This window comes from Carettochelys insculpta, chromosome 21, assembly GCF_033958435.1.
Source record: "Carettochelys insculpta isolate YL-2023 chromosome 21, ASM3395843v1, whole genome shotgun sequence".
In the NCBI taxonomy this organism is placed as follows: Eukaryota; Metazoa; Chordata; order Testudines; family Carettochelyidae; genus Carettochelys; species Carettochelys insculpta.
The window spans coordinates 19,705,228-19,777,316 of NC_134157.1; the positions used below are offsets into that span (position 1 = coordinate 19,705,228).

Sequence of the window (72,089 nt, forward strand, 5' to 3'; positions counted from 1 at the left end):
ACCCTGACAGTTAGGAACTTTTTCCTAATGTCCAACCTAAACTTCCCTTGCTGCAGCTTAAGTCCATTGCCTCTTGTTCTCTCCTCAGAGGCCAAGAAGAACAAGTTTTCTCCCTCCTCCTTATGACACCCTTTAAGATATCTGAAAACCGCTATCATGTCCCCCCTCAATCTTCTCTTTTCCAAGCTAAACAAGACCAATTCTTTCAGCCTTTCTTCATAAGTCATGTTCTCCAGACCTTTTATCATTCTAGTTGCTCTTCTCTGGACCTTCTCTAATTTCTCCACATCTTTCTTGAATTGGGGTGCCCAGAACTGGACACAATATTCCAGCTGAGGCCTAACCAGCGCAGAGTAGAGCGGAAGAATGATTTCTCGTGTCTTGTTCACAACACACCTGCTAATGCATCCCAGAATCATGTTTGCTTTTTTTGCAACAGCATCGCACTGTTGACTCATATTTAACTTGTGATCTACTAGAACCCCTAGATCCCTTTCCGCTGTACTCCTTCCTAGACAGTCTTTTCCCATTCTGTATGTGTGAAACAGATTATTCCTTCCTAAGTGCAACACCTTACATTTATCTTTATTAAACTTCATCCTGTTTACTTCAGACCATTTCTCCAATTTATCTAGATCATTCTGAATTATGACCCTATCCTCCAAGGTAGTTGCAACCCCTCCCAGCTTGGTATCATCTGCAAACTTAATAAGCGTACTTTCTATGCCAATATCCAAATCATTAATGAAGATATGGAACAGAACTGGTCCCAAAACAGACCCCTGCGGAACCCCACTTGTTATGCTTTTCCAGCAGGATTGAGCACCATTAACAACTACTCTCTGGGTATGATTAGCCAGCCAGTTATGCACCCACCTTATTGCAGCCCCATTTAAGTTGGACTTGCCTAGTTTGTCGATAAGAATATTATGCGAGACCGTATCAAATGCTTACTAAAGTCTAGGTATACCACATCCACTGCTTCTCCCTTATCTACGAGTCTCGTTATCGTGTCAAAAAAAGCTATCAGGTTGGTTTGACATGATTTGTTTTTTACAAAACCATGCTGGCTGTTCCCTATCACTTTACTACCTTCCAAGTGCTTGCAGATGACTTCCTTAACTACCTGCTCCATTACCTTTCCTAGCACAGAAGTTAAGCTTACTGGCCTGTAATTTCCTGGGTTGTTCTTGTTCCCCTTTTTGTAGATGGGCACTATATTTGCCCTCTTCCAGTCTTCTGGAATCTCTCCTGTCTCCCATGACTTTCCAAAAATGAGAGCTAACGGCTCAGCTACCTCTTCTATCAGCTCCTTGAGGATTCTAGGATGCATTTCATCAGGCCCTGGTGACTTGCAGACATCTAATTTTTCCAAATGGTTTTTAACTTGTTCTTTTTTTATTTCAAAAACTAACTCTACCCCTTTTCCACCAGCATTCTCTATGTCAGGCATTCCTTCAGACTTCTCTGTGAAGACCGAAACAAAGAAGTCATTAAGCATCTCTGCCATTTCCAAGTTCCCCATTACTGTTTCTCCCTCCTCACTGAGCAATGGCCCTACCCTGTCCTTGGTCTTCCTCTTGTTTTTAATATATTTGTAAAAGGCCTTCTTGTTACCCTTTATGCCTGTAGCTAGTTGGAGCTCATTTTGTGCCTCAGCCTTTCTAATTTTACTCCTGCATTCCTGTGTTATTTGCCTATGTTCATTCTTTGTAATTTGTCCTAGTTTCCATTTTTATAGGATTCCTTTTTTAGTTTGAGATCATGCAGGATCTCCTTGTTAAGCCAAGGTGGTCTTTGCCCATATTTACTATCTTTCCTACATAGGGGAAGAGCTTGTTTTTGGGCCCTTAATAATGTCTCTTTGAAAAACTGCCAACTCTCCTCAGTTGTTTTTCCCCTCAGTTTTAACTCCCATGGGATCTTACCTACCAGCTCTCTGAGTTTACCAAAATCTGCCTTCCTGAAATCCATCATCTCTATTTTGCTGTTTTCCCTCCTACCAGTCCTTAGAATTGTGAATTCTATGATTTCATGATCACTTTCACCCAAGCAGCCTCCCACATTCCAATTCTCGACCAAGTCCTCCTTATTTGTTAAAATCAAATCCAGAACAGTTTCTCCCCTGGTGGCTTTTTCAACTTTTTGGAATAAAAAATTGTCTCCAATGCAGTCTAAGAACTTATTGGATAGTCTGTGCCCCGCTGTATTAGTGTCCCAGCATGTATCTGGGTAGTTAAAGTCCCCCATCACCACCAAATCCTGGGCTCTGGATGATTTTGTTAGTTGTTTAAAAAAAGCATCATCCACCTCTTCCACCTGGTTAGGTGGCCTGTAGTAGACTCCTAACAGGACATCACCCTCGTTTTTTACCTCTCTTAAACTAACCCACAGACTCTCAACACGTCCATCTCCTATGTCCATCTCCACCTCAGTCCAAGTGTGTACATTTTTTATATATAAGGCAACACCTCCCCCCTTTTTTCCCTGTCTATCTTTCCGAACCAGGCTGTAGCCTTCAATACCAACATTCCAATCATGTGTATTATCCCACCAAGTTTCTGTGATGCCAATGATATCATAGTTGTATTTATTTATTAGCACTTCCAGTTCTTCCTGCTTATTACCCATACTTCTTGCATTGGTATACAGGCATCTTAGATATTGATTTGAACTTTCCCCCCAGTTTTTTCCTGGCCCTCTTTTTACTCTGACATTGTTGCCCATGCTCCCTCCTACTTCCGGCACATCTCCCAGGTTTCCATGTTCTCCACTTACCTGCGGGCCAGATGCTCAGCTGGTATAAAATAACATGGCACCACTGAAGTCAATGCTGATTTCCTGTGCATGAGAACCTTGCCCGTACTGTTCATAAAGTAGTCTAGCAGTGGCTGAGAGCCCTGACTATGGCAGATGCTTGGAAGAGGGGTGTCTCTTATCAAAGGATAACTGAAAGGGCAGATGCATGGGAATAAATGTTGCCCGTGATTCATAACTATGGCCAAGACCAAGAAGAGAACTTTATTGACCTCAGTGCTCTGAAGTATTACTGCTGACGCTTACTGGACAGCACCTGAAACATTCAGGTATAGTTTGGACGTCTCTAGTCCCACACCCTTGGGACCTGATTGGTGCCAAATGAGAGAAATTGTTAGCAACATTACTAACGCTTCCACTGCTTACTGGGCTCTTAGAAGCCATTTAGAGGTTAACCACAGCTAACTAACAGCACAGAACACTGAGATCCAGGGCTGGTGGCTGGAAACAAACTTTATGGGACTGTGGGAAATTTGGCCACACTCATGAAAAGTGGTCATCCTCTAGCTAAAATCATGCTGCACCACAGATGTTGCTGGACGAGAGAGTGCCAGATTAGACAGGTTCATCCTGTACTATGATGATAGGAACCATCACTAACACCTAGGATAGGATCCAATTGTAGGCTCGCTGGAGTCAATGGCAAAGTTCCCATTGACTTCATTGGTACAGGATGAGGCCCATAGATGGCCGAATCGCTCCTGCTACTAACCCAAAACATTGGGCAGAGGCTGATGGGAGTTTTGCTGGATAAGCACAACTTGAGGGCTCCAGGCCCATTGCAGTGAGCAATTTCCAAACTGCTTGTCCTTGAAAATGCTCCTCTCTCTCTTTTGGCTAAGGATGAAGGAGTAATGAAAGGAAAGGGTTAATTCAGCATGCGCCTCAGGAAGTTACAGGTTCACCTACAGTTGTTCCCTTGCCGGGATGGCAGTGCCCTTCTTCAGTCACCACCAGAATGTACGTTAATTGTATGTCATGCATAACAAATATGTGAGACCAGGGCTGGGCTTAGCATTGGCATGAAACTGGTCACTGTGACACGCTGACCAAACACGATGGGCTGAAATATGCCAGGCTGACGGCAAGCGGCATTGGCACACATTCAGCAGGGTGCAGAATGTCCCGGAGGGATACCAGTGAACATGAAGCCCTTTGTAGTCCTTTAAGGGCTGGGCCTTTCATGAAGAGTACACAGCAGCAGAGAGTGGTCAACAGCTCTGGGGGACTCTCCCTGTGCTTGTACAACCCAATTCCTATGGCTTCTTCAAGTGCACTAAAGAGGAGGGTAACTCCAGCTCCAAGATCAGTTATGAGCAACTTAGGTTAGTGCGTGGGCCACAAGAGCGGCCCTCCTTTGTCTCTGTGGGCCGCATGTTTGACGTAACCAAGACAATCTCCGGGATGGGGCAGCTTTGCTCACTGAGCTGGTGTACCAAGAATTTGCAGGGCGTGCTGATGGCAACATAGCAGTGCTTTGATGGGAAGCAGAGGGAGTGCATGGCTCTCACAGTCAGCATGGAGTGCAGTCAGAACGTGCCTCTCTTCACCTGCCCTGGCTTTACGTGCGTGTCACTTTAGTCGTATCGGTAGGAGAAAAAAACAGCGGGAAGCCAGTGGAATCAGGCAAATCTGCACATGGACAACGGTAAACAAAATGTCTTAAGGGCCACATATTGAATCCAATGCACCATATATAGCCTGTGGACCACAGGTTGCCCAACACTGACCAAGACGAACGTTGGCTAGTCTTATCCATAGCACCCGGTGGAAGGCCTGAAATTGGCGATAAAAAATCGGGCAGTAATGATTTATAACAGTTTGCATCTGCCTACAGAGCTCACAGAACTTAGTATGTATGACCCAATCTGCTCCTTTCTAGGTAGCTAAGAATCATTATTCCCTGTTTATCTGTGGGAAAACCTAGGCCTAGGGAGGTGAAGCCATTTGCCCAATATTTGTGAAACACTAAAATCTCAGGAAGGCAGGTGCTGTCTGAATGTTAGGGTTCTAATCTAATTCGTGTGATTAGTAGGGTTACCCAGTAAGACTGCAGCAGAGTTGAGGCTAGAACCCAAGAAGATGAATTTCTGCGACACTTAAAATTAAGTACACTCCATTAATACACCAGGACTAAGTCTGTATGAATAGTTTGTAGGTATTCATGGGGAGAGAACTGTATGAGGATGAGCAAAAGAAAAGTGGTAACATATAGATCAAGTGATAGCAAAGACTGTAGAAAAAAACTTCCCCCAAGGTCATCTTGTTCAGATGATTGAGTTGCCTTCTAAATCCAAACGGTTAAAAAGTTTCAGTTTCTGTTTAGCTTGAGCGCACTGAATATACACTAAACACTGATCCCAACAGAAAGGGCAGAGACTGCATTGTAATCTGTAACTGGGTATGGAGCTTGCACTGTGAACAACTGCCTTGCTTTTCTCGGCTGTCAGCCAGCCACCCTCAGTGACTATGTAACTCTTGCCACCAGAGTGGGAAAACAATTAGCCACATTTTCCATGGGTAAACATAGATGCTTTGGTTGCAAACTTAAAGAGAAAAAACAGAGAAAGGAAAATTAGAGGTAACCTGAGTGTTTGGTGGTTCCTATCTCAGCCCATCCGGATAATTTCACACCCATGGTGAGCACAAGGCTGAGATGTAGGGGGTCACTGAGTTTCCGAACAAAGAGAACATGGAAAAGCCAGCAACTTGATCCCTGACGCTAATTAGTTTGACCCCCGCAGTTGTGTCTTAAAGCAACACGGATGACCTTTGACCTTGAGGTGCTTCAATTATTATCTAATACAAGTTTTGGGAATGAATTAGGCCTTTGCATGCGGCCCCAGGGTATTTGTGCCTGTTAACTAATTTGAGAGGAACCTGGGAAACTATAGAATCGTTGCATTAACCTTCATTTCCTTACTTTACAAGACACAGAGTCCCTCTGAGATCTAACAACTGTTAATAAAAACCTCAGACACCTCTGACCTAGCAGCCTTGTGAGTGGAGCACACACAGACAGCACATGCTTTACGTGGCAAAGATCGAACGGACAAGACGTACTCCAACAGGCAAAACTCTGCTGACGTCCTAAATCCACATTTTGCCAATGATGCAAAAGGTCCCAGGGCTCGAGGCTGCCACGACTGCTACTTCGGCAGTGGTGATGGCCAGACGCCTTTCTCTTTAAATGTCTGCTGAAGCACCATGTGATGTGGTCCAGGTGGCTCTGACGGCTGCCTGGGGAAGAGGGATACGTGCCACTCCAGGCAGCATTGAAGCCTGGCTGCCCCCAGCCCCAGGCCCCGCCCCTTTCTGGACCATGGGGCCACACCCCCTCGCAAGTCCATTAGCTCCCTGCTTGCTTCTAAAACGAAACAGCTTTTTTATCGAGAGAACCATAAAGAAAGATGCTGAAACTGCAGTTACCATTCCAGCCGTGCTCACACACACTCGCTTCCTGGCACCGCCTCCAAACACTCGCCTCCTGCACCCAGTGCTCCTTCTGCCAAGTTCCATTCAGCTTGCTGCAGGTTTCCTTTTAGTATGGTGTCTCTTCTTTGCTGACTTGCTAGGGCCAGGAGTTACTAGCAAATAGTCCTCTCCAGGAACACGGCTTTGATTGCCAGACCATTGTGGCTTCTTTGGTCTCATTTTTGAACTGGCTTCCTATTTCTTCTTCCTGTTATCGCTGCTGATGGAGGGTTTGCTTAAACCCTGTTGCTGTCTTCATGCTGCTGGCTGCTGTCCTGTCATTCCTCTGTATTGTTCACATGTATTGTTTCCCCAGCATCTCCTACATCAGTCCAGCTGGAGACTGAGGCTTTTTCCAAGACCTCTTTGACATCACAAAAATCATCCACACATATTTTGTCTCAATACCTGCGCTCTGTAGAAGGTAAGTAAAGAAAGTGTTACATTTAGCATGATACATTCAGGAGTAAACATAGCCCATTGTTGCCTCACTCTAAATGGTTTGACTTGAGGAAATCAGAGATACTGGAAGCCATTCTATGATTTCCTACAGCAAAGCCATGTGGCTCCTACACTCAAGATCAAGTCCAAGCTGAACCTGTTTGAACATGCAACTCAATGGAATTAGGATGTAAACATGAAAATCATAGGCAAAGACACCAATAGCAGTCGAAGAACATAGGACATGATCTGCTGTATAATTCTCCAGTGCATAACATCAGCTGCTGAGCTAGAGATTTCAGACAAAAATCTAGAAGCTCAGCAGTTCCATGGCACAGCTGGGGCCTGGTCAGGCACTCCTGGAAAGCATTGGCAAGCCCCTCACTGACTTCAGTGGGGTTTGGAGAAGGAAGTCCATGAGCCACACTAACAGTATGGCCATTACCTACAAGTGGTAGAGGCTAAGGGAAGCAGCAGAACCCCAGCCTGGGATTTAGGAATGTTCCTGACTCCACAATGGATTAGAAGGAAGTGAAGGATGTGACATGACACCCATGCCCCTGTGGTCCCAATTCCTGAGCCCAAGTCTGAAGAAGCCCACATTCCCACAGGATGCAGTGCAGCTTAATCCTTCATATTGATAATTTATTACCAAATTAAGTGTATTACACAGGGAATGTGCCAGTAACGCTTTGCCAGTGTAGGAATGATACGTGGTTAATTAAAAGTATTAGGTGATATAGGCTCCTTTGTTGGGCATTAATCACTTTAATTATGGGGAGGATTAAATTATCATAATTAAAATAATAGCTTTTGGTCATCTACCAAGATGAAAGCTTTAGAGAATTTTTTTTAATTCATAAATGACAGACCATTCATGGGCCTCATCTCCCATGCCTGCCCCTGTGACAGGAGAAGAGAAGGTGAGCCTGTTTGAAGAGGCTGGGTTGCTGAAAGAGTGGAAAACACAGAAGGTAGCGTGAACCAGGCACCAGTTTTCACCCTTGCTGAGGCAAGCAGGGAACAAAGTGAATCTCTTTCAGACTCCTGATGCGGCTGTGGCACACTTATGAAATTTGCCCAGCTTGGCAGCTGCTCCACATTAAACCAACTGGCTGTGGTGCTATAGGACCTGATCAATATTCCCTCTAATTTTTCCCATCTGTGTGGAATAAATTTTATGCACACCACGGCATGTGTGGATGTGCACCACTGGTAGAAATGCATGCAGCTGGCTGTGGGAGCTGTGGGTGCTCTGCTAATCAAAATAGCAACACCTAAATCTCTCCTGGGCATCTGCCCACGTGCTCAGCTTACAGGGAACACTGGACCTGACCCTAGCTGTGAACTGGCGCAGCATAGGGACATCCGTGCCCATGTTCCCCAAGCCAAGGATGTGCGTGCAGTGGGGTAGGCTGTCGGCACTGGAACCAGTTAGGCCATATTATGCCAGCTGAGAGCTCCGTCCTACACCCACCAGCCAGTGAGAGCTGAATTCCACCATTTTGTGGTGTTTCAGTGTTACAATGTGGCCAGAGCAGGGAGAAAATCTGGCCTTAGCGGCTGAATGCTTATGGCCGTGAGATGAGATGGGCCAACACTGCTATTTGCAATCCAGAGCAGCATTTTCATCTCCTGCAACTCTGGGAGATATTTGGATGTAGCGTTTTGGTTCAGACTATTATAGAACTGGGGCAAAATCCAGATCAGACTTGGGCTTGGATGTCAGCTCTTTGTCCCCAAGCCAAGCAATGTTTGAACCCAAGATTCAGATGAGATCAAAGTCTGGCGTGTCCAATTGTTTAACATAAGATTTAATATTTTTCAGGGGCCTTTTTTGTTAAACAAATTTAAACTAAATTAAACTAAATTAAATTAAATTGAAAAAAAGAGGCGCCGGTACTCAGCCAGCTCCTCACCCCTCACCTTCTGCCAATCCTATAACTGAGGCTGCTGAAGTGCAGGTATTCAGTACCAGCAAGTACCGGCACCAGAGAAGCACTGATTTTTTATTTTAATGCAAGGCTGAGTAAGAATATAATGGGAATAAAGCATCTGCTTTTCCTGAGCATATTCCCAAGCATGGGTATTCTGCTGAGGAGATTTGGCCTGGCTCCTTTTTCCCCTGGCAACTTTTGGGGAAAGCCTTCAGGGGCAAAGGGAACATAGTTTTTAAAATGAGAACTTTTACATCGATCACATGGGGTTGAGGCCATCGCCTTCTGAATATTGTGGTTCTTTGGCTCTAGTCTGCTCTCTCTCAAATCCAATAAGGTCAACCAGAGAGTATTTTTATTGGAAATAATGGAAACGTCTTTGCTTCAAGATGAAAAGCTCAGCTCGCACCCTTCCTTTTAAAAAATGATGGATTCTTCTTTTATTTTCAGTCGTAAATCAAAGCTGGTCAAGGCTGCGTTTGGGGAGGCCACCATAAGAATAAAATGCTGAAGTCTGGAAATGTAAATAAAAATTGCATCTGAAGCAGATTCAGAGTCTCCTGAACAGAAGATTAATTTCAAAGAACAGTAACCGAATGGACTCTTAAGTGTAATGACAAGATCTCTAGCCTATGGACTGCAAGAAGCTACTGTGGAAAACCTGGGACAATGTTCTTGTGTAGCTCAAGCTGTAATGTTTCAGCTCCTATCTAATAGCTGGTTATCCCACTCATTGCAGGGGAACCAGATCTTCAGCTGGCACCGGGCCTGGTGAAGCTGAGCTATCTGCCAGATGAGTGATTGTCCCACCTCTCCCAGGCCTGTATGAGTAGAATGGGCTCAGAGGGCCCCCCACTTTTAGTCCATGAATTGTTCTGCATATAAACTCTGCCCAGTTCATTCAAAATGTGATGATGCCTATGTGTACTGTAGCCATGGCCCAGGTGGGAGGAATGGTGGCTACATCTCCACTATGAAATAAAGTCAAATTTATTAAAGTCAACTTTGTAACACTGGGTTTTATAAGATCCAAGTAGAATTTTTGCATCTGCCTACAAAGTCGACTTGGTGTGTCCCCACTAAATCAAACAATTTGACTGCTGCAGCAGTGCATTAAGGAAACCTCGGTTCCCTCAGCTCCATGGCATTCTGGGTTTTCTTGCTGGTGCATTATGCGGAAAATGCCCTGAAAGTGGTTGTGGGTGTATGATGTCATCTTCCCAGAATGCATTGCATTCATTCCCCTCCAGTTGAAAACAAACGGCCCTTTTTCAAAAGTCTCTTTTCCTGACACATTTGACTGATGTCAGACCGAGGCAGAGAAGTGACTAAAGGACCACGTCCTCCCTGTGGATACCATTAGGTGAGCGCTATTTAGGGATGAACATTTAATAAGAGGTCCAGTTACACATGCAGCAGACTTTTGCAATTGTACTACACTCACATGGAGTTTTATCACAGCTGTGCACAAAGCTTCCTGATTTGTCTGACAAAATGCCTAATCAAGGTGCACACACAGGAAGCCAAGCAGCTGCATCAACGTTTCTAGGTGCAAAAGTGGGCCACTTGCAATGGCAGGTGATTTTAAAAAGTCTAGTATAAAAAAGTCCTGATTAGTAATTCAGCCTTGGAGCACCCCCTCTGACGGCAGTAAAGTTGCCAGAAGGGGGAAAGTGGCATGAATGTTGCTTCTCTGCAAACTGCTGCAGTTAGGAATATGGATAACCGGGCAAAGTGGAATTAGGAATAAGGCTAGGCTAGTTCATGCTCTGGTGAAACTGAATTGGACACATTACTGGAACATTCGGCTTTTTTGTCACGGCTGTGTTGGGACAAATGCATGTGAACCTGTTTGATGGGCTCCCCACAGGTTCCGCAGAGAGGAGACTCTCGGTTTTGTATTCGTTTTTATGGGGAGGTGTTGTTCTTTGTTTTGTACTCCCGTAAACGAGAGTGAATCTTCACAGAGGTTAATGACCTGGGCTTTGCGTTTCTGTCTAGGGTGGCTCCTCTTAAAGCCCAGGCTCATGTGACACCAGCAAAGCCATCTGCTCCCTACTGCCTGGGCCCTCTGCATAATTCACTAGTTTCGTGTGTCGACGTTCTTATGAGCAATTGTAGGCTGTTCATGAGGAGGTTACCTCTGAGGCTAGGATCAGGTGACTGGTTACCTGAAACCCTTCAAGACTGACTTCTGCTCAGTTGTCCTTTTGCCCTTGTTCTTAACTCAAGATTGTGTGAGTTAATGGCCACTAACGAGGGGCAAGGGGAAGCAGTGTTGACGGAGTTCATAAGCCAGCTGGGTGGTCCTGCCACTTGCCAAAGAAAAGGAGAAGCACCAACCATTTTCCCAGGGTGTGCTTCCAGGTTCTGCCTGAGGCTTTGCTGTAGGGAAAAAACAAAATTTCCCCTTCCTTGGAAGTTCACTGAAAACTCTCCTGATTTTTCTCCTAGGACAGGGTCCTGCAGCCTATAGTTCCAGAGCCACATGTGGCTCTTTAAGGACTTCTTTGTGGTTCCTGGTGCTATAAACACAAAATAAAAAACCCCAAAACTCCAGATTATTTTTGATAAATGGTGAATGTCTAACAGCCCAAAAATGAACAGCTCATATCTAAATAGCAAACTATATGAGATCTCAAAACTCAATTCTCCCCTGGCATCCTCCAGAGAGAGAGAAGGCTCAGAAGTGAAAGTCAGGAAGACAGTGGTACAAACACATACACGAAGTGTGAGGAAATAGAATATGTAAAAAGTCTGTGAAAGCCCTGCAGTAAACATGTATCGCATTACAAATCATTGTGTGTGCACTGTTCTTAAAATAGCAGTTACAAAAGTATGGTTTGATATTATTTATTAAGGACCGTCTCGTATGCATATGCATTGTGACCCTTGAATTATTGAGTTTTTTACCAAATTTGAAAGAAAGTCTCTTTCTGTTTTGGTTGCTGACTCCTGCCCTAAGAGGAGTAGAGGAGATATGGTGTATACAAGCTAAAAAACTTATAGCTGCAGCCAGTGCATGAACCCCAGAAAGTTCAGAGGCCTGGAGAAGAAGACATTTATAGCGCTGCTTTCATTGGACAGAATTTTTATTCATCAAGTCCTGCAGAAATGCAGCCACTTCTGGGGTGGAGGTTTGCAACCAACACTGTACATAGCATTGACAAGGTGAGAAATTTTGGGTCCAAGAAACCTTCATAAAATGATTTCATGAAACGGCTTCAGGATCCTATTCACTGGAGTGGCCCAAGGTGACCCTAAGATCTCACAGATTCAGTGGCCATGCAAAGTGTAGGTTCAAGCCGCCTCAGAGTTCTTACTTCATCCAAAAGGTTCCCCCAGGCTCTGTTTTCGGCTTAGCTGGGTGACCTTTAACATAGGCAGTGAAGACCTCAGGGGTTGGTTATGCCCACTAGACATGCGGAGCTCAAGGTGAAATTCAGGCACAGCTCACAGGACTGTTGAATTGCCCCGAAGCAGAGACATGCTAGCTGTGCTATTGCTGTACAGCGTGCTCTGCATCCAACACACACACACGCAGTGAGTATCTCACAGTTTATGGCAATGTGTACAGACAGCTCAGGTGTGTGCTGTGGAAGGCCACCAGTTACGTTCAGTCTCCTTCAAGTTAGCAGCAGGGTTCCAAACGAGTATTGTATTATCCGTGAAACAATTTATGTTTCCAGTGGGGGCTCTCTTAACAGCCTGGCAGATTCAAAGCAATTCACCAGTGAAACTGTCTCCCCTATCACTTTGTGTTTCTCTGATAACCATGAGGTCAGGTTACCTGAGAGCTACATTCCATCTAGGGCAGCTATTTACCTTCCTCCCTAAAAGACTCCACCTTACCTGGAAATCTCCTCATGTGTTTTAGTGGCAACACACTCAAGGAAACTTGTAAACGCTTCTGTACCTGCTGCATGATGTTACTCAGGAGGGGCGAGAGGGGAAGGGATGTGAGCGGGGGTCCACTGGCCATGTGATCCCCCCGCTTCCAGCCCAGAGAAGGGCTGGGACATCCCCACTCTGCTCCAGGCTCCACCTTCCCAACCCCTGCCCCTCTCCGTCCTTGCCCACGCTCAGCCCTCTCCCCTCCTCTTCCCCATCCTTGCTCCACCACTGTCCCATCTCTTCCCGCAACTGATGCGGCCCAGTGGACTAGCAGGGTTGCGGGGGCTGATGCTGGCAGCAGGGTCTGCCTCTGCCCTGCCCCCCACATTCACAGGCAGCTCTGGGGGCAGCAAAGCAACAAGCTCCCACCTCGCTCTGCTCCTCCAGCTGCCTCAGTCACAGGGGAGTGCAGGCCAGTCCTGCCTCCTCTCCTGAGCCATGTGCCAGGAGAGGAGAGTGATATGGGGCCACCTTCCTTTGTTTCCCCTGCCACTGCCAGTGAGTGCAGGGTAAGGGGCTGGATCCCTGCTGAGGGCTCAAAGCCCCCCACTATCACCCTGGGCCACCCAGGAACTCTGGCTTTGCTGGCTGCTTGCCCCTCCTGCCCTTGGGATTTGGGGTGCCTGTGCTCCATGATTCCCCCCATCCCCCTGTCACCCACGTAATTAATGAGAAACAATGGGCTTAATATGCAGCAAGGGAGATTCAGGTTAGATATTAGGAAAAGGGTTTTAACAATAAGGGGAGTTGATCTCTGGAATAAATCCCAAGAAAGCTTATGGAATCCCCATCACCAGAGGTGGAGAAGACAGACAGAAGCCTTGTAGTCGCCCGTAGTCAGGGTTTGGTATCAAACCTAGGAGGGGTCTGTGATGGCTCAAAGGAGAGCTGGATTTTAAGCTCCCATTGTAAATCAATGGGCCATGAGCCCCCAGTTCCTGTTTGTGCCTCTAATAATCTCCCTCAAAATAGATGGACTGGATGCTTCATTAACAGAAATGTTCTCTGGACCCGTGATGAACACCTCAACTTTAATTTAAAAACAAGCAAACCAGCCAACCAACCTGCTAAGCTGGTGTCTAGTCCTTCTCTTAGCAAAAGAGAGAACTTGGAAGATTGAGGCAAACTGATTACAAAGGCTGGAGGCAGTTCAACTCCATTTCTGTAGCAAGAGGCTTCTCTGAGCTAAAGGTCTTGCCAACACACATACACGTATGCAGGCTTTTAATGTAAAACGTGTCCATTATTTGAGGTGTATTCCCCAAAGTGTTCTCCCCCAGATCCATCTGCTGGATACTCAGATTTGGATTTACAAAGGGTGTCTGAGGAAGTTAGGCTCCTAACTCCCATTGGAACACTATGGGAATTGGGCACCCAACTTTCTGATTTCTTTATGGTTATGGCACAAAACTTACTTCCCTCCGTGTGCAGTAAGGTAGAGGGCAAAGGCATGAGCCTACAGGACACAGGAGGGTGCGTGGCTGTTAGCAGCTGAATTGTCACAATGTACAGGATTCCTGGCTGCTCTCAGCAGCCACGTGACACATGCCATTCCATGCAGGGTTTTCCACTCTGGGCTAAGCACTGAAATTTATCAGTGTTAGCCAGGTTAATGCACTATTACTTTGCATATTTATAACATCTTATTACATCTGTTCTTAAGAGTGGTATCACGCTGAGGCAACTAGGATTAATGGTGCCTGCGTAATATTTACATATTTTCATGATTAAAAAGCAATATATCTTTTAGACAGCCCAGCGAACGGGGTTTGCATGGCAAAGCCATTCCGCAGCCTTCACCTTCACACACTTGTTCTGAACACTGGTTTTAGTCACTGGTATTGGCTAAGTTTAAGCAGAATAAGGGCATCGTTTTCAAGAGGCAAATCCTATGCTCCCTGAGTTGCCTAGCAGGGGATACGGATCTCATCATGAAAACCTCTAAAGGAACTTGGTCTCCTTGCAGATTGAATGCCAACTTGAATCTATCTCTAGCTAAATTCTTAAGGTGCTCCATCTTGATATTCAGTTTATGCTGATCACTGGCAATCTTACCATGCCACCGAAGCTTTTAATGCCCATCTGATCACTGGCAATTCAGTGGCATCCTTTGGCAAGCCCACTTGAAGCCATGTCAATCTTCTATCCATGTAACAGGTACATACCAAGAAAGCTGCCCAAACCAAACCAGTGCTGATGAAAGCAGTTGTGGGTGCTGCCTGTAAATGCTCATTTCTGACCCTGTCCTGTGCACCAGAGAGAGCCTTTTCAATTCTGATGCAAAACCAGCACCTGAAGGAATAGTAGGATGGTGACCTACCTGTCTTGTACATTTGCTGGGGCACCACAGCTCCTGGAGATGCTTCTCTGAATGCATGGGTGGCTCTCGTGCTGTGCAGGACAGTCATCACCCGCCCATGCCCCTTTCCCATTCATCTCAGCCTGGCCACTCCAAACTTGCACGATTTCACCCTATTACTTTAGAAGAACTAATAACTAGGGCTAGGCAAAAGTGCACAGGGCCTTGTAGGATGTTTAAGACAGTTCTGAAGACTTTTTAGCCCTTATGTTTGCAGCAGGAGTGGCAATGTGAAACTAGCAAGAAAAAATTATCTCATGGTATTTCCAATTGGGCTGTATCCAGGGATCATCAGAAGTCTCCTGGGAAAATAGGTCTCCTGAGGTTATGAGCAGTGTTTTCTGTAAGCTGAGCACTTGGATAGCCATCCTGGAGAGACTGTGGTGTTGCCCTGCTACTTAGCAGCAAATATTTTTATCGGTGGTGCACATCCACACATGCCGGGTGCATGTAAACAAAATTTATTCCACACAAAGGTGGACAAAATCAGAGGGACCATTGATTGTGGGCCTGGCTTTTTAAAATGGCATTTGTTGGACTGCATGGTGCAGATTGAACCTTAACAGATGGATTTAGACCAACCAGACAGGTATCGGGATTAAGCTTGGAGAAGTTGTTATTGATAATTAACTGATCCCCTGGCAAGTTGCCCATATTAATTTTGCTCTCAGGGCCAATACTGATGGATTGTCATATTGCATGGACTCCTGATATCTTCTGAAACAGAGAGAGGCTAGGTGCAGCTAAAACACCACGACATAAGCCACCCAAAACACCAATGAATCTAATCTGCCCCTACGATGAGCTGAACCAAATCTCTTGATCCAAACATCTCTCCCAGCCATAAACCGCAATGGCTGGGATGTTTTTATAAGGTTGACTGTCTGGCCCCGGGTTTGGATAGCAGGAGGAAGAGAGACAACAGAAAATGCCTTTTCTTCATTTCCAGCCATTGAAAAGTTACCACCCAGAAGAAGTTCACACCTCCAGATCAACTGCTGGTAGTAAGTCTCACCCTTGCTGACTGAGCTAACCTTGTTATCCCCACCCTTGCTCTGGCTTATTTATACCTGGCCCTGCAGATTTCCAAGACCAGCATCTGATGAAGTGAGTCTGTGCTCACGAAAGCTCATGATCAAAACTTTTCTGTTAGTCTATGAGGTGCCACAGGACCCTTTGTTGCTCTCACCCAGAAGAGTGGAAGCAGAAATGACCAAAGAGATCACAAATGTTTGCTAGTCCTGATCCTGATGTAAAGATGAATGATCTTGACTGGCATGTTTCTGCAAGTATCTAACAGTTCTCCCAAGAGAAATGCATTTCACTGCAGATATCTAAAGGACAATGGTAAGAGAGACAGGCCAGATCGGACTTCAGCTGCACTGTCTAAAGCACAGTGGTAAGACATTGGGCAAAAAGGTGAATGACGTGACTTTCATGGGAATTTTTCCGGAGTAAGTAGTATAGGGTCTGATCCTCTAGTGCACTGATGTTCAGTAAATGGCATCTGCAGGCTTGAATCTCCTCTCACCTCAGTGTAACTTTGTTGACTTAATTGGAATTATTTCTTATTACTCCTTTTTTGCATGGAAATAAGAATTAGGCCCCGTATCCATGAAGCAGGATGGTCAAATCTTCAAAAATTAATTAAATATAAATTCCAACACTCCTGAGACTGAATTTATGGTTAGCATTTAGGTAGGGATGTGCATGTTCAAAGCACTGTAGTGATCTTAATAAAGTACTACTGAGATGCTCCTGTGAGCTAGCTGGGTAAGTATTATTATACTGAAGCGAGGCAGAGTGCTGCAGTAACTTGACCAAGGTCATGAGTAAGTTAGTGTCAGAGCTAGAATTAACACGTTGCTTCCTGATTCCCATCCCTGTTTTACTTCCACTAATTTTCCTTTATAACCGTTTATTCATTTATACTCTTGACAATTCCACTGTAGACTCTGTAGGCAAAATATGGATCCCTCTTCTCACTACATTTGTGAATGAAAGGTGCCCATACTTCTAGCTTCCTGCTAAATTCTTAGCCTTGGAGATTGCCTTTGACATGCACTCCACACAGCATGGTTTAATCTCTCAGTATCTAATGTTGCCTAGTTGATCAGCAGGGTGTTAATAATATTGACCTGATCCATTCAGACAAGCTCCTGGGTCCAGCAAAATGAAAGGCAGCAGCCCTCCTTAGTAGAGAAATAATGTTTCTTTCAAGTCCTTTGCGCGCACACAGAATGAGAGGGGAAGAGAGTGAATAGTGCAGCTGATCTGAGGCTTTTCCATTCTCTGACTTTGGGAAGGCAGATGAAGGGGAGAAAGTAGAAATGGGCAAGATCAAAGCACCTTCGTCCCTTTCATATAACTCACTTCACTCTCCCAAAGCCGTAAAAGAAAGTATGGGTTCTTAAGTCATCTCTACCAATCCAAGCTTAATTAAAACTGCCAGCTTCTAATTAAACCACTTAATTAAATCTGACACTGATAGTAGGTAGGGAAAAGACAGAACAGACTTAGTTATTTGATGTACCATAGGCGACTAAGCAGCATGATACCAGAATACCAGATCTGAGAGCATTGCTTATCAAGCATTGCTTCTCCTCTTCCCCAACAGGGTGACATTGTTCCAAGGGTGGAAATGAGTGGCAAGGAGGTGATGCTTTTGGGAAAGGTTTCTCCTAGGGTTCCGTCTTCAGTCCTTGATCTAGCAAAACGCTTAGGCTGAGATTTTCAAAGACGTGAAATCCATCCAGTTTCCATGGGCTTTGGTTCCCTCACCTGTACAAGCAGTCCAGCTGATTTCTGGCACACCTCCAGTACACACCGGCTGCAGGAAGTCTAGGGGCAACAGGGAAGTGTTGATGCACTATGGGAAGCAGCAGGGGAGTAGGGTGTGGTAGTGTACAGAAGTCACAGCAAAATTAGATAAGCCATTGATCTGTTTCACAAAGTACCTAGTATTTCCATTTCAAGAACCAGAACTATGAACTAGAGCTGAAGCCCAAAGTGTCCATGGGTTGGCATTCAACTAGCAAGATTAATGGCAAAGGCTTGCTGGTAAATCCATAAAGACCCAAAGCCCAATGATGAACATTCAGAGGGAGAAAGCAATAGTTAATATCTTCAAAATAGGCCCCAGAGCTTTAGAGAACAGAGAAAAAGCAAAGCAACAGTGACCCTTGTTAATCCTTTTATTGGTTCCAGCACCTATTGGCATCTTTCATCAGCTTGGAATTTGCAAGTCTTCCGGGAGCAGCGATTGCACAGTCGGGGTCTCTTTTAAAAAAAAAAAAAAAAAAAAAAAAAAAAACTTGCCCTCCTAAAATGGGACCATTCTTTCAAATGAAAATTGACGTTTTCATTTGAACTTCACGACCTCTGGTAATCACACTAATGGCCGTGGCTGGGTGGAAGAGAGGGAGCTGGCTGTATTAGGGCTGCTGGGTCGTTACAGCTTTCTAAAGGCTGGGGTGGGCAGGTGGATCAGAGAGGTTTCTAACATTGTGCTCTAACCAGCTGAGGGAGTGGCCACTATTTCTGGATGAAGCCAAGAAGCTCCTGGAGCCTTTCTTCTAAATCACGCTTGATCAGGCAGTTGGGAAAACAATCGCTGCAAGATTCCTCCCTCCCTCTGTGCGGAGCTGTAAAAGCAAACCAGCAGTGTACAGAACTGTCTGATAGCAGAGAGGGTGGCAGGAGTATGCAGCCAGCAGCAGCCTTGGAAGGAAGTGCCATGCATTTGTTCTAAGGTGCAGGGAGAGAAAGCATCGGGCTCTGAAAACTGCATTCTTATTGTCTCAGGCCAAAGGTAATATAATGGACAGACAGCTTCAGTTCTGGTGCCTGCTTTTTATGGGAGGTGTCCGCAAGATCAGCTTCTCATCAGTCTCCCTGAGTAGTCTCCAAATCCTGCTCTTGTCATCTTTTCCTCTCCACCTCTGTGAGACTGGAGATTAGCTGGCTGGCTCTCCCACGGACCAAACACACATTCAGCAACATGCAACTGTTTATGAATCCTCCATGTGTGCAGTGGGAACTGGGGCAGGGGACAATCCCAAATCGCTCCCTCTGTATTGGTTAACAGCCTGACCTAGAATTGTTTTTTTTTAAATGTTCAGCCACTCAGATGTTACACATTAGTCTAGCTCCTTGGCACCGTGAAGTCTCAATCAGATCCTCAGTTATCTCTCTCAGGGTAGACTGTTTGGGGGCTGAGCGAGTTTATGGGCATGGAATCTTAATGGCAAACAAAAAACCCAAACATGATAAATCGGAGTCCTTGTCTACCCAGGGGATTTGAGCCAATTCCAGATGTTGGTAGCCAGCCACTGGTTCAGCTACAATGGTGTAAACCCTAGAGTAAACAGACCATGCTGCAATAAGCCCTAATGCACTGTAATTTACCCCAGTTTTCAGTACCGATCTGCCCCATTCATGCACATTGCCATTTATTTTGCAGGCCCATCTGATGTGGTGGTGAGGGGTGAATGTCTGTGTGAAGGGTGCAAATGCACCTCCCATGTCAGGTTTCTCTCCCTTCCTCCCTGCTGCATTGTGCAGGTGTGCCTGCAGGGTATGATGGGGGAATCCAAGTCACTCTGGGAGCTGTAGTTCCTTGACTAGCAACCTGCCTAGAAAGTTGGCCCTGGAGCAAGGAAGGGACTTCATTTCCCAGCATGACCTTATCCACTAGCAATAGGAGTGGGAAAGGGAATATTGTTTTTCTCTTATGATAGTACAGCAAAGATAATTTCTATTAAACCTTTATTACTGTATAGATGTTTAATATGTTATAACAAAATTATTTTACCAGTTTCCACTCAATTTTTTCATTAACCTCTTTTATGCACACTCATTGCACAATTGCTTTGAACTCCTTTATATTTAAAACAGTTGTGATCCACATTTACATAAAACCACCCCACCTCCCCTGAGAAATTCCTACACACAGGCCTCTATTGAATACACTAGTGACTGCCAGCAGGGGCAGCTAGGCCAGTGGCCTTGTCATGGATGGTAGAAATTCTCAGCGTAGATGTGGTCTACGTGGATGTGTTGGTACTAGATCTTTCCTTCCACTGGCATTGCACGAGAGGCCCAAGAGAACATGGGTGCGGGTGGAGACTTTTCTTCTGATTGTCCACAATGACTGTCAGCTGGGTACATATGTTCACTAGAATGAAAGGGATATAAAAATAACAAGATTTCCCTTTCTTTGGCACTTTTGACTTGAGGGGCTCAAAGTACTTTTAAAACAATAATTAATTTAACCTTGCAACCCCCACCGTACAAGTAGAGAGGTATCACTTTGTAGAAAGGGAAACTGAGGCACTGAGGAGTTCAGTGACTTGCTCAGGTTGCAAAACACCTCTGTGAGGCAGGAAATATTTTCCCTCATTCTCCAGAGAGCTTATGGCTACGTCTACACGTGAACGCGACATCGAAATAAGCTATTTTGATGAATAACGTTTACACGTCCTCCAGGACTGGTGCCGTCGACTTTCAATGTCAACGCTGGGCAGCACCACATCGAAGTAGGCACTGCAGGGGAACGTCTACACGCCAAAGTAGCACACATCGAAATAAGGGTGCCAGGAACAGCTGCAGACAGGGTCACAGGGCGGACTAGCACTTCCGGGGCAACAGCTAGCCGCTCCCTTAAAGGCACGCACACCTCGGGCGACGCAGTCATGGACCCCCAGAAGCAGCAGCAGCAGCAGCAGCCAGAGGTCCACCCAGCCGCCCCTGTAGGAGCAGGGCTCGCCCTGCTCAATGCCATGCAGGAGGCAGCTGAGCACATCCTAGCCACAGAGGAGGAGCTGCCCACAGGGGAGGAGGAAGCAACCCCAAACCCTGCAGCCCCACCCCACCCCCCGCCGCATACGCCGCCGGCTGTTGAGCTACCCCACGAGCACCGATTGGTGGGAGCGGCTGGTGCTTGGAGAGTGGGACGATGACCGCTGGCTCCAGAACTTTCGAATGAGCAGGCAGATGTTTCTGGAGCTATGCCAGTGGCTCACCCCCGCACTGAGGCACCAGGACACCTTCATGCGGCGTGCCCTCAGTGTGGAGAAATGGGTCAGCATCGCTGTCTGGAAGCTGGCCACTCCAGACAGCTACCGATCCGTGGGACAGCAGTTTGGCATCGGCAAGGCCACTGTCGGGGCTGTCCTCATGGAGGTAAGAGGACCCACGGGGGGAGGGGGAGGCAGCCCTGGCAGGGGAGGGGAGCCCTGGCAGGGAAGGGGAGGGGAGGGGAGGGGAGCCCTGGCAGGGGAGGGCCACACACACCCTGCACACCCCTCATTGGTGGTCTCCCATGTGCTTCCCCTGCAGGTCATCGCGCCATCAACGCCCTGCTCCTCCACAGGCTCGTGCGGCTTGGGGACCCAGATGCTGCCATCGCGGGGTTTGCCACCCTGGGCTTCCCCAATTGCTTCGGGGCTCTGGATGGGACCCACATCCCCATCCGTGCCCCGGAGCACAGTGGAGGATGCTACTTAAACAGGAAGGGCTACCACTCAGTGGTCCTCCAGGCCTTGGTGGACAGCCGGGGCCACTTCCTGGACATATATGTGGGCTGGCCTGGCAGCACCCACGACGCCCGTGTATTCTGGAATTCGGGCCTGTGCCGCCGGCTGGAGGCGGGGACCTACATCCCCCAGTGGGAGATCCCTGTGGGGGACACCACCATGCCCCTCTGCGTTGTCGCAGACGCGGCATACCCCCTCCGGCCCTGGCTCATGCACCCTTACACGGGCCACCTGTCAGCCAGCCAGGAGCGCTTCAACATGCGCCTGAACCACGCACGCCAGGTGGTGGAGCGCACATTTGGCTGCCTCAAAGGGCGCTGGAGGTGTCTCCTCACCCACCTTGATACGGGCCCCACCAACATCCCCCAGATTGTGGGCGCGTGCAGCGCCCTCCACAACCTCGTCGAGAGCAAGGGGGAGGCATTCTTTCAGGGCTGGGTTGTGGAGGCTGGCAGGGCCGATGTGCAGCCACCTGCTGCCCCCAGTCGCCATGTGGACCCCGAAGGGACCCAGGTCTGGGAGGCCCTGCGGGCCCAGTTCGACGAAGCCGCGGGGTGAACACTGGCAGGCCCCCCACTGCACCCCCCCATCCTCCACAACACTCCCTCCCCCTACGCCCACACCACAGAGCACCCAAGAGCCCCTCCCCCCACTTTTCTTGTAAATAAAAACAGACATGTTGTTCGTCAAACCAGAATATGTTGAACTCTTATTATTATCATAAGTATTTACAGGCAAAATAAATATTATATATACATGTATTATAAGATAAGGTGAAATGAACAAAAGGGGAAGACAAGGAAGGGGAGAACTATTTACATGGGGGGCAGGTATCATCATAACAACATAACAGGTGTCTAATACAAACTATTTACAAAAGATAAGTGAAGGGGATATATACAAAGGGGGGGGCCACGTCCTGGGCCCCACACCCCCTAAAGTCCAGCGCTGGGGGTGGGCGGCCGTGACCTGCGCCTCAGCCTCAGCCCTGGCCGGGGCCGGCTGGGGGCCGGGCGCACCGGTAGATATGGCCGGCAGGTGTCAGCTGGCCCCAGGTCCCCCTTGGCGGAAGAGCCCTCGGTGGCGGATGGCAGTGCGACGGCGGGTGGAGCAGTGGGTGGAGCAGGCAGGGCGGGCAGAGCGGCAGCCGGCGCGGCATGGGGGGCTAGGTAGTCCACGACATGCTCAAATGTGCGCGTAAAGGCCCCCCATGCCTCCTGGCGCCAGGCCAGCGCCCGCTCCTGCAGTTGGAGGCACTGCTCCTCCACCCGCAGGCGCTGCTCTGAGACCTCCAGCTGCCGCCGGAGGATTGCCAGCAGCTGGGGGTCCATCACCGTCCGGGAGTGCTGGCTCTGCCGTCGTCCCTGCCCTGGGGCTGGTCGTTGCTCCGCCGAGGGGCTGGCCTGGAGTGATGGCCCCGATGGGCTCTACGGGACCACTGACACCCCGCCGGCACTCTCCAGTCCCTCCGATGGTGCAGCTGCAGAACATGGGGGGGAAGAAGAGTGGAGACAGCCGTTAGTGTGGGCCCCGAGCCGTGGCCCTTGTCCCCCCACCCCTCTGCTGCTGGTTCCCCATCCCCGTCCCTGTCCCCGTCCCCGGGAGATGCTGCTGCTGCTGAGGGTGTCCCACCCCCTCCCCCCAGGGGACCCTAGGTTCCACTCCCCCCATCCCCAGGGATGGGGCATGGCACTGTTGTGCTGTGGGGGCAGGGGCTGATGCACTCCTCTGAGGGACATGCCACTGCTGTCCTTGGGGCCATGGTCATCCGGGCATGTGGAGGGCTCTGGTCATGTCTGTTACCCCCACCCCTCAATCCCAGGGGTGTGCACCGGGGGAGTACATACCTGATGGTCCGCTCCCACGGTCGGGGGACACCCAGTGGGCGGACGCCCTGCTGGAGCTCCGGGACGGGATGTCTATTCGGAGCCCCCCATCGCCGGAGGAGGATTCCCCCTCCTCCTCTGCCTCCTCCGGTGCCCCAGGGGTGGGTTCCTGGGGGGGCCCCTGGGGTGCGGGGCTTACCTCCGGGGCAGACTCCGCCTCCGGGGCCTGCTGGGGCTCATCGGCCGAGGTATCAAGAGTGGCCGGAGGGGAGGAGGTGTGCCAGGGGCCCAGGATGGCCCTGAGCTCCCTGTAAAAGGGGCAAGTGACAGGGGCAGCCCCAGATCGGCCGGCCGCATCCCGGGCGTAACCCTGCCGCAGCTCCTTCACCTTACTCCTGACATGGTCAGGAGTGCAGGCAGGGTGACCCCGGGCGACCAGGCCCTCGGCCAGCCGAGCGAACGCATCTGCTTTCCGCCTCTTGCTCCCCATTACCAGGAGCACCTCTTCCTCACTCCAGAGCCCCAGCAAGTCCCGAAGCTCAACCTCCGTCCAGGAGGGGCCCCGCTGCCGCTTCCTGGCCTGGCTGCCGGGCTGGGAGCCCTGGCTTCCCTGGGGGCGGTGCCCTGGAGGCGCTTGGGGGGGCTGGCGGGCGGCCATCGCAGCGGGGGCGGGGTGGTGTGTGGCTGCAGAAGGGCGTGCAGGCTGGCCGCGTGGCTGGGCTGCCGCCTGCACGGTCTCTCAGATTCCTGCACAGGAAGGCAGGGGGCGGGGACCTTTAAGGGGCTGCTGCAAGCGGCGACCATCGAGCTCAGGGGCTGGAGAGAGCGTCTCTCAACCCCTCAGCTGATGGCCGCCATGGCAGACCCCGCTATTTCGATGTTGCGGGACGCGCAATGGCTACATGTGCCCTACTTCGATGTTCAACGTTGAAGTAGGGCGCTATTCCCATCTCCTGATGGGGATAGTGACTTTGACGTCTCGCTGCCTTACGTCGATGTCAACTTCGAAATAGCACCCCCCACGTGTAGCTGTGACGGGCGCTATTTCGAAGTTGGCGCGGCTACTTCGAAGTAGCTGGCACGTGTAGACGCGGCTTATGGGTATTAAGAAAGAGAGACAAATTTCCTTTAAGCGAATATGCTTTTTAAAATGTGCTTTTTACTTTTTTTTATAAAATGAAAAACATCTTGTCCTCATGGCAATGCTATCTCCTTACATAAGCATTAATAAGTGGGTAGTATGTTTATAAAATAAGGGAATACAGAAGAACTGACCCCATAAACATTATTGCACGAGTCAGATGCAGACCCTATCAAGGTGACCTTATCTCCTAGGATTAATCATCATAGTTATCCCTGTTTAGAATGTGGTAGCTCTTTTCATCTTGAAAAATTTAGCTCATGTTATTTGTCAGTTGTAATACAGTACCCGGCTGTCCCAAGGCTCCCTGACCTTCCAGGGCCAACCAATGAGTCAAGCACTAAAGACATTACAGCTTCTTCAGTGCACAAACTATCCTGGGAAATCCAACTCACTGTTGCACAGCAGAGGTCTGATGCATTGTATTTACAACTGTGTGGCCATTGCAGCATACAGAGAGGTTATATTTTTGGTAGTGAGGCGGGAAAGATTTTCCTTTAGGAGAAACCAGGATTCTTCCAAACCCACCATTTTTTCTATACAACATGGGCTGTGGCTACACTTGGCCAAAACTTTGAAATGGCCATGCTAATGGCCAAATCGAAGAATACTAATGAGGTGCTGAACTGAATATTCATTAGTATTCGCACACTTCTGGCCACCGTGCTTTGAAAACGCCGCTTTCGAACGTGTGTGGCTTGGCATGGCTACACAGGGATCCTTTTCAAAAGGACCCTGAACATTTCAAAATCCCCTTATCCCTGTCAGCCTAAAGACCAGGATACCCTCCTGGGATACAGAACGCCTTGCTTCTAGCTCTGGCTTTACTGATGACTTGGTAACATTGGATAAACTACTTCAGATTGTTTCCCCAACCATACAAGGTGAGATCTGGGCATGAAAAGAGCTAGCTATTAATACAGCTGAATTACAAAACAAAAAAGCAGTCCTGTAGCACTTTAAAGACTAACAAAATAATTAATTAAGTGATGAGTTTGGGACAGACCCACTTCAGATCTGGAAAACTGTGAATTGTGAGAGACTTTGAGAGAAAGACCAGAGACCAAAAGTCTGAAAGGGTTCTCCTTGGCTCAGAGAGACAGTGACAAAATTCTGATAAGAAAAGCAGTCACAGCTGCATGTGTTGATATGGTGTAGCGCTGCTCATTTAAAATGGAAAATAGCAAAGTCCCTAAACTGAGAAGCAATACGGTCTGGTAACAAGCACAGGGGACTGACTGGAAGACGGACTTTGGAGTGGCCCAGGCCCAGTTATAGGCCTGATTAAATTTGTGTCCTTGTTAGTAAAGTACTGTGAATTTCCTAGATGAAAAGTCTAGATGGCTGGGTCTACACTAGCACTTTCTTTCAGAAAAGCACTCTTTTGATCTGAAATCAGAAGAACTCAGCACTTTTGGCAGGAGCCCACTTCCTTTCCCAGGTGCAGAAGAGTGCCTTTTCCTGAAAGATTCTTTTAGGAAAAAAAAGTGTGTAGACACCCTGGGGGCCCTTTTTTCTTAAGACCCGTCCTCATGGCACCGGATTTTTCCATCCCTGACCCGTTCTTTTGAAAATGCAGGAACTGCGTGGGTGCTCTCTATTGAAAGAGCGCATGGATGTTTTGATCCGCATTTTTTGGTGAGGACACACTTTTTGAAAGAATTTTTTTTGGAAGAGATCTTCCAGAAAATCTGATTTGGAAAAGTTGCTGTAGTGTAGACAAAGCCAAAGTGTGCAAAGTAATACTCTTTTTAGGGAGTTTCTCCTCTTTCAAATGAGTAACTGGGTGTTCTCCAAATGAAGTGAATTGTACAGCTACTTAATAGAACTCCTTCAGTATATACACTGCATAGTATCTGGCATTTCACGCATCCTCTCAACATATTATCTTACAAGAGAGAAGTATCCTGGGCCCAGTACTCTACATTTTCAGAATACAGTAAACTCGTTCATATCCGGCATTCTATTATCCAGAACTTTCAAAGAACTGGCATTTTAACCATCAGTAAAGTTTAATTACGTTTCCCGTAAGTACAGTATAGTGACAGTAAATACAAATAAATACAGCAAATACAGTATAAGTTTACAGTCTACAACAGTACTGCTGTTGGTAAAGTATTCTGCATACTTTTTTTTTTGTTTCTTTATATCTAATCTTGTTTTTCTTTAGTGTTATGCATTGCTAGGTACACCTCTCTATTAACCAGAACATTTGACTATCTGGCAACCTCCCAATTCCAGGGCTGCCAGATATGAAAGAGTTTTCTGTAATCAGGATAAAGGGAAAGTTCTTCACTCTTCCCAATTTTCACAAACTTACAACACATCAGAAGTCCCTGTCAATCAATCCCTTTAATACAAAGGACTGATTTTTAAGTAGTATTGAATAAATTTAAATGAAGTTGCTGCTGTCTAGAGGTGTTATGTATCGCTTCTTAAATCAGTTCCACTAAGGCTCCTGATGGACAGCTGCAAAAGCACAGGATGGTCTTAGAAGAACTTGTAATCAAGCTTACAGGAAGGCATTTCCTTCCTTCTATTTGAGTGAGAGGAAGCGGGTTCTTGGGGTTAAAACACTGCACTGAGACTTTGGAGCAGTGTTCCCTATAAGCTGAGCACCTGGGCAGCTGCCCAGCTGATTTGCTGAGCAGCCACAGCTGGTGAACATCCACACATGCCTTGGTGCATGTAACAAAATTTGCTCCACACATGGAAGGAAAAAATTAGAGGGAACACTGCGCTGGAGATCAGGGTTCAATTCCTAGCTCTGTCTTTATGTGCTTGGGAAGTCACTTAACTTCTCGGTTGCTCAGTTCCCAATAGGGGCTAATAGTAAGAGCTTTCTTGCTGCTTTCTTCTGTCTTGTGTATATAGAATGTAAGTACTCTGGGGCAGTGACTATCTCTCACCGGGTGCATGAACACAGGGATGCTAGGTGGGGTCTTTAGGTGCTTATGAATACAGCTAAATAATTGCATCCAAATAAAGGGAAACCAGGAGTACACAGGACCAAACTATCTCTTGAGGGTACAGCCTGCAGAGAACAACACTTTAAGAACATGGCCCATTGTTAATTATTGACATTCTGAGAAAAGGGCTCCAGCCATGGCTAATATGGAAATGAAGCAGGGCTGACAAAACAAATTTCTCTTCCTTGCCATTGCTTCACTACACCACATCCATGACTCAGCCTGGATGGGCTGGTTGGTCTCAAGCAGGGAACTGCTACCTGCAGCTCCGGATTTGTATGCATCTCGTTAGAGGACTTTTCTGTGGCTCTCAATGATAAACAAAAACAAAAAAAACCCAAAAAACTCAACACTCTGAATTATTTTTGATAAATGGTGAACATCTAAAATCCCAAGATGAACTCATATCTAAACAGCAAATGGTATACAATCTTGACTTGTTGGATAACTCCTCCTTTAACATGTGCAGTGCATTGTGGGATATGTTATGGTATCTGTGTTTTGGTCATGTTGCAAATAAAGTCTTGATTTTGAAAAAGAAAATGAAGCTTGTGGCATTCCTGCTGTGCAGGGCAACACACATATTAAGAAAGAAAACTGAAATGTGAAAATTGGCATAACTAAAATAGGTTCAGGAGTGAAAGTCAGGAAGACAGTGGTACAAAGACACATACATAAAGCGTGAGGAAATAGAATAGATAAAAAGTTTATGAATGTCCTGCAGTAAACATATATCACCAGTCCATTCTCCCCAGGAGAACCTCCCTTATGGACCTTGTTAAGTTTCATCTTCCTTTTCACAAGCTGGATGAATTCCAAGGAAATGATGGTGTTTTTCAGCATCGAGAAGAAACTATTCACGTGCCAGGGTAAGGAACAGAGCCCTCATAATCAGACAGCCTTGGGTCCAGACCAAACCTTTCCCAAAATCTGGGGCTGTCCTGAGCTGAGGTTTGGATGGAGTACATCTTTCTTTTTAGTCTGCCTTGCAATTGCAAACTGTAATGGGTTCAGAGTCCTCAATGCCATTATGCCAATCATTTGTTTCTCTCACCCTAATGTCAAATAGAGGAATTAGTTGTACAAAACCCTCTGGTTTCAGATAAGGGGAAAAATTCAGACTTGGTATAAGCACCTGGAAGGACTCCAGTGACTTCAGTGAAGTTGCATTCACACCAGTTCTAAAGTTACTCCATTGTGTGGGAATCAGAGCCTGGCCAGTACTCAGAACTCAGCTCCAAAACAGCTGGGTCTTAGGGCAGGTCTATATCCTAGACCGGATAGTCAATCCAAGATACATAATTCCAGCTACAATAATTGTGTTGATGGAATTGACTTATCTATGTTCGACTTTCCTGGCCATGCTCGCTGGGGGAGATTGATGGGAGAAACTCTCCCACTGACCTTTCCTTACTCCTCATGATAATAAGGACGGGGACAACTGTCAGCTCCCTGACAGTTGGATTTCACATGTCCCCACTAGTGGCCCAAAATCAAATCCCGAGAGGTCAACCCTCATACTCAGGTGCAGACAGTTCCTCCATGTCACTCAGGGACAGATTCTTATAGGGACTATTTATTGAGTCCAGTGCTGCTAACCCAGAGTAATGGCACCAGAAGCTGACCTTTAACTTCTCTGTGTTTAACTGTCACTAGCTGTAACATGGGGACAACACTTAGTCTTTTAAGAGCACCCTGAGATCTTCAGATGTAAGTGTAAAAGATTATGATTTTTCATGCATTATTGTAGATATGTTAGGAACAGGCTGTAGCATTTTTATTATTATTTTTAAATACCTCATTTAGTAGGTTAATTTCTCTGTTGCTTTAGGCAGTTCGTTCCATACATCTGCCACCCAAGCCTGTACAGATGTTTTAGGATTCTTTAATCCTGACAAAGGATTTAGTGTTAAAGAAAAATAGGTTACATGAAGATTCTTCGCTCCTTAAAAAATAAAGCATGTTTTGTGCATATTGTACACAAAACAAGACTAAAAGAGAGAGAGAATATTTTAGAGCCACTTACCTCATGTCCATATTTGAGGGCCTTCTTTTTTGCAATGTTACAAACATGACTGATGCACAAATTTAGGAGAAGAGTGAATGGTCTGTTACCAGTCAGAAAATAGAGAAAATGGACCAAATGTGACAGATAAATTGCTAGAACAAATATTTGGACTGGTTCTACTCACTGGGCCAGAAACTTGCCTGTGGTAAATCGGTAAAGCTCCATTGACTTCAGAGGAACTATGCTGATTTACAGCCACTAGGGATCTAACCCTGAATGTTTAACAAAAGAGAAAAAATAACACTCCTATGTTTTGGGACCAGTTCTGTTCAATATCTTCATTAATGATTTGGATATTGGCATAGAAAGTACGCTTATTAAGTTTGCAGATGATACCAAGCTGGGAGGGGTTGCAACTACCTTGGAGGATAGGGTCATAATTCAGAATGATCTAGATAAATTGGAGAAATGGTCTGAAGTAAACAGGATGAAGTTTAATAAAGATAAATGTAAGGTGTTGCACTTAGGAAGGAATAATCTGTTTCACACATACAGAATGGGAAAAGACTGTCTAGGAAGGAGTACAGCAGAAAGGGACCTAGGGGTTCTAGTAGATCACAAGTTAAATATGAGTCAACAGTGTGATGCTGTTGCAAAAAAAGCAAACATGATTCTGGGATGCATTAGCAGGTGTGTTGTGAACAAGACACGAGAAATCATTTTTCCGCTCTACTCTGCACTGGTTAGGCCTCAGCTGGAATATTGTGTCCAGTTCTGGGCACCCCAATTCAAGAAAGATGTGGAGAAATTAGAGAAGGTCCAGAGAAGAGCAACAAGAATGATAAAAGGTCTGGAGAACATGACTTATGAAGAAAGGCTGAAAGAATTGGGCTTGTTTAGCTTGGAAAAGAGAAGATTGAGGGGGGACATGATAGCGGTTTTCAGATATCTTAAAGGGTGTCATAAGGAGGAGGGAGAAAACTTGTTCTTCTTGGCCTCCGAGGAGAGAACAAGAGGCAATGGACTTGAGCTGCAGCAAGGGAAGTTTAGGTTGGACATTAGGAAAAAGTTCCTAACTGTCAGGGTGGTCAAGTACTGGAATAAGTTGCCAAGGGAGGTTGTGGAATCTCCCTCGCTGGAGATATTTAAGAACAGATAGATAGATGTCTATCAGGGATGGTGTAGATAGTGGTCGGTCCTGCCGTCGGGGCAGGGGACTGGACTCGATGGCCTCTCGAGGCCCCTTCCGGTCCTAGTGTTCTATGATTCTATGTTTTTGGGCTTATATTTCAAAGATGCTGAATGTCTATTGGCTTCAATGCATGTAGTTTAGTTATAGCTATTTCAGATCTGGGATATTAGAGAGATAAGGTGGGTGAGATAATATGTGTTATTGGACCTATTTCTGTTGACGAGAGAGAGATGAGCTTTTGAGTCACTCAGAGCTCTTCTGAGTTCTTGGAGTGCTTTTCTCAAAGCTTGTCCAGTCGATCTCACCCACTGAAGTTGATCCAACAAAAGATATTACCTCACCTACCCAGTGTCTCTATTGGCTTCAGTGGAAGTTATGGGTGTGTAATGGATGAACGAATTTATTCCTAACTAATCACTCCCACAGTACCTTTATAAAACAAAAGATATTATCCCCATGTTACTTGTGGGTCAAATGAGGCACGGGCAGGTTAAGTGGCTGGCCTGAAGCCAACTCAGCAAGTTGACGATGGAACTGAGTGTAGAATCCCAGAATCCTAACAACACTTCTTCCCAGCTGAGTCATTTGAGCTACCCGAAGGCAGCAAAATTACCAGCTGTGATGTAGAAAGGATGAAAAATTAAGCACCAATGACAACATACCTGACAACAGACAATGTAACATTAAATTGGACGATGGAGTTTCTCAGCTCTCAGCCTTACTTTTCTCCCACAGAATGAGCACCATTTTGAACCATAAACAGCTTCTGCTAGCAGCTCATACTCCCAGGTTACAGTCATGGTCCCTGAGAAGAAAAGCCCCTAGTTATTTCTTGCTAGATGCAAAACGTGGCAGCAGAAGCAGCCATGGAAAGGAGGAGGGGTTAATATGTAACCATAGGTGCTGTCCAGCAGGCACACATTGAGATGGTTAGACATCTGACTTATTTTAAGACTTTAATAATAAAGCATATTCGAGGCTTTGTCCCATTCCATGATCCGCTCTGCCACAGATGCTGCGGGACATTTTAATCTAGCCAGTGACCTTGGAGGCATCTTGAGTCCATCTGAAGGAAACAATGGCAATAGGACGGGCCTGCTAGATATGAAGGAAGTATACTTCCTGTCTGCGGCTGTTGTGCAGATGATTGGATTTTCTCTGACTCTGGAGCCCTTAGAATCTCGTCAGAGAAACAACAAAGCGTGTGTTCCTTCCATTGAGGGGAAAAAGCAAATGGAGAGGGCGTCAGGACTTCCCAGTGTCTAGGGAACAGTCATGGAGCACCTAGCAGAGAAGACAAGAGGAAAAATGTGAGGTTGCTAGTCTAGCTGTGATCCTGCAGAGCCTGGCTGTCCCAGCTGCCGAAGAGTATCTCCAGTTGGGCCAGTGTGCTCGATAGAGACAAACCTAGGCCAGAACGTGCTGGGGTGAGGGGATGAGATTCTGATATACATCCTTCCCCACAAAGTTAAGAGGTGCACAAATTCAAGAGTGGGGTTGGGTTAGGCCCATATCTACATTCCCTGCCATATATAAGCAACATATGAAACACAGATTTCTGTCACCGATGTACTCATCTCTCTATAAACATGTCCTTATGATCTATCTTTCATTTACACTAATTCTCAGAAGAGGGCTTTTTAATAATCAAGAGCAGTATATCAGAGGCACACAATGGCCATGTCTACACGAGCCCCAAACTTCGAAATGGCCACACAAATGGCCATTTTGAAGTTTACTAATGAAGCGCTGAAATGCATATTCAGCTCTTCATTAGCATGTGGGCAGCCGCGGCACTTCGAAATTGACGCGCCTCGCTGCCGCGCGTCTCGTCCAGACGGGGCTCCTTTTCGAAAGGACGCCGCCTACTTCTAAGTCTCCTTATTTCCATGAGCTCATGGGAATAAGGGGACTTCGAAGGAGGCAGAGTCCTTTCGAAAAGGAGCCCCGTCTAGACGAGACGCGCGGTGGCGAGGCGCGTCAATTTCAAAGTGCCGCGGCCGCCCACATGCTAATGAAGAGCTGAATATGCATTTCAGCGCTTCATTAGTAAACTTCGAAATGGCCATTTGTGTGGCCATTTCGAAGTTTGGGGCTCGTGTAGACGTAGCCAATATCTATCTATCATTGTTTTATTATTTATTATTCCCAGTATTCCCTAACTCCACCAACTGCAATCAGGATGCCTTTGAGTGAGGTGCTGTATATACTCATAATAAGGGATAGTTCTTGTCCCACAGCACTGTCAGGTTAAATAGATAAGTCAGAGAAAGGGTGGAGAAGAGGAATGTTTATTAGTCCCATTTTACAAATGGAAAACTGAGGCCCAGGGGTGGGAGTGGGGGTGGGGGAGTAAGCCACTTTTCCAAATTCCCCCAGTGAGTGGACTTAATCCAGATCCTCTGCATCTGAGTCCAATATTTTACACACAATCAGACCATCCTTCCTCAATGAATGGTAGTTTCAAGACATCTATCGCTACTATCTAAACTTCCTTGAATTCAGGTACTTTGCTTGGGACATGAATTTTATTTGGTAACTGCCCAGACTGATGAGTCTTGCCTTGCTGTCTTGAGGGCAGTAAAGGTCACCCCAATCTATATTCCTCTTTCAACAATGAATTGTTAGCAGCCCTGGATTGACGTACAGTATTTCATCCCATAAAACTGACAAACTCTTCACATTGCTGTGACGCTCTGATTGATCCAGTCCCAGGTAAATTACAGAAAGGAGTCACGACCCTCCTGGGCCTGATGTGGAACATCAAATGAGCACAAGCTCTTGCTGCTTTAATTAAAACTTAGTTTAATTAGAAAGCTTGAAAGCTTTATTAGACTCAGTAATTGATTTAATTTTCTTGCAGAATTCTATTACAAAATACTTCCAGTTCATTTGTTCCTGAAGCCCAGCATCAAGAAAACACTCCCCTCTGAATGTCTCTGTTTCCCACTCTAAGGTGTGTTGCTTAGAGTGCAATCAAAGACTCCTAGGCTAGCAAAATACAGGAGCCTGCAAGGTACACAATCAGAGGTGCTGAAACTTGGGGTACTTCTGCCACACCCCCTGACTTGCAGTGGTTTCCATTATATACAGTGTTTAAAATTTGGTTCAGTGCCCCTCAGCAAATGCACTATAAAAATTACTCCAGTACCCCTGCAAATGACAACTTGTGAAAGAGACCTGCTGCAAAACTTTCATCCCTTTCAAATCCAGACAGGTCTCACCACCAGAACCCTTCAATTTTCACACATTATTCTGGCACTGCCACGGCTGGTCACATGTACACATTGTGGCTCTACTGATGGTCTGAATTTATGTGATTCACTTTTGGAAGATAATGAGCTCAACCAAGGTAGGCCTACACAGCAAAGTTATTTTGAAATGATCTTCCTGGTGAGACTGTTAGGAATCAAATGGTCAAATAAAAATAAATAAGTAAATAAATCCACCCAGGACACAGTAATTGTTTGATCTATTTTATTTCATAACATCCAGAATTAATAGGATCCAGGAGTTAAAGCAACCATAGCAACTGAGTACAGCCAGGGTTGTCCTGGTAAATAAATGAATTCATAAATAACTCAGCAGTGCCAATATAAAAAGTCTTGGGAACCTAATTCAATGCTCATGTAATTCAAGTTTTCCCTTTTTTGCATGACGTATTATAATATTAGGTATGCTGTGGTTTCCTCTTTACTACAAGTGTCATTCCTAAGATAACAGAACTTGCTAATTGTAACTGGAGCTGGGGAGATGATTGATGAAGGCTTTTGGCTTTATCTTTTCCAAGTTCTCACTAACAAAATGTTACATCTTAAGAGCTGATCATCGGTGAACAACTGCAAGAAAATAAGTTAGATTTGGATGAGTAAACCTGCCCTTGCTGAGTATTTAAAATAAAGATGTTATACTAAAAAGGAGGTTTATAAACAGCAAGCAGGAATCACCCTGAAGTACCTCAAATAATGCACAGAGGCAATTGAAAGTTGCTGTTTCATAGAATCATAGACGATTAAGGTTGGAAGAGACCTCAGGAGATGTCTAGTCTAACCCTCTGCTCAAAGCAGTTTCAGCAGCATGGTGCTTTCTCTTACATGATTTGGTGGTTCAGATATGCAGATTACTTAATTTATCATTACAAAGCACTCTTTTGTTTGGATTAACATGGATTTAGGGACTGTCTACACAGCAACGTTATTTTGGAATAATAGCCGCTATTTTGAAATAGATTTGCAAGCACCTACATTTCAAAATCAGCTATTCCAGAATCACACTGCTGTGTAGCCATGGTATTTTGGATTAGAACCCCTGAAGCACTGCTTCCAGGGGCTCTAATCCAAAATAGGCTCTTCTGTGTGTGGACACGCTATTTCTGAATAGGTTTTGCTTATTTTGAGAGCATCCCTGTCATGTAGACGTGTTATTCTGGAATAGTTTATTTTGGAATAACAACTCTGGAATAAAAACAAAAACTTCTTCAGATCTACAGAAGTGGGTCTATCCCATTAAAGCTTATCACCTAATAAATTATTTTGTTAGTCTTTAAAGTGCTACATGACTGCTTTTTTGTTTTGATAGAATACAGACTAATACTGCTATCTCTCTGTTACTATTCAACTCTAGAATAAGCTATACCAGAATAACTCTGTATTGCAGACATGCCCTTACAGACCCAGGCACTGGGAGAGATACTTGTTGTACGTGTCCAGCTATAAAGGGTCAAAATGGTAAATACAGAAATCTCTTGCCCAGCCCAACGCGAAACTCATCGTTTTCCCTTTCCGGCAGTTCGTGAAGTCACTTCTATCAGTCTTTGTCCTGATATCTGCTTTGAACATTAAGTTCCACAAATCCAACAACAAATGCAGCCCAAAATGTCACTTTTCACCTGATTTTACAGCAAAAAGGTGACTGTTTAATTTCCAGTTACAGACAGGGTCTGAGCACATACTAGTATCCGAACACCCAGGACACATGACCAGTTTGCCTCACTCAAAGCAATAAATTGCAGTTGGGCCAAATCAGAGCCGAGCTCCCTAAATTTGGGAGTGTTTAAGTGCTGATTCAGGCCCAGCAACTTGGCCAAACCATAAAATCAGTCCCTCTTGTTTTCAAACTGCCCCCAGATTTGGTGCGAAGATTCATGCACCTTCCACTGAGCCTGCTTTGAGTTCTGAATCTGAAGCAAAACCTGGGGTTTGGGATAATGCTGCAGATGTTTCATACAGCTCAGCTCAGGGCAACTGGGTTCTATCTCCTGTCTCTTCACAGCAAATCATTTAACATCTGTGCATCTGTATCCTTAGCTATACAATGAGTATAACAGCTACCTATTCCACAGACCACATTTGACGCCTGGGGATAATAAGTCCTGTACATAATAGTGCCTCCACTTGCAGACTGATTTTCATAGGCATCTAAATTATTTAGGCACCTAACTCCCACCTACATTCATTGGGCATCTTACTCCCCTAGGCATCTATGAAAAACCTGACATTAGCACTGAGGGGGATGGAAGGCTTTTTAAAACAAATTTCAGATTTTAAAAAATTATATGATAACGCACAATCCCAGGGTGCATACAGGGGCTGAAGAAACGTGTTTGATGTGAAACGGTTATTTCTTATTTGCAGATCTGCACCCATGCTGCTAGGTTTGTATCTGGATCCAAACGGTCCAGGAATTTTAATTTGGAGCTATTCAGAATCTGGGGGTTTCAGGTCCAGCTTCAAGGCCAAGTAGCTGTTTGCTGCCTATTTATAAATCCCTGAAAAACTGTGTTAGTAGCACAAGCGCTGAACTAGCCTTAGCAGCTGAGGCTTAGCACTGCGGGACAGATCTTATACAGGCTTCTCCTCGGGGGTAAATTTATCTGTGTGAAAACAATGAAAAGTCCTGTGGCATCTTAAAGACTAACAAATTTATTTGGGCATATGTTTTAATGGGCTGGAACCAGCTTCATAAGAGGCGTCTGCTGAGACAGACTAACACGTCAACCCTTCTGAAACTTGTTACCTGGGTGAGTCATTCCACTAAATTCAGCAATATAATTTGTGAATTAAACTACACATGTGCTTGTGTTTGGGGGATTCAGCCATTGGCAGTGCTTTTTTGTGCCAGTACTTGCTGGTACTGAGCACTGGCATCTCAGCAGCCCCAGCTGTGGGATTGGCTCAGGAGGAGGGCAGGGAGCTTGGAGCCAGCTAAGTACCGGCTCCTCTTTTTTTGTTTTTTTGAAAAAAACAACTAGAACAACAATAATAAAAATACTGGCCATCTGTATAAAGCACAAGTATGTATGGAGAAGTTTTGTTTTTAAAATTGGCCCACTGACTCATCTATTTCTTCTTTTGGGACTACTTTTACTATAAGGAATTAATGAGGTAATGAGGATGCTAAAATGTTTTTCTTCGCCATAGAGAAGTTTTGCACATAAATGACCAAGGGACTCTGAAATTTGGTAAGTGACAGATACATATTACGTTTGCTGTGTTACTGTGGCTGTATAGCTCTCAGTATATAAAACAAGCAATGCCAGGAGCCTAGGCGAAGGTGGGTAGGACTAGCACAGGAGTCCAGTAGGTAGGGACAACCTGCCAAGTTCAAAGTCAGTATCAGAGTCAATAGTCTAGCTGTAGACAGACTGGAGGTCCCACTGAGGGTCAATAACAAGTATCAGGGTCTGAACTGATGATCTATGGTTTGACCTCGGAGTTTGGGAACAAAGACTAAGTATCCACTTTCTAAAGAACTTTGCCATGCCTTGGATAAGATACTCTGGCACACACTCCTCTTTGTCCTTAACTTTGAATGTTTCATGCTGAGATTTCTTTTCTTTTGCCTTTTATGTCTCATAAGCTTTTAGTCATTTGCAAGAATCTTGCAGCATGTTCACCCAAGTGACTGAGCAAATCATAGAATCATAGAACACTAGGACCGGAAGGGGCCTCGAGAGGCCATCGAGTCCAGTCCCCTGCCCCGACAGCAGGACCGACCACTATCTACACCATCCCTGATAGACATCTATCTAATCTGTTCTTAAATATCTCCAGCGAGGGAGATTCCACAACCTCCCTTGGCAACTTATTCCAGTACTTGACCACCCTGACAGTTAGGAACTTTTTCCTAATCTCCAACCTAAACTTCCCTTGCTGCAGCTCAAGTCCATTGCCTCTTGTTCTCTCCTCAGAGGCCAAGAAGAACAAGTTTTCTCCCTCCTCCTTATGACACCCTTTAAGATACCTGAAAACCGCTATCATGTCCCCCCTCAATCTTCTCTTTTCCAAGCTAAACAAGCCCAATTCTTTCAGCCTTTCTTCATAAGTCATGTTCTCCAGACCTTTTATCATTCTAGTTGCTCTTCTCTGGACCTTCTCTAATTTCTCCACATCTTTCTTGAACTGCGGTGCCCGGAACTGGACACAATATTCCAGCTGAGGCCTAACCAGCGCAGAGTAGAGCGGAAGAATGATTTCTCGTGTCTTGTTCACAACACACCTGCTAATGCATCCCAGAATCATGTTTGCTTTTTTTGCAACAGCATCACACTGTTGACTCATATTTAACCTGTGATCTACTAGAACCCCTAGATCCCTTTCCGCTGTACTCCTTCCTAGACAGTCTTTTCCCATTCTGTATGTGTGAAACAGATTATTCCTTCCTAATGAAAGTCTTGGCCTGATAACATCTGCACCCCCAAACCACATTTAACCGTTTACTGCTGTTCAGCAACCTCTTGACTACCTGGTCCCATTTTTAATTTGTGTTATCACAGCACAGCTTAGCCTAGAATGGAACATTTTTATGGCAGCAGCACCCCCTGGTGGTTCAATGTAAGAATGTCTTCTAACCAAACAATTGAAAAAAGAGACTGCATTTTTAAAATAGTTGTGTCTAATGCACATGGTAATGCAGTGTTCTGAAAATATTTATGCCATTGGTAACATAAGGACACTTATCATGGAGAAGTCAAAGCAAGATAAACTTCTATATGGAGGGGACTGTCTGCCAAAAGTCATCGGTAAAATGTTTGTTTTGCAGTTCCTACACCCAGAAACTTAGGCAAATGTAGCCGACTGATAGCAAAGGGAACAAAACCCAAGAACCAAACAAGGCCAGATTTGAGAAACCAATCTGCACCAACACAGAATGCTTGCAATTAGCACCTCCTGGCGGTTTGAACTATGATGGATTGAAAATCTCAGACCCAAATACTTTTGGAGGTAGAAAGTTCATGCTACATTGTGTGTTACCGATAAAGTAAGAGTGACCATCTTCACCAATGGGCAAACTTCAGTCAATGAAAAGTAGGGGCAAAAGAAAAATTTCCCATTAATACATTTTTCCCCTGGAAAAAAATTCATTTGAAAATTTTCAGCAGAAAACAAACAAGAAGATCAACCTAAACTGTCACAAATCTCAGTTTGTGGTTGCCACACCCTATTTCCTACTGGCAACATTTGGTTTTAAACAAGTCTTGCTTGTTTTTGGCTTGGGGAACTTGTTGGAATTTTTTTTTTCAAATTTTCCCAGGGAAAAAAATAAATTCCCTTTTTTGCCCAGCCCTGATCAAAAGCCTCCCACCAGGATTCTTGAGACTCTGAAACCTTCAATGCTGAAAATGATGCTCCAGTGAGCAATAATAGCAAGGGGCAAGAGTGAGCGCTGACTGATGCTCTTCCATAATGATGCTTAAGAAATATGGGCATGTTCTGCTTTCTATTGATCCCAGGAAAATTAATGCCATCTCTAAATTTGACATTTATCCAATGCAGAGCAGATGACCTTATTGATTAGCTTTGGGTGGGGAGAATCAGAGCATTCTTAGATTTTAACTCTTGTGGAAATGCATCTTCGTTCAATATAAAGGAAGAAAGATTTTCATAAATTCCCCCAAATCAGCTCCTTCGGAAGGAAGACAGTTGCAACTTGAAATGCAACAGTTTATACCTCTGACCAGAAACACTGGGTACAACATGTAGTTTGGCAGATTTACTGCCATGGAGTCCTCATGGGCCTTCAGCTCCACTGATGATGACAACCAGAAGGCTGCGTGTGTGTGTGTTCGATGATATGGGCCCAAGGGTCGCAGCAGACCCCGTGAGGCCTCCAAAGACCACAGACTAGATAAGGATTGAGGGTATCTGGCTAAGTTTATTGTAGAACAAAATACAATAACAGTTGTCAAGTAGACTCTACTGCACCACTGCGAATATGTACATGCCACAATGGAATGACTCAGTCAATGGCAAAATTTCCACTGCCCCCTAGGTCAGACAAAGACTGTCCCCTCTAGACACCACTTTATACACAGATACAAACAAATCACACCTCACTTCTGACATATCAGGTTACCATCCTCTGACGCCACTTAGATACCACCCATCACCCTGTACCTCGGAGTTTGGTTAGATCATCCCTTACCCATCATTCTGTCATTTGAGACCCTTTCCTGAACATGAGTCTGTATCTATGAGGAGTTGGTACCCAGGTCTTTTTTAATGTGCTGGTGGTACCTTGTGATTTCAATTATTGTTCTGCACTTGGGCCTATTACCAATTAGTGTTTCATACTTTCAGTCCTGTCTGTGCCATGGTCTGTTCTCAGGGGCCTGCCTTTTGCTAACAGGTTATCTTTGCTTTAACGTGTGTCATGCTTTGTCCATTGTTGCTATTCCTTAGGCCTCAAACCAGACTTGCGCTGTATGGATGTAGGTCTTCATTTTACTACACAACTCAAAATGGTTAAAATTTAAAGTGTTAGCTTAGCTACTGGGTAGTTTATCCTATAGCGTATAATTGTGTTAAGATTAATGAAAAGTAGAAAAAAATCAATAGTTTTTTTGTTCCTTTCCAATGCCAAGTAAATAAAGGTAAAATTTCTTTCTAGACTTCTCATTTTTCTCCATATTAAATGGGGTAGGGACAAAGTCATAGTTCACCTAGGGTGCCAACAACCCTTGGGCCTGCTCTGTCCCCACATCCTTCTAAAAAACCCTGGTTCTGCTACTTATTGGGCCCTTGAAGGTTGGAGGCATGATTTACATCCAAGTACCTGTAAAATTCTGGCGTGCATGCCACCCAGAAACATACGTACATTCTGCACATCAAATATTAATGTGTCTTGGTGCATTGTAACAAACACGTGTCATTTGTCTCTTTAGAAACTGCAGTCTGGCATAGTTTTATACTTCACACTTTACCTGTAAAATAGATATCTAGAAAAGAGACACAATATCTAGGATGCCAGTGGAGAAAAAAACATTTCCTGCCACTACCTTTTCCATTGTACCTCTCTCTGTCTGCCAAAGATTTTGCTATATCTATCACCATAGTTTTCCAGCTTTCTGGTGTTGTCATACAGAGCTTGCATGTTTTTCCTGGGGATCTGGTGATCTATATACCACTAAAATCTTAATTTCTTTGGTTTATATTACCACTGGAAACTGTCATTAAAAATTTTTTGCTAGGGTCCCAATCTTGAAGTCCAGTTAACTTCATTAGGAAGCAGGAGAGCTCAGGGTCACTTAGCAGCACTCAAGAGCATATTCTTGTGCTGTGGAGTTGGCAATATTATTCTATGTTGTATTTATTACCTTAGTCTAATACAGGTTGACCTTCTTTAGACTGGCACCATCAGGACTTGACTGGTGCTGAGCAAAAGAATATGCCACATCACAGGAGGTCAATAATGTCTAGCAGCATTACCAACACTTCCACTACTTACTGGGCTCTTAGAAGAAGTAAATTACAGATAAATAACAGTACAGAACACTGAGAGCCAGGACTGATGGCTGCAAACAAACTATGTGGGACTGTGGGAAACTTGGCCACAAGTGGTCATCCAGAGAACTAAAATGATGCCGGCATAGGGATGTTGCCAGATAAGAGAGTTCTGGATCAGAGAGGATCAGCCTGTATATTGTATTATATTATTTAGCACATGCAAATCTCTTTGAAATGATTAAATCTAAAGGATGGGGTTTGGAAAACAATAAAAGGAAACATATTTTGCAGACTCTTATATTTTAAATTTGGAGGGAAGATCAATTACATCTAACACTTAATGTACAGACTTGATCTTATATCTCTTTAATTCAAATTCTTTCATTTGTTCACCTGTATAGATGATGTATTTTCAATGCAATGAAGTTTAAATGAGGTAGTGCTGGGTTTAAACAGTAACTGGGGTGCAGCTGGCAATCTGCAGGAAGAACTGTTTTGGAACATGCCATGATGACTAGGCTGGTTTTTTTAATTTTTCAGAACTGTGTTCAATTTTTAACAATAGCGCTTTAGATCTCCGAGTCAAATTCTGAAGCACTCACTCTGGGCTCACTTCTTGGTATAGGAGATAAAGTAGTAGTATATGATTATTTTGTCAGTGTTTGTTTTTATTTTTTTCCAATTGCTCCCACACAGTGCTGTACATATGTAAGAAGGCATGATCCTTACTCCAAAGGAAGTATGAAAAATTTAAGAGTAACCACCACAGAGAATCTATTTCATATTAACGTACTTGGCAAAATATATTCAGTTTCAAAACACCTCTGGGAGGTAGGTATTTTGCAGCTAGGAAAACAGGCAAAGAGAACCTGATTTTCATAGGTGTGATCAGCCACAACTTTCCCTTCCTTCATATTGAGCTGTGAATACTTAGCTCCTCTGAAAAAATGGAGCCTATGGCCTCACTTATGGAAGCAGAAATCAGATACATCTCTTATCAAGGGTAACAAAGGTGGAAACTATTACACAGAGAGAGTCAGATCTGTTGCTATGTGGCTGCAGTAGAACTCCATCAATCAAGAATTACAGGTTGTAATTCTCCCACTGCAGATGCAGCCTAAATGTCATGACCAAGGCCAAAGACAGTATCAGAACCAGATTTAGAACGCTGAAGTTCTTGGCACCTAGTCTGATGTTCAGATCACCAAGCCACACCCATAAAAACATTAAAAAACAGAGCAAATGCCAACACTAACGCATTAAGTATTTCATTTTTAATTTATCCTTAAGGGACACAACCATATAGATTAACATACAATGGAATATAAAATAGAATAATTTATTTAAATGGTATGCCTCCTAGATAGATATTTTAAATCTTCAGTAGAAATTTTCCAGAAGAAATCATAACAAAGAAATTGTTTCTGTTATAAAAGGGTTGTGGCATCTTAGCTGTTACTCTTTCAGCTCAACCTAGAAAGCGTTTCTTGCATGCTTGTCTCAGTGCACTACCTTAACGTCCCTTAATGTGCAGTACCATAGTAATTCATCATTACCCAGCGTCCAAATTATTCTAGTGTTGATTAAATTAGTAAATGCAATCACAATCTGAAGCAAGTTAATTGAGAGAATTTATTTGGTCCTGACAGTTTTATGCATGTTTGATTAAGTATTATAAGGTTTGTTTTTGATTTTGCATAATTTAACTTTAAATCCTCCACTTGAGGGGGGGGCATCAACTATTAATGACCAAAATAAACTCCTTTAAGATGCATATATTTATGATTTATTTCTAAATGCAATATCTTCCAGATTTTTTTTGTTCTGTTGCCAATGTGACAAATATGTTTAAAGCAATATTTTGAGCCATTCAGTTCAAGCTATAAATCATTCAAAATGTATACAATTCATTAAAAGTTTTGAAAGAAGTACAAGTTAGTATTTATATTGCAACAAGTGACATATAAATGTGTATGTTTGTCTTCTAAGCATGCCATAAAATATATCAGTGCTAGCCGGCCACTCTGACTCGTACTAATGGCCTGCTCTTGGGACCGATGATAAGTTTCATCACAAATCTTCAATCCTGTCAACACAAAACTGTTCAATCAACAGGAATATGAGTTGTGTCTTTAGTAAAATTAGCACAGGGAAGAAATACAACCAGTAGCCTCACCAATGTGGATAGGTTCTCTTTGCACTGAACTTAAAAGTGTTTAAGATCTTATCTCTTATTTCTCTGAATGTCAAAGCTTCACTTCTCACTTGGCCCTCAGTGGTTATATTTATGAAGACTCCTTTGTTGAAACAGCAAAGTGGACAAACACCACAAGCAGAAAAGTGGATCCTATTGTCTGTTTTTTTTAATCTGAGACTTGAAAAATAAAAAACTGTATTTTAAACATACAATTGATGTGGCAGCTGCCACTGGTTACCCCTTCTGCCTTCATTCCATATTGGAATGAAGCTCAGTTGAAGTGGATGAGGCCTGGACAATACTGTACTAGAACTTATCAAAGGTGTTTCTTAATCAATCAGAGGGGCTGCTGTTGGATATCAGGAGACACTGCTGTCCTTCTCCCCACTTCCAGGTTTTGGGTTCAGTAGCAGCACCAGCATTTTCCAGACGAGAAGATAGGAGACCAAGATTGGGATGCGGACAAATCTATTTTTATAATGCTGCTATTTTGTACTAGCTTGGCTGAATTTCACTTTTCCCTTTCCGTCACTGCAGGCTCAAGTTCCTGAGAGTTAATTCCAGGGGATGACCAAAGGAGATAAATGGAATGCTACTGGCTTGGCTAATGTTAATCATTTAGCAGATGTTTCTAGCTCTGTGCTACAGGGAAAATCTCTGGGCTTGCACCTCCTCTTTTCCCTCCCACCAGAAAGTACATGAGAGAAATGGAAAGGGCAATTTGAAAGTAGTACAAGGCTGCCTATTACCCTTGCTACCATCTTTTCCACAGCATGAATCAGGAACTCTTGTCTCTCTTCTTTTATGCAAAATAAAAATACATTCCAATGCAGACATTAACTAATTAGGATTTTGCAATAACTCACAAGACAGTATGTGCATTAGTTATTGTACACTGCTACAAAGAGTATGGCCCTGTGCTTTCAAAGGTCTATGTAGTATGACTGAAACCTCTAATGACTGGCATAACTTATTGGTAATACAGGTGGCTTAAACTTTTGTTGTCTCATTAACATGGATCAGTGTCTATTGTTCGTAGTCTCTAAATGTTCTTGTCAAGTGTCTTCTAAGCCAACACCAACCTTCTTCATGTATTCCTTCCCTGACTCAAGTTAGACTAGAAGTCCCTTTCAGTCCTATGATTCTAAGGGCAAGGTAGATGTCCTTTCATTGGAAAGGCTACACTTATTACTCTCTTCCCTTTTGCCCCACAACTGCACTACATATGAGACACCCAATTAATTTAAATTTAAGTTGTCTACTGCCCTCTTATGGGTTGTTACAGGCCCACCATGTCCACATCTGCCCCCCTAAAAATTTCACGGGATTGCTACCTCTGGTACTTTCACCAATGACAGCAACAGTGGGAGTCCTAACATACTATTTATTTGTGTTGCGGTAAAATGTAGTAGCCCTAGTCATGAACTAGAACCCATGGTGCAGGGTGCTATCCACACAGAGAAAGTAAGATGATGCTTGCCCCAAAGCATTGGCATTTATTATTTTAACCACCATGGTTTGGAGACATGAACTGAGCAGCTTACACATAACACACTGTTTAAATTGCCAGCAGTGTGCAGAGCACTCCTTACACCAGCACGCCTGCTACTCTTATGGCAGCAACAGTAGCTGTAGCAAAACTTACACTAATGTGAACTTTAGTCTAAATATTGCAGCATAGACAGCTGAAGAGCATGATCTGGCCCCTTCATACTAAGAGGAGAAATGTGGTTTCTCCCACTTCCATATATTAATTTAAAAACTCTTAATTCTAAGAAGTGTTATAAAGTGCAAATAAAGTGGGCAACTTACAACAGGCACTCTCTGGCCTTCTATAAGTTATAATGGGAATACAAAAACCTATTTGTGAGAGTACAAAAAAACAGAGGCCAGATAGAGTCCCACAAGATTTTGAAAAAATCACAACTACCTGTTTTGATTGGGTTGAAATATATATTTCCTAGCATATGGTGGTATTGTATGCTTTAAGAAATTGCATTTAATCTAAATATAGCCAAATATGTTGTCCAGAAGGTCATTCTAGATTTTTTGTGCTGTTTGACAAACACAAACTTTTCTGTTTTTCCTGATGCTGCTCCACTGAACGTCTGTACAAGTACATGAAAAAATACAAGCACAACAAGAGAAGATCCTGGGAAGACAAAATACATTTTATTCTAGTAGTCACTAACAAGGTATAGGCTATTACTTCAGCTGGAATGGGGTCTGAAAGAGTACTTTCAGAAAGTATCTTACTTTTGATCAGGAGCCTTACGTATTTTTATTTTTAAAAAAGCCTTCAAAATAACACTGCACACAAATCCACTCTAGGAAATGTAATATTATTGTTATCGAAATTTCATTTGACAATTTTCCACAGTATGGTTTTTGCTCAATTAGCATTAAGTAATGAAACACCTCAAATGTGAATGTACATTAGTCCCTCAGGATACGCGAGCTCCCAAATTTTGGATAACATGGGGGGCTTCGGCGGTGGTTTGGGGCTGAGTGGTTAAGCCAGGGGTGGGTTGGGAGGGGCAGGAGGGTGGAGTTGAGCCAGGGCATGTGGGGGTGGAGCAGGGTCCGTGGCGGTAGTGGGCAGGGGGCTGGAGCCCGAGCCCCATGCCAGGGGCTGAAGCATGAGCCCCCTGCAGGGCTGTAGTGCACTGGGGGCTGGGAGCCCCCCGCATGGGTTTGGGCTGAGCTGGGGCCATTGGGGGGGCTGATCCTGGGGGGCACAAGGGGATTTTAGCCCTCCTAGCGGCCAGTAGCAATAGGGGGCTAGGAGGGCTAAAACCCTTCCCCCTACCCTCCCAGAGGGGGCTGCTATCAGCTTAACAACAGCGCTGCTCTGGGAAGCGGGTTTTAGCTCGCCTGGCTGCCCACAGTGGCAGGCAGCTAGGTGAGCTAAAAGCCTTCCCCCTACCCTCCCAGAGCAGTCCTTAGCACCGCTCTGGGAAGACAGGGGGAAGGGGCTCTCAGCCTGCCTAGCTGCCTGCAGCTGCGGAAGGTAGGCAGGCTGACAGCCATGCCTCTGCAGGTTGTGTGAAACTCGCGTTAAAGTGAGTTTTGCGTGACCCCAAAGACGCCTAAGGCGAGGGTTTACTGTATATGAAACTGAAAAGTCATTTGAAATTGTTCACTAAATGAGGGAGAGGGGCTGGATTACATGATAAAGAAAGATAAACAGCTAACTGCATATGACAAAGTGGGTCTTTGCCCACAAAAGCTTATGCTCATACATTTCTGTTAGTCTATAAGGTGCCACAGGACTCCTTGTTCCTTTTGCATCCCTACTGTAACTCTACTGATTTCAAGAGGAACGGTGCAGCCCATTACTTTTGGTACAATGTGTGTAATCCAGCTCCTAGAACATGTACACGTCTATATTTATAAAGCTCCAAAAGTCCCGAGGTGCAACTACAACAATTCCAGGGACTGGGAAAGGTCCACTTCCACTTTCTGTGCAGGTGTCTGAAAAGGCCACTCAGGTAGCGACGTCACTTACGGCCCGTGTTCCCGCGAGCGGCACCACTCGGGTTCTTACAACTGGAAATCCCCAACCGCCGCGTGTAAGTGTCACGCTGGTCTGCTCCTGTCACAGCGGCGCTACCCCTGCAACCGGGGGCACCGCGCGTTCGACGGGCACCGCCAGGTGGTGCCGACGAGCGTCCCTGGAGCTCTGCCCGCCCCACCGGGAAGTGAGCCCGAAAAGGGGAAGCCCCCGTGTCTACGCCCTGCTCGCTGGCTCCGCAGACGGCTGCAGGCCCCGCGTTTAACCGCAGACGGCGCATCGGCCACCGCGGCGGCGCCGCCCAACCCAGAGCTGGCAGCAGCGCCGGGCGGCCCCTGTCGAGGGAAACTCTGGGGGGCAGGCCCGGGAATCGGAGGGGGAGAGAGAGAATTAGCACCCCGCTCTCGCCAGCGCCGCCTCCCTCCCCAGCTGTGAGCACCTCCTCCTCCCTGTAACGCCCCCCTCTCCCGTTACTTCCTCCCGGCTGTAACCCCCTTCTCCTTATTCCCACACGCCTCTGGCTGGAGCCCCCAGCTGTAACCCCAGTTACTCCCCCCACTCCCCTACCACAAGCCCCATAACTTCCTTCAACTCCCTCCTCCCTTCCCGTTACCCTGGCGACAGCCTCCTCTGTTGCAGACGTAGGGGAGGCGCCAGTTGATGACATCATTACTCCGCGCCTCCCCCCCCCCCCCAGCCGCCCCAGCCGGTACCGGTTGCGAGGAGCTCGAGCGTCTTTGGCTCGCACATGCGCACAGAAGCGCTTGACCTCCGGCCTGGGACTCCTGCCTCCAGTAGCGGCGACAACTCGGGCCGGGACCATGGGCGGCGCGGTGAGTGTCGGGCCCTGCCTGGGGCGGGGGGCCGTTGACAGGAGCGCGTCCTCACCGGGGCAGCCCAATGTCCCGTGACCGACAGCGGCCGGGGGACCCGGGAGGGAACAGGGGAACCGCCCCGTGGCCCGCCGCAGCTCCGGGCAGTCAGAGCCTGGGCCCACCCGGTGGCACCCACCTTCCCCCCGCCCCGCCCCGCCCCGTGCCTGAGGGCCCATGGTGGCCGTGGCAGTGTTGCTGACTGACCCTTCCCTTGGAGCGGGCCCGGGAATGTGCGTGACCTTAGGGATGCTAGCCAGCCTCTGCCGCCTGGCGTGAGCAGAGCGGGATGGGTCTGGCCCTGCGCTGCCCATCACAAGCAGGGCCGAAAAAAATAGCAGTCAGCGCCTTGTCTCTCATTGGCTGCGTCTACGTGAGAGAGTTTTCTCGGGAAAACCCGCAGAGCGTCTACACACAAAATGCATAAAACTCAGCCCTTCCACCAACAGCATTTTGCCTCTCTGCAATGAGGAAGAGGGCCTTTGTTGACATTTTGTTGACAAAAAAGCCACTTAGATGCACCGGCGGAAGGGGAGCGGGGGGATCCTCTGTTGGCAGACAGGACTTACAGTTCACCAGGCAGCCCTGCTTGCTAAGCTTCTGGCTGGCCTTTCTGTGGAGAGAGTGCCAGGCAGTCTGGCTGCTCTCTGTCAACAGAAAGGATTGCTCTTTTGATCTGCTTGTGTGTGTGTACGTGATCTGTTGACAGAAGTTTTGCAGGAAGATCTTTTCCGATTAACTTCTGTTGACAGATAGTTGTAGTGTAGATGGAACTATCGATGGGTCTGTCTGGCAGGTAGTCTGTGTGATTGTGGCTGTGCCCATTGCAGGCTATCAGAGCGACAAGGTGGATGAGGTAACATGGCTTATTGGCCCAATGTAGAGGTGGGCTTTCAACCTATAGAGAACTCCCCTCCATGGATTTATCCAATTTCTCTTTTTTTGAATCCAGTTATGCTTTTGGCCTTCACCATATTCCCTGGCACTTACTTCCATAGGTTGTCTGCTCATTGCAGAAAGAAGTGCTGCTTTGTGGGTTTTTTAAACTTGCTGCCTCATCTAGTGAGCCTGGTTCTTGTGTTATGTGAACAGGTAAATAATACTTCCCTATTTACTGTCTCCATGCCATTCAGGCTTTTGTATACTTTTGTCATATTGCCCCATGTTTAAGATGAGGGCAAGAGGCCATAGAACAAAAAAGAGAGGGGAGGAAGGTAGTGGACCAGGTGGTGTAGACTGGGTGAGGTGTGTGTGTTGTGTGGCATGCAGCATTCCCTCTAATTTTTCTATTCGTGGTAGAATAAATGTTGTGTGCACCAAGGCATGTGCTGTTGAGCTCCACCATAGAAACACATGCTGCTGGCTGTGGGTGCTATGGTACACAGCTGAGTGGCACCTGAATCTTTCTTGAGTGGCCACCCAAGTGCTCATCTTAGAGGGAACGGTGGTGGCATGTGTGTTAGCCCTTCTTGATGGGAGGTGGCTCTGCCCACATCTTGTTCTCTGGGTGGATATTACAACAGTGTCTTGCTCTGATGCAGCTCCACTACCAGTCTAGTATCGGAGGGGTAGCTGTGTTAGTCTGGATCTGTAACAGCAACGAAGGGTCCTGTGGCACCTTATAGACTAACAGAAAAGTTTTGAGCATGAGCTTTCGTGAGCACAGACTCACTTCATCAGATGCTGGAGCTGACCAGCATCTGATGAAGTGAGTCTGTGCTCATGAAAGCTCATGCTCAAAACTTTTGTTAGTCTATAAGGTGCCACAGGACCCTTCGTTGCTACTACCAGTCTAGGAAATGTTCTGTCTCCTGTTACACTGTGGTTTGTGGTTGCACCAGCTGTTTACTCATCTTGCAGGAGCTTCTTTGACGGTGTGTGTTCTCTGCCAAATATGTGTGTGAACGTGTGTATATAATGTTTGGTGTGCACCTGCACATATAATGTGTGTTTATGTATATATTTATAGGAATATATACATTGCCAGACTTGATCATGAACTGCCAATCTAGTCTCTAGTATCCTGCCTGATAGAGGCCAGCAGCAGCTGATTCAGAGGATGGTGCAAAAACCTCTTATTGGGTACATGTGGAATATCTTCCCTTCCCCTGCCATTAGATCTCCTAATTTGATGAATTAGAAGAGCATGAGGCTTAACATCTCTTCAGAATTTTAACTCCTAATCTACTATCATTATTTTATGCATTTTAATTGTTTGCACTATTTATTTCTAAGGTAAACAATCCAAGTCTAGGAGATCTCTTTTCAACTGTGAGCTTTTTCTAAGATTATTAATGATTCTCATCTGTCTTATCAGAACTCCTGATTCTGCAGTATTCTTTTTGAGAGGCTTTAAGCAATGCTTCACATGGTATTGTAGAAGAGACCACATCATAGATGTATAGAATGACAGCATAATGTTCTCTGTATTCTGCATCCCAATCCTGTTGCATCCCAGCATTGTGTGTTCTTTTTTGGTCATAGCTGCACACCAAGCAGAGGTCTTCATTGGCCACAGTGATACCCAGATCCCTTTCCTGAGTTAATACTCTTAATTTAGACTCTTGCAAGGTGTATGAGGACTATAATTTTTGCCTCCACTGTGCATTACTTTTCATTTGTCTACAGTGAACTTTGTTTGCCATTATGTTGACAATTACAAGCTTGTTTAGGTCCCTCCGAAGTTCCCTCATTAGACTCCCCGGATCTGACAAATTTAAATGATTTTATATCATCTGCAGATCTTGCTGACTCACTGTTTCTCCTTTTCCAGATCACAAATAAACAACAAGCAGGGAAATGTTTGAAAGGGCAGAGGGGAACTCGGTATTCAATGACATTCAGATCCTTAGTCTGACACCACAGCAAAGGCACAGAGCCAGCCAGAAAGGATGGTCTAAGATTCTGAGTTAAAATTCCTAGAATCACAGTATCAAATCCAGAGAGGATTGACTCAGCTCTTCATCCTCCTGAGGTTTATACTCCCTTGCAGCAACAGATTTTTAAGACAAAAATCTTCAAATTAGGGTGCATAAATTTAGGTATATAAATACATAGTTAGGTACTTAAACGTTCATGTGTAGGTGCTTAAATATAAATTTAGGAGATTAACAATTTTGGCTCATGGTTTAATGCTAATCTATGTCCAGTGTGGTCTGAAACGGGCATTAAACATACTGTAGTAAGATGGGGAAGTTGCGTAATGGTTTTTGGGGAAATTTTCTGTTTTCCTTTTTTGTTCAAGGTATTGTGCACCAGCTAGTTGATCTTTTCTATCCCTATGGAAGTTATAATTTGTAGAGATGAATAAATTTATGCACAGATGATATAGTTATATCCATGTGACTACAACCTTATGCCTGTGCTGAACTTCAGTGATTTCGGTGGGAATTCCTTCACAGAGATCCAGTAGTTTTTGAGAAGACAGGTGTGATAGATATGGGAAACATACATTTGTTTCATCCTTGCAGAAGACTAGCTTTAGTACAGTGTTAAGGCTGAGGCCAGGTCTCTACTATAAATTTACACTTATTCCTGAATGACACTGTTATACCAACCTAAACCATTGTGTGCACGGTGCTTCCCTTGTTGACATAACTGCCTCTTGCAAAGTTTGATAAACCAGGTTAATGAGAGAAGTTCTGCCGTTGGTGTAGTAACATCTTCTTCACTGAAGCACTGCAACAGCTCAGCTGCCATGTTTTAAGAAAAGACCTTCCCTGAAAGATTGAGCACCTAAAAGTCTACAATTTCTGAGTTAGGCCCTGTTCATGAAATTATATATGTACATACCGAACTTTATGAATGAGTGGTTCTTTTGAAATTGCATCTCAAACTAGACATGAACTCTGTTCCTTGAGCTTGTATCTAATAGAGGTCTCTATGACATTATAAAATATTTGTCAAATTGCTACCACATATGCTACCACTCTCTTGTCTGGCAACGTCTGTAATCATAGGTGTGGCCAAGCTTCTTGTGGTCCCATAAAGTTTGTTTCCCACCACCAGTCCTGGCTCTCAGTGTTCTGTGCTGTTATTTAGCTGTAATATATTCCTAAATGGGTGCATCTACAGTAGGAACTAACTTCAAAGTTAACTTCGAAGTTAGGCACTACATCGCAGTAGCCAGCAGAGAGTCTACATGCATTTTTCCCTTACATCAAAATTAACTTCGAAGTGGGGGAGCCCAACTTTGAAGTCCTTACTCTATTTCCAGGAATGGAGTATTGCCCTAATTCAAAATTTAACTTTGAATTAGGGTGTGTGTAAATGCTCTACTTCGAAATTATTTTTGTAGTGTAGACACTGTGGAAGTGTTGGTAATGTTGTTAGACAATATTAATCTCCCCTGGTCTGGCAAATTCTTTTGACACCAGGCATGTCCCAAAGGTGCTGGGATAGAGAGTTTCAACTTGTATAAGAAGGAATTTTAGACAGTCATATATGCAATAAACTACACTATTATGTGGTTCCGACTTGGCTTGATCTGTTTAAATGCTCGGTGAGATAAATAAGACAGTTGTTTCAGTAGTTTGGAAGTTATGAACATTTCAAGTCAGCAAGATGAAATGTTTCTTAAAAGTCCTGTTTATATTAACTCAGACCAGGAAAGTTGTGGAGCCACCCTAGCAATCCTTTTCACTCTACCTAATGGGCTGGGTGGCACGGGAAAATGTCTAGTATTATTTCATTGCAAGAGTTAAATGGCATCCAGAAAACTAATAAATGATCAACCTTTTGCTGAAAGGATAGTTATGCCATTAAAAATGTAATACTCTTAAAAGTTTACATTTAATCTTACAAAACCCCTCCCACAGCTGTTTCAGTGTCAGTGTTAAATCTTATCTAAGGAGCATAGATGCATTAAAAGTAAAACAAAAAGCAGTCAACTAGCACTTCAAAAACTAGCAAAATAATTTCTCAGGTGAGTTTTCGTGGGACAAACCCACTTCTTCAGAAGAAGTGGGTCTGTCCCACAAAAGCTCACCTAAGAAATTATTTTGCTAGTCTTTAAAGTGCTACTTGACTGCTTTTTGTTTTGATTTTATATAGACTAGCACAGCTCCCTCTGTGTTAGCATTAAAAGTAATTTTGTTTACACAATGGGCACAGCAGCATGCAAATGAGAACAAGTTGTTGCTGTTAAATGGCTTGGTCAGTTTAGCTGTTGGAGCAGATCTAAGGTTAACCTGGTGATTGTTTCCTGGGAGAGAATAACTCTTCCTCTATGAGAAGGCTCCTACATAAAAATGGTACTTTAAATGTGCCTCAGCATAATATAATGGAAAGGGGGAGTATTCCTGGACAGAGCAGATACACTAGTCAGGTTTTAATGCTCTAATATGTACTTATAAATGTACTTACTCTTACGTAGGTAAATAGTTCATTTGATTTCAGTGGGGTTACTCATCTGAGTAAAATTAAGTAGTTGCATAAGAGTTGACAGGAACAGGCCTCAGAGATGGATTTTAGAATATTCTGTAATGTGCCAATTAAAGGTATTCAAGAAGATATTATTTTTTTAAAAATACCAACAAAAATAGTATATGTTGATACTGCCATATCTAATACTGAATATACCAAGTTTTAATGTTTGTAATTTGTCCATTTACAATTTTTTTGTTTTAAAAGATCACTTAAAAGCAGTAGAGTATGTGGAAGCATATTGTTGTTATCACAGGTAAATTTTAGTTACATAGCACTTCATCTGTTAGATACTTTTTCTTAATCATAAGATTAAGAATGATTCATAATATGATTAGAATAACAATGCTTTGCATCTATATATTTTCTTTCACTCAAGGATCTCAAAGCACTTTAGAAACTTGTATTTCATGGGCCTTTTCTGTCATGTTTGGCATGCTAGTACCTGAGCACTTTGCATTCATTACTAAATTTGTTTCCATGATGCAGTTGTGAAAGAGAGATGTATTATTCCCATTTTACAGATGGGAAGCTCTAGCAAATACTAGGGAAGTGGATATGTTTAGTGTCATATATAATGCCTCTGATAGACTCAGGATTAGACCCCCAGATCTCCTAAATAATTTAACCACAACACCACTAAATTTCCTCTCTGCTAAGTCTCTGAGCCCCACCCCCCCGCTTTATTTTTAGGTAGAATTTACTTGGGGCTTTCACATTAAACAGTGGAACAGTACATGGACATATGAAATAGGTCAAGATTATTATCATCGCTGAAGGTTTAACTGAGGCCAGAGAGCGGTAAAGTGACTTGCCTAAAGTCAAACATTGAGTTAGTGAGGCTGTTGTGAGGTTTGCAAAGTACTGTAATATCCTGGCATATAAGATATCAAAGCCTTATAATTAACTAATAGTAGCCTTTGCATTTATAGGAATTAGTATCAAAGACTACTTTATTATTAAAGTGAAATTTCTTGTTAATCCTAACAATGACAGTATTTCTCATTCAGCAAAAGAAAGAACTGTCCAGGCCTGTGTGTCTGAATTTTCTTAATTTGTTAGAGGCAAAGTAATAACAAGGACCAATGTTGTGGGGTGGGAAAGGAGGTTGGGGAAATCTCCAATCATTTTAATAGCATTGTCTGATGAGTGTATTGTCATCTCATAATTCCTGGAAAATGGCATATTAGAAGCATGCGGTGGAACAGAGACCAGCTAACAGACTAATGCTTATTGCTGTCAGATAACAACAAAGGTTGCATTAAAACATGTTAACATTATAAATCATAAACACTGCATAAGACTAAGGATATTTCATGTATCTTTGTAGACTAAGAAGAGAGAAATAAGGTAAGTAAATACCTTTTTAAAAGTATGGAGCACAGGGAATTGCAATGACAGTGAGCCCTCAAGTGAAAGGAGGGGTATCCTGCAGTGGGTGCAAAAAAAAATGGCTTTGTTTTTCTTGCAAAATGTTCCATTGTTTTCATATTGTTTGGTGGAAACATCATTTTGGTATATATTAGCAGGAATGTTATACACAAGACATAAGAAATAATTCTTCTGTTCTTCTGTGCGCTGATTAGGCCTCAGCTGTCCAGTTCTGGACACTGCACTTTGAGAAAGACGTGGGCGAATTGAAGATTTGGAACATAAACGATTAAAGTCTCATAAACATGACCTGGGAGGGAAGATTGACAAAACTGGATTTAGTCTGGAGAAGAGAAGACCTAGGGAGGCATGGTAACAGTGCTCAAGTACATAAAAATTGTTCTAAGAAAGAGGGAGAAAAATTATTCTTGTAAGCTTCTGAGGATTGGACAAGAGGCAAAGGTCTTAAATCATAGCAAAAGCAGTTTAGGTTGGACATAAGGAGAAGCTTTCTAACTTTCAAGGTAATTAAGCACTGAAATGAATTTCTTAGGGTGGTAGTGAAATCTCTGTCATTGGAAAGTTTTAAGAGCGGGATAGCTGAACACCTGTCAGAGATAGTCTAGAGAATGCTTAGCCCTTGAATTCAGGGAACTGGACTAGAAAACATCTTGAGGTCCATTCTAGTGCTTTAGTTTTGTGATTCTATGATGCACAGCAAGGATTAAAAAACAGCAGGAGCCTTGAATTGCTTCTGTCTCTGCTATGGCCTGTGTTACTTATAAGCAAATGAGGATCAAATGAAAACCATAGGCATTGATTACATGAGTAAGGACTGCTCATGTTGCAATATCATGTCTTGTTTGATTAAGGATATGTGCTATATCTTAATCGAGCTTGCAAAATTTCCGTGAAAATATATCTATTCAGAGACTGTCCTCTTGCCTCTACTCTGTAGCCATTGTGAGATTGGTGATAGGTTAATGTTAGAATATAAATACCATGATGATTGGGTGCTTTGTAATCATCTATTTAGGCAGTCGTGGGAAAAAAAAATTCTTTTTCTTACCCATTAAAAAAATACATTACCCCAGGCAAGTGAGCGAGTGGAGTTTTTTGCAAGGTGGTTATAAATTGCAACCAGGTTAGAATAGATCCACCAGATTCTCCTTATCTCCCTCTGGAGGTTTTAAAATGTGTTTTCCTTCTGTTCCTTCCTGCAGGCCTGTTCCTTCCTGGAAAATCATCAGAAAGTTTGCATTCATAAGTTGCTGAATCTCTTCCATATTAACGGATGACATTTGATATGTGCACTGCAAATCCTGCTCTGGGACTCTGTGAACTGTGGGGTGCCTCATGCCTGTAATCCCCATTCCCCGCCGTGTCCGTTCTTTCCACGGCCCCCACACAACATGTCTGCATTCAGCGTGTGGCCCAGTAAGGACCACTCACTTGGTGCGCACCAAGTACAACAACTTCGATATCTATCTGAAATCCCGATGGATGTACGGATTCATTCGTTTCCTGCTGTACTTCAGCTGCAGCCTGTTTACCTCCATCCTCTGGGTGGCTCTCTCTATTTTGTTTTGCCTTCAGTACCTTGGCATCCGGATCTTTCTGCGTTTCCAGTACAAACTCTCCATCATACTCCTCTTGCTGGGGCGAAGGCGTGTGGACTTCAGCCTCATGAATGAACTGCTCATCTATGGAATTCATGTGACCATGCTGCTAGTGGGGGGCCTGGGCTGGTGTTTCATGGTGTTTGTGGATATGTAAATAAAGTGAGTGCACGTGGGCTTGGAACGCAACTTTTATTCTGCCCCCAAATGTGTGATATCCCCTTTGCCTTTTTTAAAAATATAAATTTATTTATCCGTGATAATTTTTGATAAATTCATGTACCTGTCTCTGGACTTGTTTGTTGTTATTTTATTTTTTGTTTGTTTGTTTTGTTCTTGAGGGCCGGTATGCTGCTTAATTCCAGTCCCTGATTGCAAGGGTGCAATTATTCTGGTAGACGTGAAAGGGTAGTCATTTAGTTGGAGGTGGGAAGCCAAATAATGTTGCACCCTCCCTCTTTAATCCACCAAATCCTCTTTCTAAAGGTGTTCAGTGATGTCCTACACAAGTAATCTATTCCTATTTACCTGATCTTCTCACTCTGTACAGTATATTCTGAATTTTGCATTATCCTTTGCTAAATATACTTGGCCAAATTCCTCAGTGATTTCAGTAGACTTATACCTGGGATGTATTTGGGCCATTTTGTTGTTTTGTTTACCTCAGTCTGCAGCTTTGAATGGCTTATCCCTTTTCATGCATTTGCGAGTCAAAATCATGGAGCATTAACATATTCCTATTTCAAGTAATAGCAGCTGAGTTACACCTAATGCTAAGAAGTTTTGAAAAAATCCACTCTTGGCAAATAAACTGCTGGAAAAAGATAGGACTGCAGGAATTTCATCTCCATCTCTTCCTTAATGCCTAATATATCCGGGCCTGAGTTTGAACTTTCTTACTTTGGGTTTACTCTCGTGTCTACGTGAAAGTTCTCCCTGAATAACATCAATGCCAGTGAGATCAGACTACGGTATCCTTCATCTAGGAGATGGGAAAACTCACCAAAATCTGAAAGTGCAGCACTGTGAATTCTTAAATATCTTATAGAGGAAATATTCTGGTTTTGTCACCTGTTGAGGTAGGGAAAGGTCAAATCATTAGAAACTTTTTCTGCCCCTTTACTAATTGAGAGAAGTTCTGATCTCAGTCACGCTGATCTTAATCTGGGGTAATACCTCTGAAATCAATTTATGCCTAAATGCAACTGAGTTCAGAGCCTGACCCAAAGTATCTGTGCTGAGTTACCAGCATTTCTTCAACACAAGCTTAGAATGTCCCTTTCCCCATTTTTAACTAATTTTTGTATGGAGGTTGGCTACAAAGACCAAGATCTATTTTTGTTTTCAGTCTATTGTAATGAAGTCCATTGAAGTCAATGGAGTCATGCTGGTATAAAGTTAGTGTACGTGAGATGAGAATCTGCTCTGTTTCTTCATAGGATCCAGTGCATACTCATACTCATCCAGAGTAAAAGGATGCTTTGACATTAAAGTGTGTGGGAACAGTGCTTTTTGGTAGTTGGTAGGCATTTTGTTTTGCAGACTTGTGAATGCAGAGTAGGGATGCTTCTGACTGAAGCCTTAATCTAGACCAAAATCAGAAATTGTTCATACAGTCTAATAATCCAATAATACAGACTAACCACAAGGTGCTTTTTAACGCTGGCTCCTGGCAGAATAAACTTTAGATCAGGACTGCAGAACCTGGGAAACGTTTCTGTGGGCACAAAGTGGTTAATCAGTGTTGTGCTGTGAACCATGTTCTCTTGATGCTCCTAGGGAGTTGCCAGACTTCTGCATGTAACTGCTCCCCTTGGGCTTTCTTTTAGGAGTGCTCACTCAACTGCTGTTTATTACATCTGCCTACACCTGTACTCATTGCCCTTGCATTGGAGCACCTACATGTTCTTAATTTGTTTTATTAATATCTGAAGTTTAAGACTAAGATTTTGTCATGGGTATTTTTAATAAAAATCCTGGACAGGTCACAAGGAATAAACAAAAATTCACAGAAACCCATAACAAACAGCACTGTCACATGCATCTGACCAAGTGGGTCTTTGCCCATGAAAGCTTATGCTCCACTAAATCTGCCAGAGGACTTCTCATTGTTTTTGCAGATACAGACTAATGCGGCAACCCCTCTGATACTTGTCAGGACTTGCAATACCTCCAGCTCTGCCACTTCTCCTGTGACAGGTGGTGACTGCTGCTTCTCCAGCCACTGGGGGCTCACCTGGGGCCAGCTACAAGTAAACTGTTGCAGTTTGAGCAGCCCTGGAGTTGACAGCAGCTCCAGCCCTGCCCCAGAAGTAGTCCTGGAAAATGATGGAATCTGTGACAGAATCACAGCCTTATGAGTTTCTGCAATTGCTGGGAGGGATTGAGAGCCTTTGTGATACTTCCATTCTCCAATCTTCCCACCCCAAATTCTGAGGGCTGGATTCTGGGCTCCAATGCACAGATGCTTTATAGTAAAGCCATATTAGATCTCTGGGGAGGATGGGTGCCCTGTGATCTCCCTTACACATGCAGATCTCAGATTAAGTGAGTAGGCAGGATTATAGTTGGAGTACTCTGGGCAACATCTCTCCCAGCCTCCCTAGTAATTCAAAGGGAGGGAGCCACTGTAGGCAATCTAAATTACAGCAACCATGAGGCTGCTCTGATGCTGGGTGCCTCACCAGCCCCCAAACCATCCAGAATCCCAGATGTGCAAATGTAAAGTAAAGGCACTAGTGCTTCTCCCACTGTATCTGACTGGCACCGTGCACAATTTGGTCTGAAATCAGGTAGAAACTCTTGGCGGACATGATCTCTTTCAGCACTTATCTAAACAACAGCCAAAAGGGGAGTCAATGGAAAATATGATGGTATGCTCCCTTGATTTTCCCCTCACCTGCTGAACCAGGGAGTCAGGCACCAAACATGGATCCCAGCGTTTCAGTGCATTGCTCTGTTCTTAAAGCACTATGCTTGCCCTCAAGCGTCCAAAATAAGGTATTTTGTATCAAGTGAATACCCTTCTCAAGTCAAGTAAAATTTTAATGTTTAACAAGTCAAAGATAAAAGGTCACATAAGATTAAATGTAGATGAAAATCCCCCACACATGCAAGTGATGTCCCAATGTGCTCCTCTGCACCCAAATGTCTTCTGTCAAACTGTACTAAAGCTTCTGTTTCCCAGACCTGACTCCAGGACTCTGTGATTCTCCTGCAAAGGCAGGTAACTTGGAAGGCTGTTGGTGCATGGTGTGATTAGCAGGTGAATAAGTAGCAAGATTGTTAGATTCTGTTCCCAGGTGTGCCACTGTATTGCTGTGATAGTGGGTAAGTCACTTTAACTGTCTCATTTTCCACATCTGTAAAATGAGAGTAATACCCACCTTCTTTTGTAAAGTGTTGGATGAAATATACTAAAGACACACAAGCAAAATATTATGTCACAGACATTAAGCCAGAGCAAGCACCTGTATCCTTACGATGCCCAATTGACAATGTTATCCACAGCATCTGGGGAAACAATAACCTTTGAACACCAGTGTTGACAGGTAAGAGGAAGATGGAGTGATTTTGAAATACTTTGTTTTAAAATGTGTCATCTTGAACATTTTAGTTGTGCATCAATATAGTAATATTTTGCACCTATATAGCACTTTTCATCTTCAAAGAGTTTTTATAAACACTGGCTAATTAATCCTCTCAACATCCCTAGGAGGTTGCTGAATAAGTAAGATTTTAGTAACAATTTGGGATTGTAATCAGCTTTTTAATGCAGAGATTTTGTTTTTCAGGCATTTAAGTTTGCTTTTATGTAAAAAATTTTTCTCAAAGAGTTGAGATGGTCAAGGTGACCTACGAGTTCATCTGAGGGAGAAATCTATTAACTAAGCTACAGCTGTATGATGGACAGAGTAAACACAGTATATAGTGTGCTTTCAACAAGTGTTTTTGCATAAGTCCTTTTTTAAAAAAAGTTGTCTAAACAGACCAAAAAATAAGAACATAAGAACATAAGAATGGCCATACTGGGTCAGACCAAAGGTCCATCCAGCCCAGCATCCCATCTGCCGACGGTGGCCAATGCCAGGTGCCCCAGAGAAGGGGAACAGAAGACAATGATCAAGTGATTTATCTCCTGCCATCCATCTCCTGCCCTTGTTCTGAAGGCTAGGGCACCATACTTTATCCCTGGCTAATAGCCATTTATGGACCTAACCTGCAAAAATTTGTCAAGCTCTTTTTTAAACCCTAATAGAGTCCTGGCCTTCACAGCCTCCTCGGGCAAGGAGTTCCACAGGTTGACTGTGCGCTGTGTGAAGAAAAATTTCCTTTTATTAGTTTTGAACCTACTACCCATCAATTTCATTTGGTGTCCCCTAGTTCTTGTATTAAGGGAAAAGGTAAATAATTTTTCTATATTCACTTTCTCCACACCATTCATGATTTTATATACCTCTATCATATCGCCCCTCAATCGCCTCTTTTCCAAACTGAAAAGTCCCAGTCTTTCTAGCCTCTCCCCATATGGGACCCGTTCCAAGCCCCTAATCATCTTAGTCGCCCTTTTCCGAACCTTTTCTAATGCCAATATATCTTTTTTGAGGTGAGGAGACCACATCTGCACGCAGTACTCAAGATGTGGGCGTACCATAGTTTTATATAGGGGAAGTATGATATCTTTTGTCGTCTTATCTATCCCTTTTTTAATAATTCCTAACATCCTATTTGCCTTACTAACTGCCGCTGCACACTGCGTGGATGTCTTCAGAGAACTATCCACTATAACTCCAAGATCCCTTTCCTGATCTGTCGTAGCTAAATTTGACCCCATCATGTAGTACATGTAATTTGGGTTATTTTTTCCTACATGCATTACCTTACACTTACCCACATTAAATTTCATTTGCCATTTTGCTGCCCAATCACTCAGTTTGCTGAGATCTTTTTGTAGTTCTTCACAATCTGTTTTGGTTTTGACTGTCCTGAACAACTTGGTGTCATCTGCAAACTTTGCCACCTCACTGCTTACCTCATTTTCTAGATCATTGATGAACAAGTTGAACAGGATCGGTCCCAGGACTGACCCCTGGGGAACACCACTAGTTACCCTCCTCCATTGTGAAAATTTACCATTTATTCCCACCCTTTGTTTTCTGTCTTTTAACCAATTCCCGATCCATGAAAGGATCTTTCCTCCTATCCCATGACCACCTAATTTACATAAAAGCCTTTGGTGTGGGACCGTGTCAAAGGCTTTCTGGAAATCTAGGTATATTATGTCCACTGGGTGCCCCTTGTCCGCATGTTTATTAACCCCTTCAAAGAATTCTAATAGATTAGTTAGACACGACTTCCCTCTGCAGAAACCATGCTGACTTTTGCCCAACAATTCGTGCTCTTCTACGTGCCTTGCAATTTTATTCTTTACTAGTGTTTCTACTAATTTGCCTGGTACTGATGTTAAACTTATTGGTCTATAATTGCCAGGGTCTCCTCTAGAGCCTTTTTTAAATATTGGCGTTATATTGGCCGTCTTCCAGTCATTTGGTACCAAAGTGGATTTAAAGGATAGGTTACAAACCACTGTTAATAACTCCGCAATTTCACATTTATTTTTGTCTTTGAAAGCCAGACACACAACCAGTAATGTTAGTTGCTAGAAAGATTTTAGTCTAAGCAGATATGTGGAAACCTTGTTCCAAGGTGGAAATCAATTTTCCCTTGGATTTATTCCTGTTTTCTAAACTCACCAAGAGATGAAAGAGATATGATTATATTAATAGTAAATGGGGAGGAGGAGTTCATCCTTATGTTACAAATAGCATTGTGGATAATTAAAATGGAAACAATTTGAAAAGTTTTATCTGTTTTTCAACATTGAAAAGTTTGCATCACTTTTCCAATTTCATCTGGAACAATGAGAATGGCTCAGTCAGTTCCACTCTTGTTTTAAATCAGTTTTTCCTTAATCCTGTCATGTTGCCATCTTTAGGCTCTAAATACTGCAAATTAATATTTATTTAGTTTTAAAAATTCTTCCAGGGAAATTTAAAAAGAAACCATAGAAATATTTCTATCTGTCTTAAATTATGAGAGAGATTTTTTTAATCAAGCCTCCAGGTTGGGTCATATTTGATTTGACAGTGTCCCTTTGGGGCCCAATTCTGTAGATTTTTTGTGCATCCAAAACTTCCTTTAATATCTCCTTTTCAAGCCATGGAAACTTTCAGATATGTAGGTCATGGAAAACCTTTTTGTTTTTGAAGCAGGAACTCCCAATCTGTTACATAGGCTTAAGGGCAAGGATTAGTGTTTGTGGGGTGACAAAGTTACATTATCTCTGCCTTTTAATTGATGACTGTACAAACTGCAATGCAAAGTGTTTGATGTCCACCTTATTAACTTTTTGACACCTGGATACATCTCAGTGGAGGGTGTCTGTTGAGTTCTTTATGAAATGTCACCTTCATTAAACCTTTTTCTTTTTAATGAGAAAATGTATCAGAAAATGTCTGAGCTACTATTTTGCAAAGATGCTACCACTTTGGTATTGTTTAACACCCATGTTGTACAGATGTAAATGGCAGCAGAGGTGAGGCAGTAGAGAATCATGCCCAATATAATTAAGCCCCTCAGACATCCCTGTAAGGTTAGTGTAACTACATCCATTTGTTATAGTTGCGTAAATTAACTATGTGAAAGGTCAGTCATTAAGGAGTCATTTGGAGAACTAGGAGTCTTGAGTCCCCATCTTTTGCTGTAACATGATTTACATCTTGTCATGTGCCATTGTAACTGTGGAGTAACTGTCTGATGTCCCTCTCCTATGTGGAGAGAAAGCTGCATTGCAGCATTGTCACCATGGTTTAGCAGTCAGTGTAGGCTGTGACCAATCATGGGGTTAGTTTCAGTTCATGCAAAAAATGAGCCATGCCAGCAATTCCACAGCATCTATTAGGGACATTGTTATAGCCACTGATTTTATGTAGAAGGCGCTCAGATGTTTGGGTGGTGGGAAGCAGCATACAACAGGCCTAAGATAGGTGCTGGGCATGATTTGTCTTGGTTTACATGGCTTGGTCAGAGCCAGTGAAGTCATTGGCTTCAGAGATGCCAACCACGGAGAGCTATTGCAAGCAAGAAGAGAGAAACTTCTGTAACAGCATTCATGTGGGTCCAGTAACCCAAAACCTATGCATAAGGGGAAAAAACTGGGCATAGCCACGGTTACAGCACAAAGACTACCACCAAATTCTTGGGGAAAGAGAAGGTTCATGACGCTAAGACAGATTGCTAGATTTAGTACAAGGACATGTGAGTTTGACTCTTAATAGTAAATGAAACAACAAAAAACAACCTTGCATGAATGACTGTTTGACTCATTGCACTATATCTACTACACACACTGGTAAACAAGTACACCAACTGCAAGATCTAGAGATTGTGGCCAGGTAGTTGTAAAGGGGTTTGAAAGCTCCTGTATAAGTTTATCTTCTGAGCCTCCCTAATTTCTAGAGGACATAGGAACTCATTTGCTCCTACTCCCAAAACCAGTTCAAATCACACCACCAATTTTGGCTACGAGAACATAGGTTTGGAGAAACTGAATGGCAGTGTCTACACTACCTCCCTACTTCGAAGAGAGGATGCTAAGTAGGGTATTAATGAAGTGCTGTGCTGTACATGCAGCACTTCATTGAGCAAATTCCCCCCTGCGGCAGCTTCAAAGTGCCCAGGGTACTTCGAAGTCCCTTTACTCCCAAAGTTTTAGTCCCAAAGTTTTGAGGAGTAAAAGGACTTCAAAGTACCCTGGGCACCTCAAAGTACTGGTGGGTGAGCCGTGGCTAGACGTGAGCTGGTACTTTTGAAATTTAAAACTTCAAAGTTGCCGCGGGGGGGAATTTGCTTAATGAAGTGCTGCATGTGCAGTACAGGACTTCATTAATAAACTCCCCACATCCTACTTATCATCCACCCTTCGATGTAGGGAGGTAGCGTAGACAAGCCCGAATAAGAGTGATGGGAGAGTACTGGCCTCAGAGTTCTGTGTGTGAGCATGACCCAATCCTGCATGAGGATGAGTTCTTATGCCTCATTCAGAGTCATGTACTGTGCAGTGTGGCTAATTCAAGCAAAACTAATGAGCGAATACCTTGATGTTGAGCATTTCACTTCTCATTTGGTACATTTTATAAATCTGGCAGCTTCCATTGATCATAAGGTACTATTTATGTAAAAGTGCAAGCTTAGGCCAGATTCTGGTTGAGTTACAGCAGTGGAAGTCCACAGTAACTCCACTGAGGGCACCAGAGAGATATTAGTTAGTATACGAGTCCTTTGTAAGTGCGTTAGTTGGTGAAAAGCTAATTTCATTCCACCCCATGTTCTTAGACAAGTCATAACAACTTGTATTTACATAATAGCTATCATCCTAAAGCATTTGACAAACTTAACTAATTGACATGCAAACTGTACTCTGGGGACCGTATCTGCAGCTGGTGTAAATTGGTGTAGCTCAAATGAAGTAAGCGGAGCTGAACCAATTTGTACCAGCGGAGGGTCTAGCCCTGGGATTACTTCAATCATCTCCTTCCCGTATCCAGCTGCTCCATTGTACTAAAAGAGCTAAAAATACATTAACTATTTTCCTAATGTTATTCATTTATGCGAGCAAGTGCTGTAGTTGCCATAGATGAGTTACATGATGATGGTCGGAAGACTGGGTGTCCTTTCCACTCATCACTGGTTGGGCAGGTGCCACAGCGGTGTCTATTTAGACATGGTCCGCACTGTGGAAGAGTTTGAGAATCTGTTCTCTGAAGCACCAGTTGTTGACCACTTGTGGAGGCAGGATACTGGAGTTGGTGGATCTTGTGTCTGATCTGGTACAAATGATGAGAAGTCATGTGGCACCTTAGAGACTAGCAGATTTATTGGGACATAAGCTTTTGTGGGTAAAACCCACTTCATCAGATGAGTTGGAGTAGAAATTACAGAGGCTTGGGTATATATAAGAGAGCTACAAAAGAGATACTTGTCAAATGGAGGACCAGTGTTGTGAGTCTAATCTAGTCAGCCTGGATGTGTCCCATTTGCCGCATTTGTTGTGGTGATGTGACTGTCAAAAAGAGGAGAAATTGCCTTTATAATGTATTAACCAGTTAAGATCCTTATTCAATCCAAAATTAATTGTGTTGAACTTGCAAATCAACTCCAGTTCAACTGTCTCCCTTTGTAATCAGGTTTTAAAGTTCTTTTTTGGAACGTTGGCTACTTTTACATGCATTACCAAATGACCAGAGAAGTTAAAGTGTTCCCCTACCAGTTTCTGTGTGTTACCTTTCCTGATGTCTGATTTGTGTCTATTTATCCTTTGGCACAGAGACTGGCCAGTAAATCCTTTTGTTTCTAGTTAGTAGATAGGCCAAGTGTGGTGCAAACCACAGTTGGACAGATAAAAGGGTATATTTGATCAACGAATACGCTTGGAGCCCTGGGTTTTTCTACTGCTTTTACTAGACTACTTGTCCAGTGCTTAAAAGCATTTCATCGATGGCCTTGTGACTCGCAAAGCACTTGAGAGATGCAATTACCTTATTAACAACCCACTTCTTGTCATGTGGGATTGGTTACAAAAGCCCTGTATACGATAACAAAATTCAAAGCATTGCAACCCAATTGATGTCGTGTTTGCCTGTCTCAAGTTCAAGCAGCATTTGTGCAAGACTTCCCTTGTGCTAGTTGTAAGTGTCTAAATGAGGACGTTTTCACTGGGCTAATTACATCAGTGTGAATTTTTCTTTGGCTAGATATGGTCAGATTTCTGTTGTAGGCCTAACCCTGAGTCACAAGCAGCATTGGCCCAGTGTTCCCTGAAAGCTAAGCATGTGGGCAGCTGCCCAAGAGAGATTTGGGTGCTGCCCAGCTAATTAACAAAGTGCCCACAGCACCCATGATGGGCAGCATATGTTTCTATTAGCGATACACATCCACGCATGCCTTTGTGCGCATCAAATTTATTCCATACGTCGATGGGAAAATTAGAGCTCTGGTGTGGACCCGTGCTAATCAAGTGAAACAGTAAGAGGCACTGCCATGACTGCTTCTGGAGTTCTTCACCATGCAGTCAGGTGTGGGTGGGTTTCTTTTGTACAGTCCCACAAGAGGATGCAGTGTGGCTGGTGCAGGGCAAAGCCCTGCTTCCTTGCTGCTACGTTGTGGGTGGTGGAGAGCCTTTGGGAGTGCTAACGGAGTAGTCCCTGTGTGTAGAGGACTTGTGGTTTGGGTTGGTTCCTGTGCCAGGATATATGAGAGTGCCAAAATTTCTTGTGTTCTCTCCTATTTTTTCATCCTGAGCAACGACAGTTGCCTCTTAGCTCTTCTCTGAGGTATTTCCCAGGGCAGTTAACCCTTGGGGAAGCAGCAAGGTGTGGGTTTTTTTTTTGTTTTGTTTTGCTTTGTTTTGTTTTGTTTTGTTTTTTTCTGGAATCTGTTAAAAGTAACAATGTGTGCTTACTCCCTGGAAAGGCTTTTAGGGAGGCTCTCCATGTGGAGACGTCAGGTAGAGTGAAGACTTCCCTGGGGAAAATAATTAAGCCTTGTGGTCTTTTAACATCTGTGTTTAGCCAAGCAAAGTTCCATAGCCCCTGGACAGCTGTGGCGTTGGGAGGCATGTCTCGTTTCTTCACTTGTCAGCTCACTCTGTTAGTTTTTCTCTTCTGGCTTCATAGCAAAGTGTTTGCCCACTAATAAGCTTATGAAAATTGCTAAGTACAAGGTATTAATCATCTACTAAAAACTGTGCATAAGGGATATTAAGGGCTAGGGTTATCAAGATTTGTTCTGAATGTTGGCTGCTTTGGTGGCTCTGAATCAAAGTGTAATCCCTGATGCACGCTAATTTGGGGCTTGTCTCCATGCAAAATTGTACTAGTTGAACTAAAGGTGTGATTTTAAAGTAATTTAGATAAATTGGTGCAAGCACACTTAAATTGATATGTTAGATTTATATCAATGTATCTTCAATGGATTAGGAATAAATGTAAAATAAACCAAAATAAGACACCCTTACACCAAAATAAAAAGATCCATCTGGGATTTTATAAGCTAAGTGGATTTAAAAAATGATTTAACTTAAATTAGTGCAGCTTTCTTGAGTGGACAAGGCCTAAGTCAAACCAGTACAACTTCTAGATGTAAACAGGGACTTACTCAGAGTATGCCTAATGTTTTATACACGGGGGTGGCCTTTCCAGCGTTTAACTTGTAATCTTCCTTCTGTTTTAAATACCATTACTCTTAAAACCACAGAAAATTCCTTTCAGACAAATCATTTGTTGGTGAAGGGAGCAGGGAAGTGTGGATGAAGAGAGCCAAGTAAATAGCTCAATTAAACACAAACTACTGCAGACCAGAACTGAAGCCCTCACCCAGTTCTTATTCAGGCAAGTCTCCCATTTGCTCTAATGAGAGTTTTGCCTGGGAAAGGATGTCAAGGCTGTATGTGTTAATGAAGTGAACCATTCTGCTCATCAGGTTTCCTGCTCTTTTGGGAATGTTCCTACTGAGTAAATTGCTCTCAAAGGAGTGAAGGCATTTTATGAAAATTGTACCAAAATTAATAAATTGGTGAAAATAGCAATTGGTTTGTAGCCCTCCTAAAAGAGGTGAAGGTTATGAAATAAATGATTTGTTACAAATTATTTGTTCAACAGCTGTTGCGTGGGGAGCAGTGTGTGGAGCAGTGGGGAGAATTTGCCTTTGGGTGAGCAGAGGGGTTCCTTGTTGTTTGCAAAATGCTAAAAACCAAAATCAATACAAAGTGGAATTTCATTTCCAAACCTGTAAAGCTGTTGTAAAAAGCTTAACGCTGTCCTTCAAATAGGGTATCGCAATAATTCATTCTGATATCAAAGATACATGAAATGTGATAGGATGAGACTGTAGTCACACACTCTAATCTAGTCCTTAACAGATCCATCGTTAACTTCTATCCTAAAGCTATGTTTCCCACCAATGCACCTAGTAATTGTAGCATATATACACCTTCATGTTACATGAGGCCCATTGAGCTCCCATTGATGTGTATGGCAAAACCCCCTGCTGATGTCAGTGCAAGTGAGATCAGGTCTATACTGATCTTGGACCCCTGTTGCAGCAAAGCACAGCTGTGCAGACTGAGAGCCTAATTCCACATATACTTCTGCACACGAGTAACTTGACTTCAAAAGAGCTATTGGTGGATCTGATGATCCAAAGCCTAGTGAAGTCGAAATGAGTTGATTTCAGTGGACTGTGGATCAGGTTCCAAGATACTAAAGTTATATGTGAATTTGCTGGGCACATGGTCCTATATCTGGAGCTGGAGTTTGGTTGTTGACAGTAGACACCAATCTGTCCATGCAGGTGTGTTGTTTGTTTTTGGTCTTGTTGCTTGAACTTCTTTCACATTGCCAGATCAAGCATAGCTCGCTATTTGGGCTTCGTAAATAAATTTAAAAAACACACATTTTCCTGAAGTGTTTGCAGCCCAGACCTTGCCACTTCATTCTAGTGCATGGGAACCAGAGTTTGGAAAATGTGTGCAGGTTGAACCTCTCTAATACGGAACTCGCTCGTTGGCAACATCCATAAGATGGCATGATTTTAGTTAGCTGAATGGCCACTTTTCCTGGGTGTGGCCAACTTTCCCATGGTCCCAAGTTTGTTTCCAGCCACCAGTCCTGGCTCTCTGTGTTCTGTGCTGTTATTTAGCTGTAATTTACCCCAAATGTCTTCTAAGAACCCACTAAGTAGTGGAAGTGTTGGTAATGCTGCTAGACAGTACTGACCTCCCATGGTCCAGCAAATTCTCTCGTCCTGCACTAGTCAGGGCCTGAGGGTGCCAGATTAGAGAGGTTCAACCTGTAGAAACTGTCTGGAGACAAATATGGAATTGGTCAGCCTGTGCTCAGTGTTAATGAGGAAGAGGGACTAGAAGTAAATATGCAACTGGTAAAAGTACCTTAGATCTTTTAAAAAAATAATCCAAGGTGTCTATTAAAAAAAAAATCCATTCCTTTCCAACTTAGATGGAGTTCAATCAGTGTTCCTTTAATAACCAATACTTTGTTCCTAACAGTTACATGAATCAAATATTCTCTTTTGGTGGTGCCGACAGGTTCATGGAGTAGGAGATATTTACATGTACTCAAGATTCATATAACACGAGCTTTTACCAGTTAGGGACCGATGTGAGTTAAAACAGCAAACTTGTGCAGCAGTCTCTTTCTCCAGACATGCCTAATGAGCCAAGCTGAGAGTGCTGGTTTGCTAACTGGTTTGCTATTTACTGCTCACTGGAGCATCAATTATGACAAGTAAACAGAAAAAAGCGGCATTTCATTGAAAGTGTTTTATGTACTGAGTAAGACGTTCCATTACGAAGCGTGCTCCTTTGGGTCAATGTGAAGGCTCAGCAGCAAGGTAGATATTGCTACCCTTGCTACTCTTCTAGTTTCAGCACCACAAACCAGTTAGCTGTGCGTTTCTGGGTCTTTTTTGTTGTAGGTCGGTGGGAATCCCTTTCTTAAGTTTAGAATATTATGAGACAGCATTCCAAAGAGATTCAGCTTGTTTAGATCAGGTGCTTTTATTTGCATACCATGACAAGCTTTGAAACAGGGTGAATGCAGTGGCTGATTTTGGCAAAGGGTGGGATAATTTCCATGACCAATAATTACGGGTATGTGCTAGTATAAATGCAAATAAGTCTCATGATTCAGGACAGAAATTCTCACCATTGAGATCATGAAGGAATTTCTATGGTCCTCTTTCACCTTTGGTGAGAATTGTGAGTGTGTGAAAGGGCCAGGAATGGAATCACTGGCATCTTTCTCTGTAGTATCAGATACCAACCAAGAGCAGATGTGGAAAATGAGACTTACAGACTGGTTGAGCATAGGGATGAAATCCTAGTTCTTTTGAAGTTGGAGGCAAAACTCCATTCATGGATGTCTGTGAACCCACGATTTCATTGTGTTTCTCTCCAACATAACTTCTTGTTCTCTGTAAAATGACTAACACATTTGAAAACAAAGCTCACAGGGTCAGATTACAGCAGTGACGGTTGGTACTCTCTGGGGTCTCTCCCCTGATGTGCTGAGGCACCTCCCACCACCCCCTGAGCCTGCTTTTCCTGACAACCTGGGTACCTTGTTCCTAGTCTTGCTGAACCTAGCTCTCCAGCATCCTCCAGCACAGGGTCACGGACAGGACCACACCCCTACGTCGGCAGCCATACACTGTAAGCAGCACAGTATGAGACCTTTTCCCAGCACTCAAGTACACAGCCCCTCTGGGAGTTAAACCCTAGCTAATGTTGTCTTAGGCTGTATGGGATTGGATTCAACTCTAGTATGTACACAAGTGCAGTTTCTCTGTGGAAGCCAAAGTCAAGATAAAATAAGAGGCAGGTATGATGCAAACGTTCAAGAATCTGCCCCCAAGCCCCGCTATGGAGGAATGAGAAGTATAGCTGCCAGCTTCCCCTTGTCTTCATTGTTTGGCACAATATAAAGAAGTCACTGAAGAGACTGAGAGAGATGGGGAAATTGTAAGGTTTGCTATCATTTACAATTTAATATTTATGCATTTGTGACCTTGAGCATCTGTTGTGTCCCTTATAGCACATGTACTGGAGGATAAGCAGGGCATGGTTCAGTATTTAAACGTTTGTTCAGCATTTGCCGCAGAGAGAGAACTTGCTTCAATCTGCAGAGATACCAATTGATTTTTTTTTCTATTTTATTTTGGAAGCAAGCCAAATACTGGATGTTATGAAGTCTTTGGTGGCTGCTGCCTGCTTGTTCCATACCAAGCATAACTTTGTATATATTTTTATCATCAGACTCTGTCCCGTGCATCTGAATGTGCAAACAAGGGCTCTGGCTACAGGGCTGCTCCTGCAAGGAGGAACTGGAAAGAATTTGTTCTTTTTCCTTGGCCATTTTATTTTAAAATTTTTCACATCCTCAGATGTCCTTGCAGTGAGAACGAGACAGCAATGCACGCAGTCAGCTCATAGCAAGAATAATTAGTTGACTTGATAGGAAAAGCAAAGTGAAACAAATTCAGGTCCCTTTAGTCCTTATAATGGATCTTAATATACCAGCGTTTGCTATCTTAAAGGTTAAGATGAAGATGGGATATTAAATTAGTTTTTCCTCCTTTTGTGGCAGAGAGACACATTGTCTATTTGTCAGTAAAAGGGTTAGCCCTGGGCACAAATGTCTATCACAAGTGTAATTCCTTTGACTTTAATGGGATTGCTTCAGCTTTAAGCCCTGCTAGAGAAAACTGTTAAAGAAAGCACTTCCTTGCATGCTGCATTTCTGCTGAATTCAATTGGACTTAATCTCATGCTTAAAGTTAAGCGGGTGTTTAACTGATTTCCTGAACAAGGATGCATGAGTGCAGTGCTTTAGTGCTTGTCTGAATGGAGGCATTATGCTAGTGCAAGTGAGAGGAGAATCAGGCCCATTATCTCTGTTTAACAGATACTCTCACAATGCAAAGGATCAGTGCTAAACAGGAAGACATTTTAGGACTATGTGACAAATATATGTGCATTTGGGGACTGTACACCTTGAATTCATAATACAGTGCAATGTATGGAACAAGACAGCACTCTGTGGAGGGTAGAATAGATTAACCCCTGCTGAGTCAGTAGCCCAGACAAGGACTGAGTGGATGGCAAAGGCCAAACCAGCCTTGCAGCTCAGGACAGCAACC

The 72,089-nt window shown here is 44.0% G+C and overlaps 1 protein-coding gene across 5 annotated transcripts; it reads left to right on the forward strand.

Annotated features, from left to right (window-relative positions):
- The first annotated feature begins 47,708 nt into the window (after nucleotides 1-47,708).
- On the forward strand, nucleotides 47,709-57,144 carry TMEM250 (transmembrane protein 250). Of its 5 annotated transcripts, none has more exons than XM_075015356.1 (3): nucleotides 47,709-47,862; nucleotides 54,912-55,082; nucleotides 55,920-57,144. In XM_075015356.1, exon 3 carries the CDS (start codon nucleotides 56,053-56,055, stop codon nucleotides 56,470-56,472), a length of 420 nt encoding a protein of 139 aa, XP_074871457.1. In that variant the 5' UTR covers nucleotides 47,709-47,862; nucleotides 54,912-55,082; nucleotides 55,920-56,052; the 3' UTR covers nucleotides 56,473-57,144. The 5 variants fall into 5 exon arrangements, with proteins under 5 accessions (XP_074871457.1, XP_074871455.1, XP_074871458.1 ...); XM_075015354.1 differs by having other exon boundaries at nucleotides 54,912-55,068; XM_075015355.1 differs by lacking the exon at nucleotides 47,709-47,862 and adding an exon at nucleotides 48,924-48,993 and having other exon boundaries at nucleotides 54,912-55,068.
- Nucleotides 57,145-72,089: the final 14,945 nt, after the last annotated feature.

What these genes read in the sequence shown, in the direction of transcription:
- TMEM250 (XM_075015356.1), top strand. Translation starts at nt 56,053, where the DNA reads ATGCCTGTAATCCCCATTCCCCGCCGTGTCCGTTCTTTCCACGGCCCC.